This window comes from Littorina saxatilis, linkage group LG12, assembly GCF_037325665.1.
Source record: "Littorina saxatilis isolate snail1 linkage group LG12, US_GU_Lsax_2.0, whole genome shotgun sequence".
Lineage (NCBI taxonomy): Eukaryota > Metazoa > Mollusca > Gastropoda > Littorinimorpha > Littorinidae > Littorina > Littorina saxatilis.
This window is the reverse complement of record NC_090256.1, coordinates 77,435,211-77,496,532: the sequence shown is the minus strand read 5'-3', so window position 1 is coordinate 77,496,532 and position 61,322 is coordinate 77,435,211. Positions and strand designations below refer to the sequence as shown.

The window sequence follows — 61,322 nt, the reverse complement described above, 5'->3', positions numbered from 1 at the left end:
GTAAGCCTCCCGTAAACCATCACAGATACGGTCAGGCTTTTATACACAGTGCAATCACCCTTTCATTTAAACACTCACCGATTGAGAACATCCTAGGTGCCCTCCTTAAAGAGCGAGCAATTTTCAAAGAATTTATTTTTGCGTGGTTTATCTTACCCCTGAGCCATCGTGAACCCGTGTGATCCAGTTTCCCTTTTTCACAATGTAGTCGTCAGTTAGTTATTTGAATGCGACTATTTACAATAGCACGTTTTTATGCACGAAACAAACGGCTTTTGTTCACAAGAACTCTAGCGATGGCTTTTGACTGTTGAGAGGAACGGCGATATGCACTGATAAACAGGCGTCGTCTGCTACGACCCTTGCGTGACCCTGCTTCCGGGCTTTTCTTTTTTCAAACTTTCACAACTTCGAATTGTACTGATCTTGTCTTGATGAAAAAAGAATTCTTTTATGATTAAAGAATGTTTGTGTAACAAGCTGTCAATTTATTATTTAGATTTTAAAAGTTAGGTCTAGCGCAAAAACGCACCACGGTCCAAAAACATTTTGATAATCATCGATTCACGGCTATCGCCAGTTTACATCGATAGAATGAGACCCGAAGGGAAGTAACTCATGTTTGACCTGAGTTCAGGATGGGTCCAAAAAGTGTTCGAGACAATCTGCAAAATTAATTCTTTAAAAATTGCTCGCTCTTTACGTAGGGCACCTAGGATGTTCCCGTTTGGTGAGCGTTCAAATGGAAGGGTGTTTGTACTGTGTGTAAAAGCCTGACAGTATCTGTGATGGTTTACGGGAGGCTTACTGTCCGGGCGTGAATTCCGGTATTCATAACAGCCGTCCAGCACCAAAACGAGGCGCCATTGCTGTTGAGGCCAAGTACACGAAAATAAATTCTTTGACAATTTCTCACGCTCGACAGAAAGCAGCCAGGATGTTCCCGTTCGGTGAGCGTTCAAATGGAAGTATGCTTGTACTATATGTAGACGCTCGGGGAGCTCTGTGATGGTTTACGGGAGGCTTACTGTGCCTTTAACTGAGTCCGTGGGGAAAAACAATATTTTAAAAAAGTCCGTGAATCATGTTCATGCCCCGTGACCTCGATCGCCCCGCACGTGTCAGCCCGGTGTGGTGCACAGATTTAAAAAAAAAATAAAAAATCTCAGGCCAGTATTCAAACTGGGTCATCAGCTCCTCGCAAACCAGACAACGAATACGAATACGAATACGAATACTTTATCTCATACAGAGAAATTTCAGTGTGGTGCACATTAAAAGACAAAACAAATAATAAGACAACAGATAAAAATACCATACGAAGCATACTACACTCGCGCACGCATATGTACACTAACAGGAATAGTAACATGATTCCAAATAGGTTAATTGCCGTCAGCTTTAGCTAAAAGTTTACCGCTAAAAACTATCATTATCACAGGACTAGATATGTCATTGAACAATATTTATCACAGGACTAGTCATTCGAGGGTTATCACACTCAGCATAAGGGTGCACATCAAAGAATATAAAAAATATTCATCACAGAAATCAGTGCATATGTTCACCGGCACACATACTAGTTTTAATTAACTTAGGTATTTAAAAAGCCAATTGACTTTGGAATAAAACTGTTCTTAGTTCTGAGCGTGCGGAATCTGGGAGTGCGGAGGCGACGTCCTGGCGACAGCGAGACTGGTTAACTGTTGTCGTGCTCTGTCAAGAAAAACAACCTGTGCTCTGGCTTGAATGTTCTTGTTGTTGTCAGTCTGTGCATGGGGTTGTCTTATTTTGTTTACTTTTAGTCAATTTTAGATTACATGTGTTAACATAGACTTGGTACACTGCGGAACAAACTATTATACTATCCCAGGGGGCGACGAATACAAACGCTACTTTACAAGGTCGTTTGTTTTTCTCCAGAAAAACTGTCACAGACTATTCTAAAGAAAAGGTTAATCGCAATAATGCTGCAGAAAACCAAGTAAACATTATGCTTCAGAAAAACTGTTTTACTGCAGTAAAAAAAACGTTGCTTCGGCGAAAGATGACATTATGCAGAAATGCTGCAGAAAAGACAGTTTTTCTCCAGCATTTCGGTTTTTCTCCAGAATAACTTAATATAATGTCATAATCCGCCAAGCGCCAGTACAAAATGCTGCAGAAAAAATGTAAACAAGTTTTCTGCAGTAAAACAACAGCACCGTTTTACTGCAGCATTCTTGATTTCCATTTTACTGCAGTAAAATGTTTTGCTGCAGAAAAAAAACGCTGCTTCGGCGAAAGATGACATTATGCAGAAATGCTGCAGAAAAGAACGGTTTTTCTCCAGCATTTGTCTTTTCTGCAGAATAACTGAATACAGTCATAATCCGCTAAGGATAGGTAGGCCATTCAGAACTATTAGAACCTCAGTGTAATCCGTTATATCGAGTGGGTTCGAGGAATTTCCAGGCATTGTGATTGCAGGGCCAACACGGATACAAGATATCAAGTCAGTGCATTTCTGACAAGCAATAACAAGGACCTAAAAAAACTCCATGGTTTAGTTTCTGGGTCACTGGTGATACTCTGTGTTACTGTGACAGAGTGATTATTTTGTCTGGGTTGGTTGTCAACTTTTTGACCCGTGCTGAGAGCTGAGGGCCCCAAAGGGGGGGTATCATCACGATCACGGGAAGGGAAATTTTAGCTTTCACGATCACAGTTACCTTGATTTTTGTTTTCACGATCACGAACACCAGTGGCAAATCACGGTCACGGTAAAAGTTGCATGTACAGAAAGCACGTGTCAAAGTAAACACAACCAATCAATCAATCAATCAATGACGCTTATATCGCGCATATTCCGTGGGTACAGTTCTAGGCGCTCTGCAGTGATGTCGTGTGAGATGAAATTTTATACACACAGTAATTCGCTCCTCTGGATCTATTGCACTTTTTTATTATTATTTTTTTTAATTCTCTTTCATACACACATAGAAATACATATCATGATTTGTAATCAGTAACAGTCTCTCTCTCCCTCGCTCTCTACACTCATACACATTCAACTCCCACTCCCCCACTCACACACATGAATATATACTAGGGGGGTCCGGGGGCATGCCCCCCCGGATTTTTTTTCTTCAAAAAACGGTTAAAATCTGTGCAATCTGGTGCGTTCTGGGCATCATTTTCATGGCTGTAATAGTGTTGTGATCTTGTTAAAAATCCCATTTTTGCCTCCCCCCACCACCATTCAACACACCTCCAAACTGATGAAAACAACACTACTGTGCGGTGGCTTCATTGAGACCGGCGCCAGGTCGCGTTGCGCGATATTCCCACGGATCGTTTTTGCGGACATTTTTCAACTTCACCGGAATAAATTTGACTTTACCGGATTTTGAAAACGGCTTTATCGGATTTCCGGCAATTACCGGAAAAGTAGCATGCCTGACAAAATCCCCAACGAACATGACTTTGATCGTCTTTGACATGAGGATCAAGTGACCCAAACCGGCTGGCACGTCTCCCCGCCATTGTTTCTGAATTTAACCCATTGTTGATATTAAAGTTTACAAGCGCCTAAAATAAATCCAAGCTTAATGCAAAGAAGCGACAATAAGAATCTATGCCAAGCGTGTCCACGTTGCTGGGATGAAAAACACATTTCTAGTTTCGGTATTGGCTACACGCAGACTCGATCTCGAGCCAGTCGATGTCACACTGAGCGAGTGACAGCCGGACGTGGCAATGTCGACAATGTCAATGATCTCACTCAAACTCAAAGATCTTGAACAAATTTCAAGATCTTTGCCTACATTCAGAACAGTCATAGAGCAACATAGATCAACATACCTTGATATTTCGTCTTCGGAAAGACCGACCCGTAGCCTGACCTTTCCACCAAGGAGCGGCATTCTCGCCGCCTGCTTTGGTCTGGCTTGAATCCACAAAATAAAACAGAAGTTCGATGACAGTACCGCTGCACGCCATTTTTTATCTTCTTGACTGAATGCACTCAAAACTTTTGCACGAAGCCCTTCCATTGGATGAAGTTTGGCAGACTTTTTCAATTTGCCTTCTGATTGGATCTCTTTTTGTGTGTGATTGGTCCCTTTGGAAGCAATCGCTGTCAAAATCATATTTCTGAATGTGTTGTTGCTTCCCTTCAATCGGGATTAGCTCCTTGACGAATAGAGGATCATAGAGTGATACAGCTGTGAAAAATGTACGTTGAAAATAAAATGCTTTGCAATAATGCCCATCACGATCACGAAAACAAATGACGATCACGATCACGAGACTTGATTTTTTTGTCATCACGGATCACGGGCAAAGTCCCATCACGATCACAGAAATGGAAATTTCGGCAATCACGGTCACAGAAAGGTCAAAAAACGCCAATCACGATCACGATTTTAAACCCTTTGGGGCCCTCAGAGCTGCTGAACTCTCCGGTCCATCTTTGCAGTTGGTCTCCTGTTTTTGTGTAGACTTGCATGGTGTTGGCTTAGGGGGTTTCGATGGAGTTTGACATATGCCAGATGTTGTTTCTCGATACGTCGTAAAATGATACGTAGTTGATCGAAGCTGGTACTGGTGTCATACTGGTATGCCGACACATCCTTGAGTTCCTGATGTAGCCGGCCGGTCCAGAATTTGGTTCTCAGTGCTTCACAGTCCGTGTTGCCAGGTACGTATGCTTGGCGCTTGGCCACATCAAGAAGTTGCTCCAGACGGCAGCCCCAGTTCCAGTGGTGTTGTTAACAATACTCCTTCGAGGTCTATTTAGTAAATATTATGCATTCAAGCCTTCTGACTCTTTTTGAATTTCTGATGTTGCTCACGCAGAAAATCCCGGCTGTGCTCAGTGTAGGCTACCAGTTTGTGCCAAGATGATACTGAGTTTTATTCATTTATTTGTAAAACTGATCCAGTCATGAGATGCGAGCAAGCATAGAGCTTAATTAAATGCGATTCCAGTCATTTTGGTCACAATGCAGTATTTTAATCAGCCGTAACACTGAAAGGCAGTATTTTGGCGCGCGTCATATGTAACTATATATCATGTGTGTGTGTGTCAGTGTGTGTGTGTGTGTGTGTGTGTGTGTGTGTGTGCCCGTGTGTGTGTGTGTGCGCGCGCGCGTGCGTGTGTGTGCCACTGAGTGTGTTTCTGCGTCTGCGTCTGACGTCTGTGTCTCAGTGTAGTACATACTGACGTGTCTGCCGTGAGTCAGCAGTGTGTGCCGGTGTAATTGAGTGCTGTCATCATAGTGTCTCAGTGTTGGTCGGTTAAAATGTCGACCACTGAGTCTGTCTCTATGTATTTCTGTTTGCCCGTCTGCACATATCATAGTGTGTGTTTGTGACACACACTCAGCATAGTGCAGTGTAACACCGGCCCACGCACACCGTCACACACCGTGACACACACACACACACACACACACCGGCACAGACACACACTGACACACCGGCACTGACACACACTAACGCACACACACACACGTACACACACACACACACACGCACACACACAAACGCACCACACATACACACATGAGTGTCTTTCCTGCATTTTTGAAGGCGGCAGTCATAATTTGACAACTGACTCACGACCTGTGTGTAGTCAAAACACTTAGTCTAACACCAAATGTATTTTATCTGCTAACACAGGTTTATTACAACAGATGGAATACAATGTGTCTTTTTAAACGTGTTGTTATTCGTTATACATGAGAGAGAGAGAGAGAGAGAGAGAGAGAGAGAGTTGTTTCCCTTGAATCGACTTTTTTAGTTTGGAAACACAGTTGAGTTTGTGTCACATGGCCTCAATTTCCCGCCATCCTTCACATGGCGTTGTTTTGCTGATTTGGGCAGAAAAAAAGCTTGTCGTGTCGGACTGTTTCTGAGACATCGGCAACATGTGGATCCAAGTTAGGACGATCGATGGGAAGAAAACTGTCCGTGTGGACAATCTATCCAAGCTGACCAAGATAGAAGACCTCAGAGAGCGTCTGATCGAACATTTCGATGCACAACCGGCTGACCAGCGCCTGTTTTACCGCGGGAAGCAAGTGGGTTTTGTTGTCTGCTCGATGTGGATTTTAATTCGGACTTTTTTTTCAGACGCGACTGACATTGTAATTGTTGTATGAGCCTGTGGTAAATTTTTCCTAGGGTTAAAGTACTTAAACGGCTGGATTTTTTTTACTGTAAAATCAATGTGAGCTAAAAATAAAACTAGTAAAACTAAAAGCGAGGAGTTCACTTCACACTTGGTGACTTACTATTTTACACAGACATCGTCGCATTCACTCTGTACATACACAGACACACGGCATGTAATTTACGGTTAAGCTCTAGCAACATTGAAGATTGATTGCTTTGCATAATAAAAACAGAAATGAAATATTGCAATGGGACTGACACTGACAGCAGTGACACTACTACTACAAGTACAAACTTACAATCAAACATATTTTTTAATTTAAAAATGTATGTCGATCAACTTAATGAATCCATGTGTGTTAGCGCTACTTTCTATAGCCTAACTCTTTACAAAATCCATTTTTAGGGGCGGCATGATAATTGATTGGGTTTTGACGACACAATTTATTTTATGTATACCCCTCGTGGTGGACAAAACAGTGGCTTGTCCATGGATACAAATTGTCCAGGCTCTTTTTGTTACTCTTAGTCTTACTCTTAGGGCCGTGGTTGGAGAACCGACTAGTCAGTTATGGACGCATTAGGAACAGGCGAGTCGGTTACGACTTATGGATCCCCTGCTCTGGGACCGGCACTCTCGACAAGCTACCTTTAAAATGTTCGAGGTCCGATGAGTCGTTCAGAAGATTTTTTTATGAAGTTCAATTCAAAGAACTGTTTAGTGTTATATGAAATCACTGAGAATGTTTTCATATTGTGCAGCTTGAAGATGGTCACACGCTGTTTGACTATGACGTGGGGCTGAACGTCCTGATTCAGTTGATGATCCGTGTGAAACCAGCTGCAGCCGCTGAAACTGCCACACTATCAACATCTGCAAAAGCTCAACCTAAAGATGGCGCAGAGGAGAATATTTCTGACAAAGAAAATAATGAGGTATACCCTGCAGGGGCGGAGAGAAACTATCTTAATTGCATTAATATACTTACTCATAAAATCATACATAATGGATAATAATTAGTATTTATAAAATACCCAAAATCTGGTTAACTCAAGTGATTGTGTTTGTTTTGTAAAGTTATGTTTTATTTTTAATGCCAAAATAATCTTGAAACTAAATATGCATGTGTTGTTATCTGGACAAATCTGAGAACCTCTCGTCAGAGTTTGAACCAGTTTCACCATGTGAGTTTTAAAAGTAATGTATGAGGTGCCACTTCCGGTTTGGAATACATCATTTTATACGTTTCATTCAAGTTTTATTTTTTCTAATAATATGATTAAGCTTTGAAAGTAGACTATACTCAATGTTTTTCAAGTAAAGAGGACAGATTTTGAAAGTGGCAAAAATATAACATATGATTTTGATAAGGAATCTCTGTGATTTCAGCCGGACACAGACCCTGCGATCCAGCAGCCTTCAACAAGTCTTGTGTGTCTGGACCAAGATGAAGGCAACATGTATAAGGTCAGGACAGTTGAGACTTTACAGTATGTCTTGTCACAATGTTGGTGACAGCATCTTGCTTGTTTTCAGTGAGAAGTTTTAATCTGCTTTGCGATAACTTATAATTGACAATGACAGGAGCCTTGCAATTGCATATTTAGAAAAAAGTTATTAGAGAGTGATGACATTTATTATTTCGTGTTTTTTTGTGGTCAACATTATTTCGGCACATTTCCTCTGTAGTCTGGTAAAGCGAAAAGTTATTTTGGACAGGTTGGAGACATCATTGATGCCAGAGACCCGACCATGGGGGCTTGGTTTGAAGCCAAAATCTTGGAGGTGACAAAAGGAGACCCTACCTCACTTCCCCTTCGACAAACTGTCAGCGCCAGGGCTGCATCAGCTATCCCCACTGTGCATCAGGCTGTGGAAAATTCCAGCGTACCTAGTTCAGCGTCTCAAGATCGTGCAGTCAAACAAGAAGATGGAGAAAAAGACAGTGCCGTAACCAAGGATCAGAGTGAAACGGTGAAGGACAGTGAAGAAAAAATGGATACAAACAGTGATGAATCAAAAAGCAAAGAACTGAAAGACGATGAAGCTGTTATTAAAGATGAAAACTGCAACACGCCAAACAAGACGGATGTTGCAGTTGTGACGGACGACAATTGTGATGAACCGGACTGTGCCGCAGTTCAGAATGTAAAAGCGATGGAATCCACCACTGTTTTGAGTCCAAAAAAGATTTCCAATTCCAAGGAAAATGCTGGGTTGGCTGGAGCTTCTTCCGCAACTAGGTCTCTGTTCAAGAAGAAAGTGTCTGATGATCTGAAGAAGCAAGGGATTCTGCGTGAAACTACTGTTAGCGATGGGTTCATTTACAAAGTGGTGTTAGATGGGTAAGTATTGCACTTGCTTTTCTTGATTTGTTTGTGATTAATTGTGGGGTTCTGGTTTTTGTGTGTTTGATTGATATGGAGGTCAGCTTGAAATCCCTTTCAGTAACATGAAAGTCACTTGTAGGAAGAACACTGTCAATTATAATGGTAGAAAATAGTGCATAACTGGATTGCACATCAGTTTGAAATAAAAAAATATAAGTATAATGGATACATTTGATGCCGTGAAGTACTGACAGTTTCTGATCTTTTCTCAATCAATCAATATGAGGCTTATATCGCGTGTATTCCGTGGGTACAGTTCTAAGCGCAGGGATTTATTTTTTATTTAAAAAAAAAATTTTTTATGCGATTTATTTATGCCGTGTGAGATGGAATTTTTTTACACAATACATCACGCATTCATATCGGCCAGCAGATCGCAGCCATTTCGGCGCATATCCTACTTTTCACGGCCTATTATTCCAAGTCACACGGGTATTTTGGTGGACATTTTTATCTGTGCCTATACAATTTTGCCAGGAAAGACCCTTTTGTCAATCGTGGGATCTTTAACGTGCATACCCCAATGTAGTGTACATTGACATACTCTCTGTGCGCTCACACATACAGGTATGAGGATGACGTCGTGGAAGTGAGCAGCAAAGAAATCAGGCCTCGGGCACGTCACATGTTGCGTCTGGATCAGGTGAAGGAGGGGCAGACAATCATGGCCAACTTCAACTACGATGATCCCCAGTCGCGGGGTTTCTGGTACGACTGTCTGGTCACCAAGAAGAGAGACACCAGGACCCAGAAAGAGCTGTATGCAACAGTATACTTGGGGTAAGATCTTTACATCATCGTCATCAAGTAGCCCTTAAGCTTGATATTAATTGGGCGACTTCGCGTAGTCTACCTCAAGAAGCTGGCTACACAAAGCTTTTTCACTGAATTTTTGCGAAGTCAACTTTGAATTAAGGAAGGCCTTTCATGGATGTCACTGTCTCTCTCGGTCTAATGGTTAAGATGCATTACCAGTGTGATTCATAATTTCAAAAATCATACTGATTTGATGTTTGCGTTACGGAAGTGGCTGGTTAATGTTACACATTTCTTAGATTATTCCTTAAACACTGTTTTACGCTGTCTATGTTTGCTGTTCATCAATCACATCAGTGCAGCGCTGAAAGTCCACAAAATAGTATTTTTACTCGCCAAACCATTTTTTGTTTCAGCAACTTTACTCGCATTTGGCGAGTAGATTAACATTTCTACTCGCCATTTACATGTTTCTACTTGCCATGGCGAGTAAAATGCTCGCCACTTTCAGGCCTGCAGTGCATCATCTTACCCACCAAGAAGACTGCAAGAGAGAAATGGCAGAAATTGATTCTCTGTAGTTAAGCATTAGCCTTATTTAGGAGAAAAGCTTGGCTTGGTAGTGCTTGTGAGTCTTAAGGCCTAAAAAAAAAATAGGTGTGGTTACGGTAACCCGACCTACCCTATTTTTAGGGGCCGACCCTATAACTTTTTATTACATTTGTCAAAAAAAAAATAAAAGGGGCCAGAAAACGCAATGAAAGCGAAAGCTCTCGAGTCGCACACTTATTTCCCTGTCAAGTAGGTTTAATTTGTACACATTAAAAACAGTTTTAAAAAAAGTGATTGCCAACCTTCCTACCCTATTTTTTTTGGCTATGTTACCTTAACCACACCTATTTTTTTTGTTTGTTGCCTAATCATAACTTGTTTTTGTGAATATTTTCGTCCAAATGCAGCAGCCTGAGTTCTTAGTTTTAAAGTGTTCTAGTTTTTCTATTGTGGCTTTGATGAATATGTGAAAACTACTTGCATGACAAAATTATCCTGTACTTCATCTTATTCTCGTATTTATTGATGCTTTAAAAAAAAAAGTTTTTTTTTCTCTGTTGCAAACAGGGCTGACCTGGCACCGTTAGAGAACTGCCGTCTGATTTTCCTAACAGAGCTGTTTGAGATAGAGAAACCCGGCGCGCAGCTGACAGAACGAGACATCCTGCTGGACCCTACCGCCTCACCCGCTAAACGTAATAGAACATTTACTTTGCTTTGTTGACGGTCGCTGCATCTATTTCAGTGTTGTGTCAGAAGTGTTGCATTTAAGATCCATTCTGGTGACCATTACATTAGATAAGGTGATAAAGTATGGTGATGAATCTGTTGTATTCTGCTGAAAAGAGAACATTTTCACTGACCGTCGGGAGAAGCTACTTGAAACACGCATGGCTGATTTCTTTCAAATCTCATTTTGTATTGTATTTATTGGCGAGAAAAGGTGTATTTGACTTTTAATTGGTCATTTCTGGTGAAGACACAGAAGTTGACGATGGTGTATTGTTCCAATTTCTGGCTTTTTTTGGATACAGAAACAAATTGTATAGGACATTTATGGTGTTTTCTGAAAATCTTGGTTGTTAGTATGTTACTCACATTTTTGTGAAAACGGAGTGACTCTATATCCTCATGCTAGCAGTTGACACAGAAAACAAGATTTTTTACACTGTTTCATTTATGCCTGTGCTCCTTGCGTCCAAAGTCTGTAAAATAATGGATTGCTTGCAACAGTTGTGCAACCACCTGTAAGCATGTAAAGATCTGTCCGAGTTTATTCGGCAGGGGCTCACATCCATGAGAGGTGGCATAGGACAAATGTCCTGGACAATGCAAAAGTGATAGGACATTTGTCCTGTACAAAAATAAATCAACAGGACTTTTTTTTTTTCTAACAAAACATAAATTTAATTAAACTTGACTAGTTTCTTGTCACAAAGGTAACAGAACAAATAAAATGTTCTTGGTAAAAAGGTAACAGAACAAATCAAAGTAATAAAAACATGTTGTTCTGTCAGTCTGAGCTAATGACGACAATTCAGTCGGCCAGCTTGAAACGAAGCCACGCGCGGGGTTGGGGGAGGGGGTAACGTCTTTCTTCGGCGCCGAAGTTTGTGAGCCCCTGATTAGGCAAATGCAGTCAGAGAAGCACAGTACATGTTACTGTTACGCTTGTTTTAAAGATCCACGGAAACGCAGCAGAAGAAGAAGTTTTAAAGATCTGTCGTTATCTTTGCAGGCCAAAACAAACCGGAATGTGATTTCTGTAAAGACAACCCTCGTCGCAAATGCAAGCACTGTGCCTGCTGTGTGTGTGGGGGCAAGAACGACCCAGAGAAACAACTGATGTGTGACGAGTGCGACAATGCGTATCACCTGGAATGTCTCAATCCACCGCTCACAAGTGTACCTGATGATGATGACTGGTGAGAACTGTCAATGATGATGAATAATTTGTGCTGGTGGGTTTAAACAAAATTGTATTCAAAATACGAAACGTGAAACGTTTAACAGTATGCAACAAGGACACAAACTCAAGCAAAAAAGCATACAGATATAGGCAACCAAAAGGAAAGACTAGGATGAAAGCGCAAGGAAAAGAAATCAGGGGTTCTGAGAAATGCAACATAAGCGTTCTAATATACATTTTTGACTCACATGCGAAGCAAAAGTGAGTCTATGTACTCACCCGAGTCGTCCGTCCGTCCGTCCGTCCGTCCGTCCGTCCGTCCGTCCGTCCCGGCGTCCGTCCGGAAAACTTTAACGTTGGATATTTCTTGGACACTATTAAGTCTATCAACACCTGATGTGGCCTGATGGTGTATGGTTACAAGATCTCAAAAAACATGTGCGGCAACTTGACCTCACTTCAAGTTCAAGGTCACAGGGGCCGTAATTGTTGTCTTAAAAACGACCATTTTTCACATTTTCGCATTTTTTTCTGAAGTTATCGAGAATGGCAACCTTAGCTATGTATGCTATACAGGGCAATGTAAGCCCTATCTTTGGACACCAGTTTGGTTGACCTTGCGTCAAGGTCGCAAGGGTCCTTTAAAGTTGGATTGTATACATATTTTGAAGTGACCTTGACCCTGAACTATGGAAGATAACTGTTTCAAACTTAAAAATTATGTGGGGCACATGTTATGCTTTCATCATGAGACACATTTGGTCACATATGATCAAGGTCAAGGTCACTTTGACCCTTATGAAATGTGACCAAAATAAGGTAGTGAACCACTAAAAGTGACCATATCTCATGGTAGAAAGAGCCAATAAGCACCATTGTACTTCCTATGTCTTGAATTAACAGCTTTGTGTTGCATGACCATGGATGACCTTGACCTTGGGTCAAGGTCACATGTATTTTGGTAGGAAAAATGTGTAAAGCAGTTCTTAGTGTATGATGTCATTGCTAGGTTTAGTTATTTGACCTTGACCCTGAAGGTCAAGGTCACAGACCTGTTTACCCTCCCGGATTGTCCGGAATTATTACGGATTTGGGGTCTAAATTCCGGTATTACGGAATACTACCGAAAATTCCGGAAATTCCGGTCGAGAGAACCTTTTTTGTGCGTGAAAATTCGAAGTCGAAATTGTGGTAGTCACCAGGACTGTGATTTCAAGGCTGACCGAAACAGCCTTTTCTGCGCATGTGCATAGCAAGGTATTTGTCGGATTCCGCGGATTTGAGATCGACATTGGTCCGAAGGGTAATATAAGGCCGATCTCTGTGGGGACGAAATGCCAACCAAAAAAGCGAAAGTTGTACAGAAATATCGGCAAAACTATTAAGTCAAGTGGCGGTGTCTGGTGAAGTTTAAGAAGAACGAACCACATTCATTTTGGTGATCAACTTGAGATGAGTGCAACAACAAAGCTAGTCAGTTACGAGTCACGTCGCGGCACGTGTCCCGAGGTTAGACGCAGCATTAGTTTTAACAAAATGCAGTACACAAATGAACATGGAAACAAACAAAAACACGAAATTATGTTTGGCAAAACATGAGCCTGCTTCGCATCGAGTTTATTTGACCTAGGTCTCTACTTCCACAGAATCTCTCAGACCTGCGAACCGATCTCTCACTACGGTCAGTCGCGCCAGAGACATAGATGTAGGTCTATGGTCGCGCTCATCAGTTACTTGGCTGTTGCCGAAATTCAAGTCTTTCTGAGCCTAAAACTGATCTCCATTAATATTTCTCCAATAATAGCAAAGATCACAGTTCTTTAAATCGAAAAACTTACAACAAAAATAATGTTTAAATGAATTAAACGAATCGGTCCTCTAAAATTAAAGGTAGCTTCTGGAGAGAGTTATCATGACTGGTGACAGAATGTAAGGTGGTTTTGTTCACAGTCATGCATCTTCAATTGACTGTAACTAGTCCAAGGGCGGAGGGGTGGGGGTGGGGGATGTTACAGGGGTTCCGGACCCCCCCCCCCCCTTGCTGTCAAAAAAGCAAAAAAACAAAACAAAATTCAGTCTGTGGGAAAAAAAACTAAAGACATTTTCTGTCTGTGAAATTGTTGTTGTCGGGAGCAGATATCAATGAAGATAAATTGCCATTATTTAATACTAACTTTAAAAGAAATAATGAGTGGCTGCTGACACCAATTTATCATGTTTAAAATCAAGGACAGGCTACAAATTGTTAATAAAATAGCTACAATTCTTCAGCCAGACCCCCCCAAGCCCTGGACCCCAGGTTGTACCCCCCCCCCCCCCCCCCCCTCTAGCTCTCTTGCTCCTACTGTGGGTTTGTTTTTTTTAGATAAAGTAAACTTGTCTTAGTTAACTTGCATATTATATATCAGGTGTCGTGTCAGTGTTTGTGTGTGTGTGTCATCGAGCTTCTGTGTGTGTAGTACAATACTGTTAAACATGGTTATCAATTTTGTACTTGTTTTGCATGGTAGCGCGCGAATAAACGTGTCGTTTAATCGTTTTCGAGCTGGTTTATGGTTGATAAAAAAAGATTACTCAAAGATGCCTCAAATTACGGAAAAGTACCAGCTGCATTCCTGATTTTCATTTGGGGGGGTAAACAGGTCTGAGGTCATGTAAAGGTCAAGGTCAAGCATGTGAGTCGTATGGGCTTTGCCCTTCTTGTTTTTCATGAAAAAGGCAGTAATTTGTTACGAATACACACGTAAGGAATAATTTGTGCTGATTAATGTTGCAGTGGATCCATCCCCCCTTTTAACTCATTGTCTCCCAGGTACGGATATATCCGTACCCACTCATATGGCTATCTGACCAGGCACGGATATATCCGATCAGACTGTTAGCTTCAGTCGTTCCTGTAACGTCCATCTAACGCCTGCATTCCAGCGTGCTGGTACACAGTTACTACAATTCTGAGTGACCTGCGGCTAAAAAAAAATTGGTCAACATAGGTTGGGTAGAAAGTGTTAAGCCTAAGGCCCAAAAAAAATAAATAGTCTGTTTACGGTAACCCGACCGACCCTATTTTTTTCGCGCGACCCTAGACTTTTTTTTGGCATTTGGGAAAGAAAAAAAATTCTTGGTTTTTTTGCAAAATAACGTAAAAATATGGGTTTTTTTGGAAAAAAAAAAATGCCAACATACCGACCCTATTTTTTGGGCCTATGTTGCCGTAAACAGACCTTTTTTTTTTTTTGTGGCCTAATACCTTTAGAAATCACAAATAGTCAGGTCTTAAATGGAGGGAGTCTTGAATGGTACAATTTACAGAAGTTATGATATATATGAACAGAAAATCTGAGAAAAAAAAAGAAAGGAGTCTCACATTTAATTTGGGGGTCTTAAAAAGGGGGCTCCCCTGTAAATCCTAGTTTCATGAGCAAATGTGTTTTAGACATTGCCGTACTGTAGTGCGCTACAGACACACCCAGATGAGTTTGTGAGTTTGTGACTTTCACGGCTCCAAGAGCAATGTTAAAGTTAACTCACTCGCTACGAACCACTGCTATCGCAGTGGTCCCATGCACACCACTTCCCCACGAACCACTGCGATAGCAGTGTTTGACCTTTGGATTTTTTTAGCTCAATGACGTCAATTTTTGTACGAAAATAGAGAGGCTGGCTCTCAAGTTTAACCAATCGTCTGCAAATTACCAAGCTAGTTTCACTTCTGTCTGCTGTAGAACGATGACGCGAGGTTTGATTTCGTACTCGCTGGCTTTGTGCAAATTTGCATAACAACAATGGCGTCTACCAGTACGACACGTGCTGAAACACTGCTATCGCAGTGGTTCGTGGGGAAGTGGTGTGCATGGGACCACTGCGATAGCAGTGGTTCGTAGTGAGTGAGTTAAAAAAAAATTCAAAAATTTCAAAAACGCGAATTTGAAGTGATGGCCCTGCGTTCAGCGTAATTTTGATGCCAGAAAAAGGGTTATTTATACCCCCCACCTAAATCAGCTATTTTCTAAGTAAAACACTTGAAACTTTGCACTGAAGGGCATCAACATATCAACAGTAAACCCTGAAAGTTTCAAATATCTGTGTTGAGTACTTCTTCAGTAATGATTTTTTTACCAACTAATACAAATGGCCAGTATACAGTGGAAAGCATAGGAAAAATCGCACAGTAGGGAGTGAGTTAAGTGAAACAAGTTTATCACTTTATGTTGTGTCTCGGGCTAAGATCAAATGTCCCAAAACAGATCGACTGCTAACATTTCAAAATCCAGAATTAAAACACAGAAAAGGTTTGTTATTGAAATGTTGAATTTTGACATAATTTGTGTATTATTTTGTCAAAATGTAAAGGTTCCAGTAACTAACCTTTTTGTAATTTATTTACACCTTGGCTAAGGATTCACACAACGCTGGTATTTGTTAGTTAGAGGCTAGAATGCTATTGCTGAATGTATTTGATGGTATGCGATGGTGTTTTTTGTACAGTAAGTGCTTGGTTCAGTTCAGGATTGACAGTTTAAAAATGAAACAGATTAGGCAAAATAGACTAGGCTGAGCATTCTGCAGGTGCCAGGAAACCAGGTTTCTGCATCGCTCTAACTCACTGTTGTCAAGATACTTTAGAGCGCTTCCTTCCCTTTGTTATGTGAGCTGGGCAAGTACAGTCAGGGTTTCATTTGCTAGTGCGCCCTGCGCCATAGGCGTATTAAATCTGAAAATGTCCCATCACAATTCTCTTCAGTGCGTCAAAGGGCGCATTGAGATTACGTACCACTGCGCCACCAAATGTACACGTTACATCGGATTACACACACACACACATACATACAGAGATAACACAATATAGCGGCTAATTCTCAGATGGCACCATATTGAACCATTTTGCATCTTTGATCAAAAACGCGTACAGGCCTCTTTGGCGCTTCTTGCCTTCGACTAAGCTTATGTCCCATCGGAATTTGGTTGAGGGGGACAAATGTCCCATTGCCTTTTTCTCCCAGGCTAAACCCTGAAAGTGTTTTATTGAACTGTTTGGGATTGTCCAGGTACTGTCCAGAGTGTAAACGGGACGAGAACGAAGTGGTGAAGGCAGGAGAGAAGCTGAAGGAGAGCAAAAAGAAGTCCAAGATGGCCTCTGCCAGCAGCTCCAGCAGTCGTGACTGGGGGAAGGTGAGCAGAAGCAGACGGCACTTCAGTGATTCCATTCTTGTAGTATTCATTGTAGGCTTTCTCTTGCATTTTGCTGTCTGCATGAACCGAGGTATGTTGCTAGGATTTATTTTCTTAGCAGAAATGGCCATAAAGCTAAAGGCAGTTTTCAATCAGTTATAACTGGCAGCAAATAGGTTAAAAAGAAATGTGTTGTATTCTTCTGCCATATCCAATCTTTCACATTTTTTGGAGAGCATGCTTATAAGGCCCCCCCAAAAATAGGTGTGGTTACGGTAACATAGCCCAAAAAAATAGGGTAGGAAGGTAGGCAATCACTTTTTTTTTTTAACTACTTTTTTTCTAATGTGTACAAATTAAACCTACTTGACAGGGAAATAAGTGTGCGACTCGGGCGCTTTCGCTTTCATTGCGTTTTCTGCACGCGTTTTCTTTTTTTTTCTCTTTTTTTTTTGACAAATGTAATAAAAAGTTATAGGGTCGGCCCCTAAAAATAGGGTAGGTCGGGTTACCGTAACCACACCTATTTTTTTTTTAGGCCTAAGCTAAGCTTGTGCTCCATTGGTTCAATTGGTTGTATGCGGCATTGGTAGTTTGTAATTTTGTTGATAACATTGTTTAAATTCAAGAACGGATAGACTGCTAACGTTCCAAAATTCAGAAAAAAACACCAAGAATGGTAGGTTATTGGAAGCAATGCCAATGGGCTTTTGTTTTTTTTGTTTTTTGTATTTGCCAAGCACATCATTGTGGGGCTTTTAATCAATAACATGCATCCGTCTACAATGTATCATCATTCATCCTTCAACATGTATATTAAATATGTAAATGGCAAGTATACAAGACATATATATATATACAACATTAGGACATAACCGACAGACGGACATATAACATACCGTTCGTCTACAATGCCAATGGTTGGCTTGGGTCTTCCAGGTGAAATTTTCTCACAAGCTAAGTTCATTTCCTGTATCATTAGAGTGTTTGTCTGTCTGTCCCCTTAAAAGACCACTGGGATGAAGAACAATGACTGTAACGTATTGTTTTGTTATTATTTAGACGTTCGAATAACCTACCATTCTTGGTTTTTGGCTCACGTAAGTGTAGCCTATGCGATCGTAACTTTGTCTGTCTGTGCGTGTGTGCGTGTGTATGTCTGTGGTAGAAACTTTAACATTTGAAGACGTCACATTATGGCGTAAGAGGGTTAGACGTCACGCGAAGGAATTACTGAAAGTCTCGGTCATTGTTATTTTGAGCGGGCCGAGACTAGTTGGCAGTCGTGTCCCTGTAAGTTACAGGCTACATGCAGACAGACAGATCTAGATCTAGTGTCTCGCTTTCTTGCACAGTGTCACCTATGCTTACTCTGTGTGTGTGTGTGTGTGTGTGTATGTGTGACGGAGTGATTGAGTTTTTGTTACTATTTGTCGATTTCTTACGTGATCCTTGAAGGCTTCGCCTCTTGTTTTATTCTAAAACTGTTTAACCCAAAAGGAAATGGTTTCCCAGGGCTTCATTTCTGCTACTTGTTTTAGTGAATGTATTTTTAAACTTATGCTGTCCAGTGTTGTTTTTAAATTAATGTTGTTGATCAGTTTGTATAAATGATGCGTGTGTTGGTGTATATGGCTGGATTGAAATGTTTCTTAACCGCAATGTCATCACAAATTCCCAACCTTGGGCAATTAAAGATTCTGTATTCTGTAGTTTAGCTGCAGGCTATTTTTAGCACCCCACAGCAGAGATAACAGAGCAGCTGGTAGGTCTCTCACTGCTATGCACTGAGAAGGCCAATCTCCCAGTATAGCGCGGAAGCGCTGGGTATAACAGGCAAGCGAGCTTAACAGTGTGCTGGTGTTTGTTTGTTTGCTTAACGCCCAGCTGACCACGAAGAGCCATATCAGGGCGGTTGTGTGCTGGCTGCAGCTGCTGGCAGCCAATCTATTACCTCTGCTGGGCTATTTTTAACTCACACTAAAACACAAGCTAGGAACAGCGTGTGATGCATGGTGCGTTGTTTTACAGGGCATGGCGTGTGTTGGGCGCACCAAGCAGTGCACAATCGTGCCGTCCAACCACCACGGACCCATTCCTGGCGTGGAAGTTGGAACCATGTGGAAGTTCAGAGTTCAGGTCAGACATCAATGATCATTATAATATTAGGCCAAAAGAAAGAGAGAACAAAATTCTGATATCACTTGTAAAGTATAAGGTTCGCAAGGTCATTCTTTACTCTTTAAAAAAAAGAAGGAAAAAAAAGATTTATTTTTATTTTTATTAAAGATTTTTTAAATTTTATTTACACAGGCGCATGTGGCTTTTAATTGGCCAGAAATGGTGAGAGCTGGATAACAGAGAATTCAATTTTCCTTGTAAAATCGACTTTTGTCATTTTTAATTACATTTTTTCTGAAGAGTCAAAAAAAGGTCTAGGGTCGGGAGGAAAAGATAGGGTTGGTCGAATGTTTTGTTGTTGGCCTTATTATCTCAGGCAGAGGGAGAGTTTGTGTGAATGAAGGCAATAGAGGTCAAATAGATATAAGTCCAGGTATCCCTGTTTGCTTTCTTTCTTGTTATGTTTATGCCCTACTCCTACTCCAGTGTATGATAAAGGGGCGAATAACCCACACCTTCTCATGTTTATGCCCTACTCCAGTGTATGATAAAGGGGCGAATAACCCACACCTTCTCATGTTTATGCCCTACTCCAGTGTATGATAAAGGGGCGAATAACCCACACCTTCTCATGTTTATGCCCTACTCCAGTGTATGATAAAGGGGCGAATAACCCACAGCTTCTCATGTTTATGCCCTACTCCAGTGTATGATAAAGGGGCGAATAACCCACACCTTAATAATTGTATAAGAAATCTCCTCAATCCTTAAAATGCATCCTTTGTTTGAGTTGGTTGGCTAATTTTTTTAAATTTTTTTTAAAAATTGTTTTCTTTTATGTCCCTTCCAACTATTTTGCCATAGTGGAACGCAAGATAGTGGGTTGTACTTTACTAAATCAGTAACCACGCTTCTGCTTATGACTTTTTTTTCTTTTTTTTTTCTTTCTGTCGCGATATAACCTTCGTGGTTGAAAACGACGTTAAACACCAAATAAAGAAAGAATGACTTTTTTTCAGGCACTTAGATGAATTCATACTAACATGTCCTTTTAGAAATGCTGGAAAATGGCGTTGCGTCATGCGAGTGTACTTTGTTTTGCAGGTGAGCGAGGCAGGTGTGCATCGTCCTCACGTTGCTGGAATTCACGGGCGAGAAGAGGACGGAGCTTTCTCCATTGTTCTGTCAGGAGGCTATGAAGATGATGCTGTAAGTTTAAAACCGATTCATTGATGTTACATGTGTCGGGGTTTTTTTTCTCGTTCAAGTGTTTACTATCTGTGGTACAAGTAGCATGTTATTAAATTAAGCTATGGGACTTGAAATTCAGCAGTCCTGTGACTTCCGTTGGGGTAGATTTAATATGGCTGCATTGCAGAAAGTGTATAAAACAGGACCGTTTGTTAGCTTTTCTCTGGTCTAGATTTCACACTTTTTTGTTTACTTTCAGGACAATGGTGATGAGTTCTACTACACGGGAAGTGGAGGTCGAGATCTTTCTGGAAACAAAAGGACAGCTGAACAGTCATGTGACCAGAAGTTGACAAGAATGAACAAGTAAGTATTCTGAAATGCGAATGAAGAAAACATATCCGGCTTTAAGTGAAAGTTGAGGCGGCACTGTCACGACTTCATTTTTCAACCAAGTTGATAGACATTTTTGGTCAAATGAAGACTGGTTTTCAGTGTTGATGGTATAGTTTTAGGCTGACAGATTGACTATGTAATATCGCTTTACACGATTATTTTTTTTTCTTTCTTTGTGTGTTAGAGCACTAGCCAAGAACTGCAACGTACCCATTAACAACAAGACTGGGGCAGAGGCCAAGGACTGGAGAGGCGGCAAGCCAGTGAGAGTCGTGCGCAACTGTAAGGGTCGCAAACATTCCAAGTACGCTCCTGAGGAGGGCAACAGATATGACGGCATTTACAAGGTTGGTATGATTTTTGTCAGTTGTAGGCATCTCGCTGATCTGTTTGTGGAAGCAACACTTGATTAATGTTATGTGTATGTTATGCTCACCCTAAGACACATAAACACACACACACACACACACACACACACACACACACACACACACACACACACACACACACACACGCACACACACACACACACACACACACACACACACACACACACACACACACTCAGACTCACACACTATGGAGGTAACCGAAAGGATGTGTTCTAATCTTTGTAAGTGATAAGTTAACAGGTAGAATGAATCTTAATTGATCAATGCATATGAAGCACAAAATCAGTGTTCTCAGGCCTCGGGCTTCGGTCATTGACACATTCTTCTGACCCCTGGCCAGTTGACCGTCCATTACTTTTGACATGTACAATTCTTCTGAGAGTACAATTTTTATGTGACATTGGGACCTTTACTTATTTTTAATCAAGGTCAAACTGAACTAGTGTCCTCTGAGTCTGGGAACAACACTGCAAAATTACCTATATATATGAGGATATGAGAAAATTCTGTTTTCTATAGAGTCGTTTTTTAATCACAGAACAAATGCGATCAGGGCACTCATGGACAGTGATGGCGGTAGTATTTGTATAATGCAAACAGTTCAGAAAAAAAGGTAGGCTGGTCATTGGAACCAGTAAGAGTCCAACTCAGAGTATTGGTTTTGTTGTTTTACCAGTGATAAAAAACCTGGTAGTTCAAAAATCAACCGGTAGATCATACTGGCAGCCATTTTTGTTCCGGTATTTTATCATTTCAACCGGTAAAATACCGGTAATTACTGGTTAACGCCAATACTGATGGAGGTGCACTTCTTGCTCTTGATGGGGTCGATTTTCAAATTTCAGATCGTGAAGTACTGGGCGGAGAAAGGCAAGTCTGGGTTCTTGGTGTGGCGATACTTGCTGCGTCGTGACGACCCGGGGCCCGCCCCATGGACCAAGGACGGCAAGAAACGCATTGAGCAGCTCGGCCTTGCTATGCAGGTCAGGAGAAAACACATTTAATGATGATTACTGAATCACAAATTAAATTGCATTCTTCAGTCAAACATGTTTTCAGTGGTTTCTTTGTTTTATTTTGTTTTATTTCCCAGCATAACTATAACTCACTCAGTGGTTTATCATAATCTTTACGGGTTTCTTTGGAGAAAATGGTACCTTCAAATTATGTTTTTGTTCACATTTTCTCCACCCAGTACCCTGAAGGTTATCTGGAGAGTCAGGCAGAGAAGGAGAAGGAGAAAGCTGCAGCAGTGGAGCAGCCCAAGTCAGATGCTGAGGAAGACCCAACACCAAAGAAACGGGGTCGCAAGAGGAAAGCAGAGTGTGAGTGAAAATCTGTGTTTGTGTGTGTGTGTGTTAGGGTGCATTTTGTACACAAAACCTGGTCACCAAACTCACAATCTCACTTGTGCACATTGTGGGTTGGTTGTCATCTGTGCATTTTGCCCCAAGCACGACTAAAACCATTGACAACTAGTGTGTATGAATGTGTGCGAGCATGCATGTGTTTATAAACTGAAACTTTTCCTTGGCAAGTTCTGATATATTGGGGGAAAAAAGCTTTTAACTTTGATTGAAAAGGCACCGATATCAACAATTTTAGAAACATTTTGCTTTTTATTTACACCTGCTAAAGCATGTAGCTTTTTATTTTTTGAATATCGTGCAAACTGTGTCTATTGAATGTCAAAGAAGAGTAACTGTCCTTGTAAAGTCTGCAAAATGAAGTCAAAGGGTAAAAAAAAAGTTCCAGGGTCGGGAGGAAAAATTTGGGTCGGTCTGGGAAAGAAAACATTGAACAATTTTGTTCTTGGCCTTAGGTGAACAAAGTGAATCCTAGTAACACACCTGCTGTATATTACTGGCTTGCAGCTACTCCATCAGAGAAGGGGGGAGAGAAGAAGGCGAAGACAGCGGCATGGCAGATAGAGAAAGAGATCATGAAACTCATCAAGGAGGATAACGTCAATAAAAAGCTGTGGGACATGGTGTTACCACATGTGTCGGAGGGGAAACAGGTAACAATTCTTCTTCTCCCCAGTCTGGTGATCCTGTCTTTTTTTCCTCTCCCCTCTTCCTTCCCATCTCCTCCCTCCCCCTTCCTAAATAAAAAGCTGTGGGATGGGATGTTGCCATCTGTGTCGGAGGGAAAACGGGTACCTCTTCTTCTCTCCAGTCTAATAATCCTGTCTTTCTTTCTTCTCCCCCCCCCCCCCCCCCCCCCTCTCCAGTCTGGTAATCCTGTCTTTCTTCTCCCCCCACCCCCCCTCTCTCTTCTCCCTTCTCCCTCCTCTCCAGTCTAGTAATCCTGTTTTTCTGCCTCCCCCCCCCCCCCCCTCTCTCTCCAGTCTGCCTGTAATCCTCTCTTTCTTTCTTCTCTCCCCCTCCCCCCACCCCCCACCCCCATGTCTCCTTTAGTTTTTGTCTTCCTTCCTCCTTTCACTCTGTAATCTTTGCTTGGTGTTTTGATGTGGATGTCTTTGAATTTTATCTGGGAAAATAGGCGGTGTCTAATGCATTAGTAGTTTGTGTAAACGCACAACTGTTTTTTCTCTGTGTGCACGACTATCTTGAAGAAACAAACAGAAAGTTCTTTCTTTGTTCTGGTGTTGGTGGGCATATAAATGTGTTCGTCTTGTCCTTAATTTTAAAATAATTGAGAAAAAAAGTACCTAGTGTTTTGCAAAGGGACATCACTGAACCTTTTTACCATCCTGAACTATGGCAAAATGTTTAGGTCTTGAGATACCTCACTCAGACAGGACATAGATGAGATTGAGAGAGATGAAAATAGATAATAAATACACAACAAATACACACCAAATAGTCTTTTTTTTTTTCTCATGTATGTGCCATGGAAAGAGAGGAGCACTTTTAGACCGAGTCACTCATAGTTTGTCCTGGTTGTCATGTCTGTCGTCTGGTGTGTGTCTGTATGTTACTACGTAACATTAAGGTTACAACTGTAAGCTATTTTTTCTCTTGTATCTGTTTTCAGAAATTTCTACAACAGCTTGAAGAACAGTTTATGTGCATTTGCTGCCAGGAAATTCTGTACAAACCTGTGACACTGGAGTGTACACACAACTTCTGCAAGGTATGAAGAATGTTCAATATCGATGTTGTGACAGAATTTTGGCGTAACTCATGTTAGACAGCTTTTTAGCAGAAGGCCAAAACTGATTATTTGTATTATGAAATAGTGTTTATATTTGTACCTGGTATGGCTAGAAAGATACAAGAAAGTTAAATCATGTATCGTTCATCGTATTTTAGAGAATATTTCTCATTGAGAATGATTTATTTAGTCTAAAGCACAAAAACATCAACATCGCCAAGAATCGAGTTAAGCCACAATTCCAGGACGACGACGATAAATGTCCTTCTGGGAAGTCAACATAGACTAGCAGTTCTAAAGTGTCGCATTGTTAGTTGTATAAACGGGTGTACAATGGGAACAGATAGGCATTTAAAGGCACACTCCTTCCCATGTAAACATCTCAGATCTGGCAAGGCTTTCACATGGGATAAGACCATCCCTCCACTTGGTCACATGCCCAAAATCAAACTGCTTGCTGTGGTGAGTTAAAAAAAAAGTTTCTTTAATTAAGAATATCCCACTGCGCAGATCACACAGGCTGTTCATTTTTGGTATGTGACCAAGTGGAGGGATGATCTTATCCCATGTAAAAGCCTGACCAGATCTGAGATGGTGAGCTGAACTGTTTACTCTGGGAGGAGTATGCCTTTAAAAGCCAATGTTGGTTTCTGACAATAAAGTACTTTCTAAAGTCTTTTCCGTCTCGTATATGTTTATTTATCTTACAGGTGTGTTTTCACATATTTTGTCGTTACATTTGTTCCTGCGTCTGACATTCCTGTCACTTTGTTTTTCTTTGCAGCCCTGCTTGAAGCGATCGTTCAAGGCCGATGTCTTTTCATGTCCGGCATGTCGACAGGATGTACCAAAGGACGTTGCTTCGCCGGTTAACTCAACCCTTACCAAGATTCTCAACCATTTCTACCCAGGCTATGAGGCCGGCAGGGAATAAATTCTGTCACATTTTATATCATCCTCACCTGACTTTAGATAGAACCTACATGTGTTTTCTGGTTAAACGTGCTTGAGTATTCTCTGCCGGTTATCTCAACCATTTCTACCCAAGCTATGAGGCCGGCAAGGAATAATTCTTTCACATTTTATATCATCCTCACCTGACTTTAGATAGAACCTACACGTGTTTTCTGGTTAAACTGTTTTCTGGTTAAACGTGCTTGAGTATTCTCTGCAGGTTATCTCAACCATTTCTACCCAAGCTATGAGGCCGGCAAGGAATAATTCTTTCACATTTTATATCATCCTCACCTGACTTTAGATAGAACCTACACGTGTTTTCTGGTTAAACGTGCTTGAGTATTCACTGCCGGTTATCTCAACCATTACCAAGATTCTCAACCATTTCTACCCAGGCAACTATGAGTCATTACATGTCATATCTTTCTGACCTAGCTTAGAATCTACAGGTTTTTAGAGGATATGATGTACATGGCCTTAGTAGAGGATTTCATTGTGCTGCATTATGCTACCCTTACCACGATTCTAAATCGTTTCGATCCAGACGATAATAATGTTGGCAGGGAATATCTCATTTGATATCATATTTTCATCTGGCTTTAGAATGTTAATGAGTCAGCTGACATGGTGCATATTAAGTCAAGGACTTCTTTTTCCTACCTAGGCTACCCTTACCAAGATTCTCAACCATTTCTAGCTAGGCTATAATAATGTGGGCAGGGAATATCTCATTTGATATCATATTTTCACCTGGCTTTAGAACGTTAAAGGGCAGCTGTCTGGTTGCCTGGCCTCAAAAATGCGCGGAGTCGCGTGCAAACACGCGTTAAAGAGTTTTCCGAGTTGAATCAACTAAAGACTGTTGATTTGGTCCAGAAGAAGATACTTTTATCATTAGTTTGAAATCATGAAAATGAGTGAAACTTTCTGCTAGTTCTCACAATCCGCAAGAAAACGAAGCAGTTGGCAGGCCGAAACAACTCAAAATCCGCGACCGACAACTCTGTCAGCACAAGAAGAGACGCCGCAGCGTTAGCCTGGCAGTGACGTCATCCGAGGAACCCGATAAGGCTGCTGCGAAGTTTACTGTACAATGCAGAGTACAGCTGGGCATCTGTAATGCTGTACGCGTGATTGATTCTTGCACAAAGTAAAGTATTAGGGTGGTGGTATCTTCTCAGGACCCATGTTCCCATCTTCTCTTCTTTGATCTGACCAACTGCAACCTTCACAAGTTATTTCTAAAGTGGTTCACATGCTGTTGCTACTCCCCCAGTCCACCCGGTTAAACCATAAAGTTGCTCAACCACAGACCCTCGTGTCCCTGGTCAGCAGACACTTTACACTGAAGAAGGTCCGCTTGAGGTGTCACGCCAATTACTGTGTACGTGTGAGGTACTGAATTCAAAAAAGAAAAAAACTCTGTCGGTGGGAAAATCTAGGAAAGAGATAATGACAATACTTCTTCAGTTACTCACTCAAGTAGGTAGACGAGATAAGATAAAGGGAAGAGAGACGAAGACAAAGATGAAACAGTGGATCTAGTGTGGAAAATGGGGGAGGGGGGTTCGGCCGCAAAAAAATCAAAGATGAATTTGTCAAACTGTGATTGTGATGGTTATCGTGTGTGTGTGTGTGTGTGTGTGTGTGTGTGTGTGTGTGTGTGTTAACACGTATGTGTGTGGGTGTGTGTGATAACACGTATGTGTGTGATAACACGTGTGTGTGTTTGTGTATGTTTGTGTTTGTGGGTGAGTGTGTGTGTGTGTGTGTTTGTGTCCCTCGACGCGTGACATTATATGCCAATAAGTTGAACAAAAACAGGGTTCAAGTGGGAACACCTGAACAAAAGCAGGAGGGGGACGGAAGACACTTTATAAACTCCGTTTTTTACTGCGAAATTTTGGCCTGGGAGAAGACACCCCATCCTAAGTTTCTCTTCACCTACCCGTGAAGGATGCTTTAGGGCTTGACTAGACAACCCGATTGCGCTCACTACACGGTATAAAGAGAGCGCCGTTCAACCCGGCCGATTCCTCGGCTGACGTCACGCGTCCAAGGGAAGTAATTTTCGAGCGGGCTGCATTGACTCAGCCAAGAATGCAAACTTTCTTCGATTAAAGACATTGTAGCATGTCTAAAATCTTCGGACTTGTGTTATCAAGCTGTTAAAATCACCAAGTAACTTTTAAGTATAGTTTCAGTTACATGAGAACTCATTCTGATGAACAGATTTTGAGAGCCACGACCCAACAGCTGCCCTTGAATGAGTCAACTGACATGTTGCATATTCAGTCACCTAGGCTACCCTTACCAAGATTCTCAACCATTTCTATCTAGGCTATAATAATGTGGGCAGGGAATATCTCATTTGATATCATATTTTCACCTGGCTTTAGAACGTACACGAGTCAGCTGACATGGTGCATATAAGTCAAAGACTTCTTTCTGCTACCTATGCTACCCTTATCAAGATTCTCAGCCTCTGTGATTCTCTCCACATTGCTCTGTCTTCCCTTTAAGCTTGTTTTTACACATGTTGCTACTGCTGAATCGATTGCCTTGTGTAATTTTAGGATAAATGATTTTATGAGAGTTGTGCATGGAAATTTGTGTGTGAATATTTTTGGGAAAAAATGTCTGAAAGCGGTGAGGAGTAATTATTGTTCTGACAAAGTTTCAGGGAGAGAGCCTCCTTGTGTACGATGAGAAATAATTGTATTTGACATGCTCAAGGATAACTGCTGCTTTCATGTGTACAGGTAAAAGGTCTTTGAATCGAGTTTGTTTGAAAAAGGTTTTGTTTTTTTCTGTAGATCTTTCATCAGGTTAGTTTTAACTTGAATTTGATGGCTGCATTGAAGTGTACTGTTAAGATACCTTTGATGAGAAAGTGTTTTTGAGTCACTTGAGAAAAAGTGACTATGTAATCGGTCAGTGTTAGTCTGTCCGGCCGGCCGTCCGGCCGGCCGTCCGGCCGGCCGTCCGTAGACACCACCTTAACGTTGGACTTTTCTCGGAAACTATCAAAGCGATCGGGCTCATATTTTGTTTAGTCGTGACCTCCAATGACCTCTACACTTTAACGATGGTTTCGTTGACCTTTGACCTTTTTCAAGGTCACAGGTCAGCGTCAAAGGAAAAATTAGACATTTTATATCTTTTCTCGGAAACTATCAAAGCGATCGGGCTCATATTTTGTTTAGTCGTGACCTCCAATGACCTCTACACTTTAACGATGGTTTCGTTGACCTTTGACCTTTTTCAAGGTCACAGGTCAGCGTCAAAGGAAAAATTAGACATTTTATATCTTTGACAAAGTTCATCGGATGTGATTGAAACTTTGTAGGATTATTCTTTACATCAAAGTATTTACATCTGTAGCCTTTTACGAACGTTATCAGAAAAACAAGGGAGATAACTAGCCTTTTCTGTTCGGCAACACACAACTTAACGTTGGGCTTTTCTCGGAAACTATAAAAGTGACCGGGCTCAAATTTTATGTGAACGTGACTCATTGTGTTGTGAATAGCAATTTCTTCCTGTCCATCTGATGCCTCATATAATATTCAGAACTGCGAAAGTGACTCGATCGAGCGTTTGCTCTTCTTGTTTTTCTTCGTGTTTACATTAACAGAAACATTTCCAGTATTTGACTAGTTTTTATTTGAAATACCAGAAAAGAAATCGCCAAACATACCTGTTTTTCCCCCCAGGGGGAAGAATTTACCCGATGCTCCCCAGCATGTCGTAAGAGGCGACTAACGGATTCTGTTTCTCCTTTTACCCTTGTTAAGTGTTTCTTGTATAGAATATAGTCAATTTTTGTAAAGATTTTAGTCAAGCTGAAGCAGTATGTAAGAAATGTTAAGTCCTTTGTACTGGAAACTTGCATTCTCCCAGTAAGGTAATATATTGTACTACGTTGCAAGCCCCTGGAGCAAATTTTTGATTAGTGCTTTTGTGAACAAGAAACAATTGACAAGTGGCTCTATCCCATCTCCCCCCTTTCCCCGTCGCGATATAACCTTCGTGGTTGAAAACGACGTTAAACACCAAATAAAAAAAGAAAAGAACATTACCTGTTTTGATTGCATCTTACAGTTGTTTGTAATTTAAGTCAAGTTGTCACTATGTTATTATTCTGTAGTTTGACAGGTTACCTATGACCATTTTTTTGTGCTTACTATCTTTTTGTATTTGAAATAATACCAGTTTAAACCTTTTGCCTCCCGTGACATGGGAAGAAACTCTGTCAATTTCAAACTTTAAAAATCTGTATCAAAATAACAACTGCGAGTTTTCCAAAAATATAAATGCTCAAACCTTGCTGGAAGCTAGTAAAAACAGAAACGCACTGGCTATACGCACTATAAGACCTGACCACTGTATACACTCCGGCTTTAACTTCCAGTCGCGAAGCGAATTTGCCAATCGACACCACTTTGCGATAGGAACGCAGAGCTGTTGATTATAAGAGTATTCAGAAACGAAAACAATCTGATGCTGCACGGCCTTTGCTCAGGGTTCGTACAGGTCATGGAAAACCTGGAAAGTCATGGAATTTGATTTTTAATTTTCCAGGCCTGGAAAGTCATGGAATTTCAATTCAAGTCATGGAAAGTCATGGAATTTTTACAAAAATAAGAAAGAAAAAAAATTAACCTTTAGCACGCAAGCGGCGATTTTTGTTGCCCAGCCATTCTCATTTGAGTCGGTTTCGTCGAAGTTTTCTGCTTTTGTTTTTGCATCGTTAAGTACTTTAGCGCTTCGACAAGCAAAATGGAGGATGATGAGTTTGAAACTTTCTTTCGAGTTGTTTGTTGACAACAAAAAGTATGCGAAATTGGAACGAATTACCGAGGAAGATCTTCGCAATGAACTGTGTATCGCGGTGAAAAAAATGACAGTTTGTCAAGTCACAGTGACGGTTACGAAACGGAATTTACGAAAGTGCAGATGGATACAAACAGTGGCTGGTCCAGTTTAGTGAAATGACAGGACCAGCAAACATTACCGATAATCTGACTGCGTAGCAAATGCTTGACTTGCTTGTCGAAGAGACACTGCGTAGAAACTGACTCAAATCATTGCAAAGCAAGCCAGTGTCAAAACTGGCAGTGACAAGACGAAAAAAGTTTGCGTGTTCGGAAATGGCGACCTGTGGATCTAGTCATGGAAAATGTTATTGAGGCTCATGGAAAGTCATGGAAAAGTCATGGAATTTTGTTTCTAAAAACCAGTGGGGACCCTGTTTGCTGTGACGTAGATTACATTTTCACATTTCCGACACTGAACCACATCAACACTGAGCGTCATTCGACGCCATTTTGCGAAGGTACACTTCACTTTCGATTCATGGTATCACAGTATGCTGGGAAAAATCACAGACAAAAACAAACACACACAGTTGTATACTATGTGAATGTACATTATTTTCCAACCTTCGACACTCCAAAAAAGAGATAGCGGAAGTCCGTACTGATTTTTCATTGGCTACTTCCTAACGACTTGTTCGGGGGCATTTCATTGGCTACAGATTTGTAACAGAGCTTTTCATTGCCGGAGTGTATAGAGACTCATCGATCCTGTATACACTCAAAGTGCGTATAGCTATTGCCAAACAGATATGCGTTGTTGGTAGCATTGTTTATAGCAGATGTTTTGATTGGGCCTTCCGAGATCAGCATATAGGTTCTTCACCAAGCGATGATGATGGTTGCTCTGGGAGACCTTAGGTGAAAAAGCACCAGGCGCAATCACTGCATAATTATGTTGATCTGATCTTAGAATAAAGTTTTAACTTGTGCCTTGCGTCACTACTTTGATATGTATTGTAAAGACACTTTTGATTGAAAAAGTGCTGTGTGTGGTGTCTTTAAAAAATAAAAATGTTTTTAATAGATTTTCATCAGATTACAGTTTTAAATTATGTAATGAATTGCTATTTCGACGTCAGCAAATACCATGTGATGTGACTTGTTTCTCAGTCTGGTCTGTATTTTGATCTTCTCTTCTGATGTCGCTGTTCAGGCAGTCATATTGCTGTCCCCTGGTAGACATTTTTCATTTTCATTTTCATTTTCATTACTTTATTGTCCCATCGCTGGGAAATTCGGGTCGCTTCCTCCCAGTGGAAAGCTAGCAGCAACGGAGTCGCGCTACCCAGGTGTCTGCGTGTTTAGGTGTATTCAGCCACCTGCACTTATGGCAGAATGACCAAGGTCTTTTACGTGCCATTGTGATGACACGGGGGTGGGACATGGCTTCCGTCTCTGGGTCTGCACATAAAGTTGACCCGTGTCCGTCCCGGCCCGAATTCGAACCTGCGACCTTTCGATCACGAGTCTAGTGCTCTACCAACTGAGCTACGTCTGCTATACTGCAAAAGCTTACTCGAGTTTCTGCTCATGGTAGAATTTTTTGTGTAATTGGAGGTATCATATCTCTTTCCTTGTTCTAGCGGTTGTTTTAATGCTTCTAAAATGTTGCTGCTAGCGCATTTGTCAATACATGATTATTGTAGCGCACAGCATTATGAAACCTTTGTACCGTATACTTTATTTTTAAGATTGTTTTACCCTTGTCATGTTTGTAGGAGGTTTATTACTTTTAAGTAGTTTGGATGCCCGATGGATTTTTGTGTGTATGTAACTGTGCATGTCTGTATAAACGCGAGTTTACCCGTATGTGTGCATGATTTTAACCAGCACTGCCTCCTGTTACCTGAATTGACTATTCCTATTACAAGTTTTTATACTGTCAATAACATTGCATATAATTATGTTTGCTGTTAAAAGTTTTCTGGTTGCATGATTTATGGTATCTGCCTATACACCAATGGAGATCCTTGCTGCTCTTGGCTGATGTGAGCAGTTAGCTCTGTTTATTATAATTTGATGAATTAGCATTTACTGTGGGGAAAAAAATTGCTATCAGATTTTGCAGCATTGCTTTACAGCTTGAGACGAACCAATGATCTATTCGTAGAAGAAGATATGCTTTTGATGCAAAGAGTTTGATAATTTCAGTTTGTGCCTGCTTCTGCTGAATAGAAGTCAATAACTGGCTTGTATTACTGTACATGCGATGAAAGAAAATGTTTTCTTCAAAGAGGAATATATTTAACTGATCCTAGTTTTGTCATTGAATCTTTCTTGTATTTCCAATGAGTTTTACTTCGTCTAGTGGTAATAGAAATCAGTTTTGTTTTACTTTTCACGAAAAAGCTTGTGGTAGAAATACATTTGACTTTTTATAAATTAATGGGATGATATTCGATTTTTCAGATATAATTTTGTGTGAGTTGATTAATTTTTTTGCTTTAGTAAGATGTTGAATTCTTCCACTTTAGAAAAGTCTTATTTTTCTGAAGAAAATCTTCATTTAATGTTGAACACGGGATCAGATCATGATTGATATTGAACTCAAATCAGATAACTAAGTGCATGAACTGTGTTTCATAGTCTGAGTGCTGCAACTAAGGAGAAATTAGTGGTTTAAAAAAAAGCATATTTCCAGTTTGTGTCACATGACGTGTAGAAAAACAACACAGAATCGACTGTTCCCAATTCCAGTTTATACATCAACATAACTTTGAGTCTTCCAACTTTTAAAATGCTAACAGATCAGATGGTGAAGTTTGGACGAGAAAAAACGTGAGGGTGCGTTACTGGTCATGCTAATTATTGAATATATACATAATTTACATGCCAGTGACTTGGGCAATAAGATCTTGGTTTTTAATCACATTTCATCTACTTCACGTGCAAATCATGAATTTAAACTGTGTTCGACCTCTCACGTTGAAGATTGCCAATAAAAGTAGTTTTTTGAGGTCATAAATGAAGGAGCCCAATAAAATGGTATTTCATATCCTCTCTTATCATTTTCATTTGGTTGCGGATGAACTTTTTAGTTTTTTTTATCATTCGCATGTGCTCAAACCAGATACACTTTTAGATACAGGCTTACAACAAAGTGACCTCTCCATATATTGTGTATGAATTTACTGTGGACTTCAAATCATTGATTTGCAGTAAAAAGGAGGATTTTCTGGTTAAAAATGAAATTGCACAAAAACAATACATGAACCTCAGGCTAACATTGATAAACTTAGCTTCCCTCAGTTTACCTTTTTTTTTCTTAGAAAGAAAATCCTCTGTTATTCTGTTAAATTCAACACTTGAGTTTATATTTTTCTGCAATCGTCAATGCATTTTCCTAAGGCCAGAAAAAAAATAGTCTGTTTACGGTAACATAGGCCCAAAAAAATGGGGTCGGTAGGTCGGGATTTTTATTTATTTTTTTTTCCAAAAAAACATTTTAAAGTTATTTTGCCAAAAAACAGACTTTTTATTTTAAATTTTTTATTTTATTTTGTCCCCAAATGCCAAAAAAAAAGTCTAAGGTCGAGCGAAAAAATAGGGTCGGTCGGGATACCGTAAACAGACTATTTTTTTTGTTTTTTGTGTGTGCCTAAGATTACCACTGAAATGGGCGTCTTGTATTTTGGGTAGTATATCAATAAACTTGTTTACCTTGGAAGTGGAAGTGATTCATCTTGAAAGGTGACTTTTCTTCTCTTTTTTTTGTACAGGTGTGTGTGTGTGTTGAAGAATGAGGCCCTCTGAAACATGAAAACATACAGAGGCCGTTCCTCAGCCGGGAGACCATGCTTGATTACAGGGGTCACACACAAACCGTTGATTATTTCTTTAAAACAAAAACAAAAACGAAAAATCCGGTTTCTTAAAGTAAAACTTTAAAAAAAAATCTTTTTTTGTTAGTTTGGGTGCTTGATGGAGGCAAAATGTGTATTTTATAATTTATTAGCAGTCAGGGCCCAGTTTCGCCTAGGCTAGGGTAACAGAGCCCTTAGGAATTTATTACAAAAACCATCACACAGGAGTTTTCTCAAATCTTTATCAAATAACCATGAATGAAAGTAAAACGTCACGCTCATAAGATAATTGCCTATGTCATTTTTTGATGTTTTGAGAAAAACGCAAAAAAATTTCTTTGGTTTCTGAACAATCTGCCTATCTCATTTTAATTATAAGTTGCAAAATGCCTATCTCGAGCTGTTACCACGGGATGAACGTAAAATAAAGAGCTGACAGCAACATTTTCAATCAGCAAAACTGCATAACAACCGTCACATTATCAAAACAAATCTTCCGGCATCATAAAAAAAAGAGCCTAACTCAAGAAACGAGATCGGCAGTTTAGCTTACGTTACCGTGGCAATGGTTTCCGTTGGTCTGAGTGTTTGTACTCTCTAACACATGATAGATGTAGCTTCCCCTGTAGTTTCACTACAGACATGCCAGGTAGCAAAAGATCTGGAAATCATCTGCGGGACAGATGCCAGTTGCCACATATTGTACATATGTCAGAAATCGTATGGATACCACATGGTTACAATTTGTCATTTCTCACATGATCTGACCATGACCAGCGGCATATCATAGCCAGCTGGATTCTTGCTGGCGCGGTCAGCTACTCTACTTTTTCAAGCTGAATCATTTTAAAGCTTTTGTTTGTGAACAATAAAAATTATGGTATTTATTTTGCGAATTATTATATATTAATTACAAAAATGACAATTGAAAAATCTGAATTAAAGACAAAGTATTGTATGCCATTTTTGTTGTTGAGTGCGTCTAAACCCTCCAAATAAGGTTTTGAGTGTGTGTAAAAAAAAAAAAATTTTTTTTTTTTTTTATTTTTTTTTTTTTGCAATTTGTTTGTGTCATTTGTTATTTTGCAAAAAAAATCTATGTGATACTTTTTGCAACCAGCCGAAGTTTGCTGTCTGAGTTTGACTATATTTTATAAGGCAAGCGTCCCCAGCCACCATGATCCTGCATGCGTTTTTTTTTTTTTTTCATGCTGGAATGCGTGACACCTTCGCTATTCGCGCCTTACATTTCGTCAACTTTTACGCAGATTGTCGCAGTCGAAACAATTTCACCACGCTTATTTGAAAAGGTGATTGCAATCTTTGTTTTCCTAATTTAATACCGTGCATTTATGTTTCTTCTTTATAAAAACACTTTTGTTAATCTTTTTTTTACCTGTATTTAATTTTGACATGTTGACATAAAAATTAGTTATTCTTCTTGGTGACATTTTTTTTATTTAGAATTTTAATTGCATTAAAACCTTTATTCGGTTATTTTTAAAGTTATTTTCAGACAGTTTGGGTTCAAAGAATACATTTTATTTTTAATCAAATATTTTTATTTTATGTATTGGATTTTTATTAAATTTTTATCATAAAATTTGTTCTCAGCCTTTTTGTTTTTTTGTTTTTGATAAAATAAATCCAAAATCAAAAAGACTGCCAACCTTAAATAAAAAAAAATTTGTTTGTAGAAAAAAATTGCTGAAGTTTTGTTTTTTGGTCAATTGAGCATTTACACTCATTTCAGTGAGCCGTTTGTTTTAAGGGAGACAATAACAACTGCAAAGAGCAATATCTTTCAGTTATTTCCCTTGTTAATTAATTAACTCACTTGACTTCCGGTTGGCGCTAGATTATTATGCCACATGTTTTGACGTTTTTCACCCTTTTATCTTCCTGCCTTGTATTTTGAGTTGCTTATTGGATGTAAGGTAATCCTTGTCTTTCATTCTAAAATAAAGATTGATTGTCTCACGAAGTACTAAGTGAATTAACTGATGGAACAATTTCATTTCGAATTTGATGACTGATGGACTCACAGTCGATCACAGTCTCGATTTTATTTTATTTTTTGCGTAGAAGAACACTGTTCTATTCATCCAAGTTTGTTTTTTTCTGAACGAGGTTTGAGTCAACTAACTTTTCCAAAAACATGATGTTGATTGATGTTGTGGTTTGTTTTTTAGAATAGAAGTTGTAAAACTAAAACAGTAAAAGTGTGAAAATGCTCCGAGTCCGGTATTCGCTGGTCACATAACAAAAATCGGGGAGGTTGCTAAATTACAACACATGTCTGATGTCTTACCCGTTCGCTTCAAATATAATCCAATCAGTTTGAAACATTGTTCACAAGTAGACGAGACTCTGCTTTTCATATTCATGATATTGATAGTGATTGAATAATATATTTTATTCGCGAGCTGATCTACATTACACACGATGACAAAATTCAATCAACCCGATTTTTTGTTGAAGTAAACAAATGTATGTAACCTGCGAATTAGATTCAATCAACCCGATTTTTTGTTGAAGTAAACAAATGTATGTAACCTGCGAATTACATGGTAGTTTTTACATTCTGTTTTAACATTTATCAGCTTCCTGTCTCTTGGTAAACTTCTGGTTTCTAATCTACTGATATACATTCCAATTTTGTTTTCATTGATGATATGAACAAGTGTGGACTTTTTAAAGATTTTTTTCTGTCTTCATTTAAAAAAATGTCATCCATCAAATGTAAATTGCATCTTCATCAAGTGTTAACTATTTCTGTGATATTTTTTCAAGGTGGCGGTACTGAACAGCTTCGGTCAGTTCAAACATACTCTGAACTACAAACAGGACCTTGCGTATTGAGCCGAGGTAAGTAACCATTCATATCGCTCTGCCTCATAAATCAATAACCGTTCAACTTCAAGATTTCTCTCTCTCCCAACCTCAATTTTTTGTTTTCTCTTTGGTGAGTCAGGTTGTGACTTTTGTTTTGCATGGCAGACTTTGTACCAACTTTCCCCCTACTTTGAAACAATTTTAGTCAGCGCCAAATCAAATCAAAAGTGCTACCCTTGTGATGTAAACTGCTAAACAGCGCAAACTGTCAAACTTGTTTTAAGCAACAATTCTTGTCAGACTTTGTAGGCCAGTGCAGCTATTGGAGCTACCTCCTAATGCGACAAAAGCAGTCTGGCTATAGTTTGACTCTATAGCTAACCAATCAGTAAGCGGCGATAAGAAAAGTCTGCGGAATTATATCTTTTTTATTCCACGGCCAAGTCCAGCAGCTTTTGTAGTCGCTGCTAAGTCTTACCTTTATTGTTTCTAAATTATATTATACATTCCAATTTTGTTATTGTTGTTAGTGTGACTTTGAGGCTTGTAAATGATGAATCATTGTGTTCCTAATTAATTTCAAGGCTTTATTTTTCAGAAAGCCATGATTATGACAGTGTGTTTGAACTTGAAGAAAGCTGAGATGGACAGTGACCTCAGCCCTCAACAGACAACATCGCCACAGATGCCGCTAACGCAGACTGTGGTTTCGCTACTGCGGCCAGGTGAAGATGTACAGGTATATCTCGATAGCAACAAATGCATCGTTGACAGCGACACATTTGTCAGGGTCTTTTTGTTTTATGAATTTGGCTTATTTTGTCTTTTATTCTTTTGTAGAACCTTTTTAAAGTAATGAAAGCAGATGTGTCAGTGTCACTTTTTATTTTTTATTTTTTATTTTTTTTTTACTGGTTTAGGGAAACAAATGCATTGTTTTCAGTAAAGAGGAAAAACAGGGTGGTATGTTGATGATTGCTTTATTTTTTTATTTTCAAATTACCCAGGCATGTGTGTTTTTCATCGATGAACAAGTGTGGACTTTTTAAAGACTTTTTTCTGTCTTCATTTAAAAAAAATGTCATCCCTCAAATGTAAATTGCATCTTCATCAAATGTTAACTATTTCTGTGATATTTTTTCAAGGTGGCGGTAATGAACAGCTTCAGTCAGGTCAAACATACTCTGAACTACAAACAAGACCTTGCGTATTGAGCCGAGGTAAGTAATCATTCATATCGCTCTGCCTCATAAATCAGTAACCGTTCAACTTCAAGATTTCTCTCTCCCAACCTCAATTTTTTATTTTCTCTTTGGTGAGTCAAGTTGTGACTTTTGTTGACATGGCAGACTTTGTACCAACTTTCCCCCTACTTTGAATCAATTTTAGTCAGCGCCAAATCAAATCAAAAGTGCTACCCTTGTGATGTACACAGCGCAAACTGTCAAACTTGTTTTTAGCAACGATTCTTGTCAGACTTTGTAGGCCAGTGCAGCTATTGGAGCTACCTCCTAATGCGACAAAAGCAGTCTGGCTATAGTTTGACTCTACAGCTAACCAATCAGTAAGCGGCGATAAGAAAAGTCTGCGGAATTATATCTTTTTTATTCCACGGCCAAGTCCAGCAGCTTTTGTAGTCGCTGCTAAGTCTTACCTTTATTGTTTCTAAATTATATTATATAGTTTTCAGTGTTGTTGTTGCGAAGCGAAGCGGCTTCCCAGTGCGGAATGCAGGCAGTGTGTGCATCAAACAGTGTTGTTGTGATGGATGGATGAGTGAGTGATGAGGGTGAATGAGTTAGTTAAACTGTGACTGAATATCTATTGATTGATTGATATTAAAGTGAACATCAGGGGGGGGGGGGGGGGGGTTAGAAATGCACCATTGTGCACCCGCCTTGATGTAAGAAACACTACTGCAGTCTCCAACAGCTTCAAAGTGGGTTAGACAGGCTCTTGATAAAGACTGAGGCAAAATGTGCCAAATCACACATTGTCTTGTAAGAAGGAAAAATCTTCATTTGTCACCTTTCTGCACTTCTTTGACTTTGTGTGCATAGCCACAATGGTCACAGACAAGATGCATCAAACAGATTTGAAAAAGACCCCAAACTGAACTTGTTATGACTATTTGTAACCCCTCTTACCTTTTTGACTTGGCCGTACCCAAGCAAGAAGGCTAAAAAAATCATAACTAATTCCATGTTGACTTTTTGGTGGGGTGGACCTATTGTTCCAGACTCGCCTTGATTAGAGCAACACTAGTGCAGTGTCCAACAGCTTTTAAAATTTGTTTTGACCTCTTGACAATGTACATGTAAACATGTAACCCTAATCCCTGACTTGTGTAGTAAGAAAAAATCTTCATTTCTCCCCTTTCTCCACTTTTTTGTGTGTCAGTGCATAGCCACAATGGTCACAGAAAACATGCATCAAACAGATTTGAAAAAGACCCAAAACTGAATTTGTTATGAATATTTCTCACCTTTTTTGGACTTAGAAAAATTTGGCAAAAAAACCACACCCAAAATCTTCATTTTTCCCCTTTCTTTCACTTCAATTCAAAACTTTTTGGAAGAACAGTTTCTTACTCTTGCAACTGTCTGTGAACTTAATTTCTCGCAATGGCATAATGCTGAAAGGTATTTTTCGGAAAGGTAGTGCGATGTTCGAACATTAGCGTCTGCTCACGTGCAGCGCGTTTGCAATATTCACTGTGATACGTCACTTCTGCCCCGGTCGCGTTGAGTTATCTTTCGTCAATCGTTCATCGTGTGACGGGTCAATGGCCTACGATTTGATCTGTGATCGGCCCCCGATCGGATTGGGGGAATAAATCTCACGATGGAATCGCCCGTGTGATTCCAACTTATGGAAAGTAGCCTCCTTTTAAAACTCAACTAAATATTCTTTTTTTTAAAATTATATAAAAAAAAAGCCGACCTACCGACACTTATCCTTTTTGGTCACATTACCCTACACCAATGTATATTTTTGTTTGGCCTAACCTGTCTTTGATGACAGCATATCCAGCTTTTTGTGAAAGTTGACGGCTGTGGACGGGACATTTTGAAAACCTCCAGTCCTATGCGCATGTGATCAGAAATTTCAGAAACTAGGGACCTCCCATGTTGTGGATCGTCCATAATTGGGCAGCCGGCTTCATTCCTCTGATTTGGTTGGTTATGTTTCTTTATCTTTCTGTTTGCAGCTGCAGTCAGACGTACATTCGCCAATGCCACAGAACAGGAGCTGGACGCGGCCCTGGCCTTATGGCTGACATCGCAACGGGATAGGCAGATGCCACAGCTGCCTGGTCTTCAAGGGAACGCTAATCAGGAGCATTTGTAGGAACATGCAGTAAGCTACGGCTGCCTAGAGTGTAATTTGTTATACAGTTTGTCTATGAATTATTCAGAACTTTGCCTCCAATTTCAAACCAGTAGTTGCTATTACAGAGTAAGACATCCGTCTCTGAAGAGAAGTTTTTTTTTTAAGCCAGTTTTGTGAAAACGCACTCATAAAATACAAAACAATAGCCAGGCAATCCCTATATTTGTTAGTGTGGGTGCATGCAGAATGCCTCTTTACTCATCTACTGTAATCTTCAGAATCACTATTTGTATTAAAATATGATTTTAACAGAGAGTTAGGCATAACCAGCGCACTTGTGCACACAAAAGATCTCTAGTTCTCAGAGGATGTTAAACTGCTAGGCGGTCAGTCGGTGCAATTACATTCAGAATGCCTTTTTGATCATCTATTGTCATCTTCAGAATCAGTATATATGAAAGAATATGGTATTAAAAGAAAGTTCAGTATTTCATGCACATGGTGCACAAAAAATATCCTAAGTTTGTAGGGAAAGTCTCAGGGCTAGGAAAACTAGAAGGCAAGGATGCATCCTCTGTGTCAATCATAATTGCCACTCAGTACTTTGAGGAGACAAACCCAATGCTGGCGTGTCGAAGAAGATAGCCACAGCGGGCTTGTCAAGTCAAAGTATCATACCATATCCTCAGCATATTATCAATTACTATCCCAATGTAGGCCAGCCGGTCTGAGAAATCTTCAAACCCTAATAGTCGGTCAGCCAGTGCAATTACGTACATAATGCTTTTTTGATCATCCCCTGTAATCTTTAGAATTAGTATTTGTGTAAGAACATGATTTTAAAAGGAAGTTGAGCATTTCCAGCACAGTGTGCACAAAAAAATCCCAATTCCACAGAGAAAGTCTAAGGGCTAGAAAAACACAAAGAAAAGCATGAATCGTCTGGCGTGTCGAACAGGACAGCCACAGCGAGCTTGTCAGGTCAAAGTATCATACCGAATCCTCAGCAAATGAGTATTTATGAAAGAATATGATTCTTTTTGTAAAGTTCAGCATTTCCAGCACATTGTTCACAAAAAAGAGTGCATTTTGCGGTTGGTTGTATGTAAGTTGTAGTTGTACTACATGTCTTACTACTACTAGATTTCCCTTATCAATCAATCAATCAATCAATGAGGCTTATATCGCGCATATTCCGTGGGTACAGTTCTAGGCGCTCAGCAGTGATGCCGTGTGAGATGAAATTTTATACGGCCAGTAATTGCAGCCATTTCGGCGCATATTTACCTTTCACGGCCTATTATTCCAAGTCACACGGGTATAGGTAGACAATTATTAACTGTGCCAAAGCAATTTTGCCAGGAAAGACCCTTTTGTCAATCGTGGGATCTTTAACGTGCACACCCAATGTAGTGTACACGGGGGGGAGTTCGGACACCGAAGAGAGTCTGCACACAAAGTTGACTCTGAAATAAATTTCCGCCGAACCTGGGATCGAACTCACGCTGACAGCGGCCAACTGAATACAAATCCAACTGAGCTATATCCCCGCTCTTCATACCTGTTTTTGTTTTAAATCATTTTATTTGGAATGTGGAATATTCCGTGTCTGTTCCCCAGGCATGCATCAAACTAGAGCGGGCTGTGTTAGTGTGTGCTTTGGCAACATTTAATTTCAAATATTTGGAGAAGCATAAAACAATGAAATACATCAGAGAGAAAGTATTTAGTGAAATCGAGATCTATGCTAATATATGTTCCAATTTTGTTTTTGTTGTGACAGTGAGTGAGGCTTGTGATTCAATGTGTTCCTAATTAATTTCAAGGATTTATTTTTCAGAAAGCCATGACATTGACAGAGGAGAGTGCTTGTTTGAAGAAAGCTGAGATGGACAGTGACCTCAGCCCTCAACAGACAACACCGCCACAGATGCCGCTAACGCAGACTGTGGTTTCGCTCCTGCAGCCAGATGAAGATTAACAGGTATGGCTAGATAGCAACAAATGCGTTATTGGTAGTGACAAAGTGTCAGGGTCTTTTTGTTTTGTGAATTTGGCTATTTTTTTTAGAACCTTTTGTAAGTAACAAAAGCAGATTTTTTTTAAAATGTTGTAGTGTTTTAGGGAAACAAATGCATCAATCAATTTTTAATTTTCTCTTTGGTGAGTCAGGTTGTGACTTAAGTTTTGTTCACATGGCAACTTTCCCCCTACTTTGAAACAATTTTAGTCAGCGCCAAATCAAATCAAAATTGCTTCCCTTGTGAAGAGCAAAAAAGCTCAAACTTGTTTTAAGCCACGATTCTTGTCCGACTTTGAAGGCCAGTGCAGCTATCGGAGCTACCTCCTAATGCAGTAAGAGCAGTTTGGCGATAGTTTTGATATAGCTAACCAATCAGTAAGCGGCGATAAGAAAAGTCTGCGGAATATCTTTGTTATTCCACAGCCAAGTTCAGCAGTTTTTGGAGTCGCTGCTTAATCTTACCTTTTCTAAATTGCTGGAGCCGTTCCCATGGCTGACTTTTTGCCGACAAACCAGGAGGTATTTTCAAACGACTTCGAGTCGGGGGAAAGTTGTTTGCTCGTCTGTCATGTGAACAGCGCTTAAATGTTTTCAGATGATCTGAAAATCTAGGCAGGGATATAGTTTTGTGTCGGTGTGATTATTCATCAATTTATTTCAACTCCTTTCAGTGCAGTTTTTGAGTGGCTGTAAGCTCGTTCCTACCCTTTTCACCTTTTTTCTTTGTGTGTGTGTGAGAGTTATGCCCCGTAATTTGAGAAAACATAATGGACCAGTCTCTATGAACCTTAACTGTCAAATTCTCTGGAAGATTTTATTAATTTAAAAAATATCAAATGTAAAAGAATGTAGTGTCCCCCAGCCATACTCATAGTAATAGGCTCAATTTTCTCAGTTTTATTATTCAGAGGATTTATTTTTAGTTCTGTAACCTGAATGGGTTTTTTTGGTAAGAGTTTTTTGCAATTGCATATATGTCTTCATCAAGCATTAATTATTTCTGTGATATTTTTTCAGAGTGGCATTAATGAACAGCTTCGGTCAGGTCAAACATACTCTGAACTACAAACAAGACCTTGCTTTTTGAGTTGAGGTAAGTAACCATTCATCACTTTGCCTTATAAATCAATAACTGTTCAACTTCAACATTTCTCTCTCTCACCGGCCAACCTCATTTTTCTTTTCTTTGGTGAGTCAGGTTGTGACTTAAGTTTTGTTTACATGGCAGACTTTGTACCAACTTTCCCCCTACTTTGAAACAATTTTAGTCAGCGCCAAATCAAATCAAAATTGCTTCCCTTGTGAACAGCAAAAACGCTCAAACTTGTTTTAAGCGACGATTCTTGTCCGACTTTGAATACCAGTGCAGCTATCGGAGCTACCTCCTAATGCAGTAAGAGCAGTTTGGCTATAGTTTTGATATAGCTAACCAATCAGTAAGCGGCGATAAGAAAAGTCTGCGGAATATCTTTGTTATTCCACGGCCAAGTCCAGCAGTTTTTGGAGTCGCTGCTAAGTCTTACCTTAATTGGCTGACTTTTTGCCGACAAACCAGGAGGTATTTTCAAACGACTTCGAGTTGGGGGAAAGTTGTTTGTTCGTCTGTCATGTGAACAGCACTTAAATGTTTTCAGATGATCTGAAAATCTAGGCAGGGATATAGTTTTGTGTCGGTGTGATTATTCATCAATTTATTTCAACTCCTTGCAGTGCAGTTTTTGAGTGGCTGTAAGCTCGTTCCTACCCTTTTCACCTTTTTTTCTTTGTGTGTGTGTGTGAGAGTTATGCCCAGTAATTTGAGAAAACATAATGGACCAGTCTCTATGAACCTTAACTGTCAAATTCTCTCAAATTCACATGGCAGACTTTGTACCAACTTTCCCCCTACTTTAAAACAATTTTAGTCGGCGCCAAATCAGATCAAAATTGCTGCCCTTGTGAACAGCGCAAACGCTCAAACTTGTTTTAAGCGACGATTCTTGTCAGACCTTGAAGGCCAGTGCAGCTATCGGGGCTATCGGAGCTACCTCCAAATCAGTAATGCGATAAGAGCAGTTTGGCGTTAGTTTGGCTATAGCTAACCAATCAGTAAGCGGCGATAAAAAAAAGTCTGCGAAAAATCTCTGTTAAAGAATGTAGTGTCCTCCAGTCATACAATTTTACACTGTCAAATGGTAAACATTTTCCTCTGGCTACACTTCATTCTATCAGGTTCTATTTTTTCTCTTTTTTTTCCAGGTACCATGCCTCATGTAACAAAGTCTTGCAAGATGTCAGCCGATCAAGCTCACACATCTTCGTGATCAGGGATATCTGTTTCGGCACAGTCGGTGGTGCTAAACTCTGGCGATGGGGGAGAAGTTCTGTCCAAGACACCACCCCTGTGCATCATCCAGAAAGCTGAAGAGTGACACACCTTGACCCACATCCAGAGTGTAGGACTGATTATCTTAAGATAACATATGATCCTGAAACCAAAATTTAAAGCAGATTAATTCTTCTCAATCCAGAACTTGTCTTTAAATCATACTGCAGAGATTATATTCCCAGTGCTGCGATGGTTATTCACCACACACACTCAAGGTCCAACCCTGAAGTGATGCGATAGTCATGGGTTCACTACAGAGCCTTTTTGGAGGAGAGTTGCGGGTACTTTTTTTGTTTTAGTTTTTTAAACTATACTTTAAAGCCTTTTTTTCCCTTAATGTGTGTGTGTTTGGCTGACTTGGGAGTATTATTCCTGCTGTGACTTTGTTTCATTGATTCCTTATGGAGAAAAGATACAAGTTGGCTTATTATTATGATATTGAATATAAAGTATGATCTTCAGACTGTTGTTTTGTCTTTTGTTGTGAAAATGTGATTGAGTGTGTGTCTGTGAGGTTCGAAGTATCGGTCAAACATATGACGAAGACATGTCATTCATACAGTAAACATATGACATATAGCAAACAATATCATTTGTTTCATGGCAACCATGTAATTTGCATATGCCAATGTCATTTGTGATATGGCAAACAAATGATTTTCATATGTCAGTGTCACTTGTAATGTGGTATAAATGAGGTTTCCATATGACAATGTCACTTGTGATGTGGCAAACTAGTGTTTTTGACATGTCATTTACACCTAAAAACCATATGGTAGCCATTCCAAAACCATTTGCAATTTATCTATGACTGACATATGGCTTTACTATATGATTTCCACATGCCATGTCATATGTTTGTCATATGCTAGGCATATTTTTCTTATGAGCGGGACGATGTGAGAAAAAACAAAACTAATCAAACATTTGGGGCAAATGAGTTACCTCCCTTTTGTATGAAAATTAAACTCTTTAAGACATTTAAAATACTGTATGTCCTTAAAAGCATTTGAACGCATGTGCTGCCCACTGCTCGGTGTCAACATTAATTCAATGTCTGCTAAGATGGTTTTTATGGAATGAGTTACCTCCCTTCCTTAAAAAAAAATTGCAGATAATCGAGCAGCAGAGCATTTTACACCCCTTGAGAATGGAAAGGTTTAATTCGATGTTTGTATTGGGTTTAAAAGTCCTAATGTATTATTATAATACAGTATGCCTGTTGTTAGTTGTTTAATTTGTTGCCCCACAGTCTGTGTTACATCTTCCCCACAGTCTGTGTTACATCTTCGTTCCGTTTTAGATCTGTACGCTTTTATGTAAGTTCTGTTTTATTGTCAGACTTTTTATGTGTAACTATCTTCTTCTTCTTCTTCTTGGCGTTCGCAGAGGTGATAAATGTTGTTGTTTTCTCCAACTCCTGTCGACTGCCATATAGTTTGGTCTGCAAGGGAGTTGGTGACGGCCACACTTCTTTTCGTTCCTCATCTAGTAAGGGACATCGCTGTAAGATGTGTTCCGCTGTTTGGTCTTCTTGACAGCAGGCACAGGTTGGTGATGGCGCCAGCTTGAACTTTCGGTTCATGTTAATTATCTTATGTATTTTTATCTTTTTAAAAACAATTTTTCTAGATTATCTTATATAACTATAGGTGGTCGTTGTTTATGAATTTTGAATTTTTTGTAATGCTTGTATGTTATTTCCTACGAGGAAACTCTTTATATGTAAAATGTTGAATTTTAATGTCTAATGTAAAGCGCCATGAGACTGCCATTTGGCGGTGAACAGCGCTATAAAAGAATGTTTTATTATTATTATTATTATTATTATTATTATTATTATTAAAGGTATGCTGGTACGATAAGAGTTACCTCCCTTCAATGGATAACAAAGCAAGAGTTACCTCCCATGCACTATATAGGCTGTATTCAGCAATGGGGAGGGTCATTATCAAGAAAGGAAACAGTGAAACACGAAACTAAAACCCAGGTGCACATCTGCGGCATCTCAGCAGTGTGCATGCACACTAGCGGGTTAGGGGGAAGAATTTACCCGATGCTCCCCAGCATGTCGTAAGAGGCGACTAACGGATTCTGTTTCTCCTTTTACCCTTATTACGTGTTTCTTGTATAGAATATAGTCAATTTTTGGCTCACGTAAGTGTAGCCTATGCGATGCTAAACTTTGTCTGTCTGTGCGTGTGTATGTGTGTGTGTATGTGTGTGATAGAAACTTTAACATTTGACTAAACACCGAAATACTAATTTTACCTGGTTATTATATATCCAAGCAACAGCTTCAAACTATTTAAGCAATGATATGATATGTTGACAGACTGGTACCTGGGCTGTTGAGCCTTTGTCTGATCTTTTGATCAGTTGCTATCCTAGCCTAACTTTGAGCTAGGTAACCTACACGATCTTTTGACCGTGGCCTATTCTATCAACTTTTTCTTGGTTGGTGGGAATTTGTAGTGAGAGGCATACTGACATTTGGGCTATACATATAGTCTTTCAGTGCATTGTCCAAGCGATTTTTGAAACTGTTCATTGTCGGCGCTTCTACCACATTCTTGTCCAAGGAGTTCCATGTGTCTATGATTCTGTTCGTGAAGAAAGATTGTCGGAGAGCTGTTCTGCATTGTTTCTTCTTGAGCTTGAACTGATGTCCACGGGTATTACACAGGCTATTCAGCTCCAGTGGGTTCTTGCAATCGTAGTATCCATGCTTGAATGTGTATGTTTCAATCATGTCTCCCCGGATACGCCTATAGCACATGCTTGGAACTTTCAAGACTCTCAAACGCTCTTCGTAACTCAAGGTCTTCAGCCCTGGGATACACTTCGTGGCTCTTCTTAACACACTTTCAATCAGATTTTTATCTTTCTCGAGTCGGGGACTCCACACCACATTTGCAAATTCCAGATGAGGCCGTACAAGTGCAACAAAGAGAAGTCTTAGCGTTTCTGCGTCCAAATGCTCATAAGACCGTCTAATGAGACCCAGGATTCTATTTGTTTTGTTGACTTGTGTTTCCACGTGCTTTGAGAATTTCAATTCACTGTCTACATTGACCCCAAGGTCCTTTTCTGCACTTGAGCTTTCCAGATCAACTCTGTCCACGCTGCCAGGTTTTCTCATATTATACACAAGTTTCTGATTTTTTGTACCCAACTGTAATGTCTTACACTTATCTGCATTAAAGCGCATCTGCCACTTGTCTGCCCAGTCGACCAAACTTTACATTTCGTCGGCACGTATGTAAAGTGTGTATCCAAAGAAAACGGGTGGTGGGGGGTTTTGGGGGGGTAAAAACAGGTGACTGGTTTGTGTCGTGTGTGGTATGTAGACCAGGTCAGGGGTCAAGGTTAGGTCAGATCGCGTGAAGGATTGTGGTATAGGTACAGTTATCACCGAGCTGCAGTTCGCCGATTCGGAGAAGACGATTTCACATTGTTCGGTTTCGTAGCTCCAGAAAAAAAAATAGATACAGAAGATATCAAAGGAGATTTCCTACAGGTTAATCTGCATAGCGTGTTTCCAGTGTCTGCGCGAGGAAGCGCTGTCGAAACTGAGCGCAGTGTCGATCTGGCCATCTGGCAGTCGTGTCCTCGTAACTTGAGTAGGCTACAGACAGACAGATCTAGATCTAGTGTCTCGCACTCTTGCACCGTGTCAAAGAAACTACAATGGGAAGAAGGATAACTTCCTCATTGGGCATGCTTAGAAATGAGAATGGCTAAATATGAGTTATTCCCCTTTGCTGCATGCTGACCAGACTGTCTCCTGCTTTGTTATGACTAGTACAGTCGATCTTTCTCATGTTGTGACTTGCTTTATTTTCACATTTTCGGTATTTAAAACAGCAAACACACACACACACACACACACACACACACACACACACACACACACACACACACACACACACACACACACACACACACACACACATACACTGAAGAAGTTTCCATTCTGATTCGGTTATTTTATTTGGTGCTATATGTTTGCTTCACATTGTTTCTTTTTTTTACATTGCTTGAGGTATCCCCATTCGCTAAACACATCCATAATGCATGCATGGCTCATTCGAAAGAGGGCAACTGAACAACTGATGCCCAATAGCAATAAATACTGAACAACTGAACAATAAATAGCAATAAAATGATGACAGTGCCAAGTTTTTAAGTACAAAGTGAAATCATGTGACTGGACAAAGGCACAATTACAAAATACAAATAAAAAAATCGTGGCCCATTTTAAATTAAGTTCTCAGCTCATGGGGAAGCATAAGATGACCCTAGAAACCGAAATTAGGAGACCTCCCGCCCCCAGGGCAGACTACAAAAAAAAAAGGGGGGGGGGGGTAATTTGTGAAAAAGTATAAAAGGAATCAAAAACTGTATACATGTATTTAGTTAATACCCCAAAAAGTTGTATAGTATATACAATGTCAGACCCTAAAGAAAGTTTGTTAGTCATTGCTTAGGCAAAACAAAGCAAAATAGTCTGTTTACGGTATCCCGACCAACCCTATTATTTTTTCCCCGCCAACCCTAGACCTTTTTTTTGGCATTTGGAGAAAAAGAAAAAGAAAAAAAATCAATTTTGTTCCTGTTTTTTTGCAAAATAATTTAAAAAGATGGTTATAAAAAAAAAATTAAGAAAAGCCGACCTACCGACCCTCTTTTTGTGTGCCTATGTTACTGTAAACAGATCAAAAACAACACACCAGGGATGCTACTCTCCCCTTAAAAATAGCCATGGGTCATAGGTGTGACGTTTGAATCTTTTAGCTAAATAAAACCATAGGCAATTGATCGGAAATATCAGGAAAAATCTTACAAGTTTATTATTTGTTTGCTTGGACCAATCCTCTTGCCGAAGTGTTTTACAGTAAAAATTGATTTTACGTCAAAAGTATCACAGGAATATCGAATGTTGAGGTAAGGCTGGGATAGCCAAGTTCAAGAATAACGGAAGGTGACTGTTGAATCTTTTTGAAAATGTATAAAAATATAGATGGTAGGCAATTCAAAATTAAAAAAAGGACTCTCGGAGCATGGACTTTTGAGTCAAAAATTAAAGAAGGCTCTATGAGCCGAAGTACATGTTTTGTCTCTTTTTTTTTATTTTGAATTCCCTACGATCTATATTTTGATACAATTTTGGACCCTCTTTGTACGGAGAGAGTTGGCAATTGTTAATCACATTCTCTCATCTCATCGACTCTCCTTCGGCTCCTTGGTAACATGCGTTCCGTCTCTGCCAGGAATGGACACAGCAGCAGATAACCGGTAAATATGTAACAGGCATAAATGGCAAAATAGCTCGCCTCGCCTGATAATATATGAGACAACTGTTCTATTAGGCCAAAAAAAAAAATTGTCTGTTTAGGGTAACCCGACCGACCCTATCGACCCAAAAACTTTTTTTTGATTTCAAAAAAAAAAGAAAAAAAAGAGGTAAAAATGCTAAAAAGAGACATTTGGCGTTTCTTTCTCTCCCTTTCTCTCTGTTTTATTTATACGTTAGTTTTGAAACATGTATTCATCAAATATAAGAAGTGAATGTTCAGCCAACATAGCATTTACACACACACACAAAAAAAAAAAAAAAAAAAAAAAACTTTACCTACCTACCGACCCTACTTTTTTTGGTCATGTTACCCTAAACAGACAATTTTTTTTTTTTGGCCTTACAAAGTCTTTCTTGGGAGGCTTGGCTAATTTACTCGCTCGTTTTACACGGGGTTCCATCGTTTTCTTTTCTAATCGGAAAACCTTGCTCCTCAGTTTGTTGACCTTCTGCCGAAGTTCCGCTTCACGAGGGGATGGGGAGGATGACGACTTTGATGCTTTACATCCTATGTCCTCCAGGATCGCCTGAATGTCATCTAAAAAAGAAAACACACACACAAAACACACATAAAATAACATAACCATAACAAGTTACAACCTGGAAGAAATTAAAACATGTGTAATTCAATCACAAAATGAAAATAAACAATAGCGTAGGAAGGCAGGCCAGAAATGAAGTGTATTAGCAACTATGGATTCGATGTGGAACAATGATGGAATTGACCTTGTTTGGTACTGAATGGGTGAGGCCATTAGAACTGTACCCACGGAATACGCGCTATATAAGCTTTATATTGATTGATTGATTGATTGATTAGGACAACAGTACCAGGTAAACTCCTCACACACCATGCCTCTTTCTTTCTTTCTTTATTTGGTGTTTAACGTCGTTTTCAACCACGAAGCTTATATCGCGACGGGGAAAGGGGGGGGGGGGGAGATGGGAATAGAGCCACTTAATTGTTTCTTGTCAAACCATGCCTCTAACAGGATATGTTTCCCATCTTTACGTGTGGGAACTACAGGTACAATTTCATCCATCCATGCATCCGCCCTATACAGCTTCTTCTTCTTCTGCGTTCGTGGGCTGAAACTCCCACGTGCACTCATTTATTTGCACAAGTGGAATTTTATGTGTATGACCGTTTTTACCCCGCCATTTAGGCAGCCATACGCCGCTTTCGGAGGAAGCATGCGGGGTATTTTTGTGTTTCTAAAACCCACCGAACTCTGACATGGATTACAGGATCTTTTTCGTGCGTATTTGGTCTTGTGCTTGCGTGTACACATGAAGGGGGATAAGTCACTAGCAGGTCTGCACATAAGTTGACCTGGGAGATCGGAAACATCTCCACACTTAACCCACCAGGCGGCCGCGACCGGGATTCGAACCCTCGACCTTCCGAGTTAATAGACCGACGTCTTACCACCCCGCCCCAGCGCCCGTCACCCTATACAGCGATTATCAACTATGTAATGGATGGGTTTAAACATTTTTTGATGTCAGGGTGTTCTTCATGGTTAAAAATCTCTTACCTGGTTGAACAATTTGTGTATCAGGCGACAGGTCGGTGCTGGCTTCATTTGTAGCTACCCTTTGCGATGGTGGCTTCCTCCCACTAGCAACCTGCAAATTGCACAGCTCTTTAACTGACAAACTCACAACCAACACCCAGTCACAATGAAACATTTCTCCCAATTTCATGGCATTGGTCTTAGGCCACACACAAAAAGTGTATGTTTCTGGTAAGGCAAAACAAAAAATAATCTGTTTACGGTATCCGGACCGACCCTATTTTTTTCCCACCGGCCCTAGACTTTTTGGGGGCATTAAAAAATAAAATTAAAATATTCAGATGGCTAAAATACAAAACTAAAAAGCCGACCTACCGACGCTATTTTTGGGGGGCCTATGTTACCTTAAACAGACTTTTTTGTGACCTAACATGACTAAAGGTGGAGATTTTTTTTCTAACCTTTTTTTTTAAAACCATCTTTTAAACTATTTTGTTGAAAAACAGGAAAACAATTGATTTTCGAATACCCCTTTTATTTTTGAAAATGCAAAAAAAAAATGTCTAGGGTCGTCGGGAAAACATAGGTAGGGTCAGGTGACCAGAAACATACAACTTTTTTGTTGTTGACGCCGACCCTATACCTTTTTTGCCATTTGGGGCTGTTTTTTTGCAAAATAAGTTCATCATATCATCATAATCAGGACGTCGATCCAAAATAAGTAACTTTTTTTTGTTGGCCTTATCATTTTTTTGCGCTAAATGCAAACAGGCATTATTTGATGGGAACAATGCTGTTGTTTTCAATTCTTACATCAGCCTCAAACTTGTCATTACTCAACCTGCATTTAATAGTGTGCTTCTTTGGTTTGCAAAAACCTAAAACCAATAAATAAATAACCTTCGGTGGTGGATTGGGCACTGCAAACAATGTCGGGACAGCATTCCACACAAGTGATCCTCTCTGCAGGATTGTTTTACTGGTTGGCCTCAAAGTGATCAGTACAAAGCTTGAGACCTTGAACAGCAGCTGGCTGCAGCTTTTCAAAGTCCTCTCGCCTTGTGAATTGCATCCATATTCTGCACCTAGTTTGACAATAAAAACAACAATGTTATTGTTAAACTAAGCAAAAAGGAAAGACAAAGAAAGCTAAATCAGATCTTCAGTCTAAATCTAACGCTCTGCCTGAACGCAAAACGGATGAGTGATGTACCTTTGTACTGTAGTTTTCCCGTAAGCAAGGTTTGATAAAGGTTTCGGCAAATATGCCCACGGGTTTGTCATCAAGTGTAAACTGTTGTTTTGTACTGACTGCTGACTCACACTCACAGTCGTAAGTACTCGCTGACGCTGTAGTCTACTGAGTGAGTTGACTCGAGCCATTGCATTCTCATTCTGAAGAAGGTAAACCTGATGAAATAATCACTGCACAACCCACCTTTTTTCTTCTGTAGGGAACTTGTGGAAAGTTTTCCCGAAGCAGCTCTGTTTGTAACGGGCGTTCTTGCAACAAAAAGCCGAGCACAATTATTTACCACCACCTCGCACACGATCGGTACCTACGCGATCCGCCATTTTGTTTTCGCCGCCAGCATGTGACTAGGGACGATAACCCACAAACACTTTTTCGCATTTTCTTCGCAAGTTCCACGTCTTCCTTTTGTACAGTGTTTGACCGTGTCACATATGCTTACTGTGTGTGTGTGTATGTGTGACGGAGTGATTGAGTTTGTGTTACTGTTTGTCGATTTCTTACGTGAGCCATGAAGGCTTCGCCTCTTGTTGTAAAGATTTTAGTCAAGCAGTATGTCCTTTGTACTGGAAACTTGCATTCTCCCAGTAAGGTAATATATTGTACTACGTTGCAAGCCCCTGGAGTAAATTTTTGATTAGTGCTTTTGTGAACAAGAAACAGTTGACAGACAAGTGGCTCTATCCCATCTCCCCCCCTTTCCCTGTCGCGATATAACCTTCGTGGTTGAAATCGACGTTAAACACCAAATAAAGAAAGAAAGGCGACCACACACACACACACACGCGCACACATACACACACACACACACACACACACACACACACACACACACACACACACACACACACACTTACATCCATTCTTATACCGTACCTTGCAAACGCCCACCCCCTACTTTTACCCACAATCTGTGCGGAGGGGGTTGGGGGGGGGGGGGGGGGGGGGAGGGCGTTTGCTAGGGATTTTACGGTAAAGCGCAGTCGAGAAGGAGACAGTTCAAGTGATCAGGATTTAATGAGAATTCCGGAGGCCCTCACACCCACGCACTTAGCCGTGCCACTGGGTTCGCATGAAATATGTGTCCTGTCAACACATAATTATGTACCATGTTTAACATGCACGCTCTATGCGGGAATTTGAAACTAATCACTGAATGTCTATTCTAAGCACTAAATGTCATACTAATCACAGTTCTGAGTCCATTATTTTTGCCGATTGTGACAGGGCCTTGACTCTCGTGTCCATCTGCCCGCCCACACAGAGTGACACCATGGACGACATTCAGCCCGAGCAGCTGCTGTGTGCACGGGCAAGGCCTTCATCAATCCACCAAGTGCGCGTACTGCAGTGGAAATTCCAGCCAATTGGAGCCTCGCCCGAAAACAATTATACGGGCCTCAAGCCACGGACATTGACGTCAAAATCTACACTAATCGCCATAAAAAATCTAAACACATACATTTAGCTGTAGAACTTTGTGATGTGGCCAGTTATAGTAAAACCAAGTAAATTTCCAGAAAGGTAATTTATTCTCCTACCATTTGAAACAAAGAGTTTCATTTTTCATCAATTACTTTGTATGCCGGGTACCGGAGACCTGGGACACCTCCCAAAATCAAATTCGCAAAAGTAAATTTGCAGACACTAAAATACACAAAAAATAAGCAAGAGTGACCCTGTTTTTGATCGCAAATTGAAGAACAACTTATTTTCTACCCACACAAATTGATTTGGTTCAGCTGTTGTGCCTAGCAGTGTTGTTTTGCCATTTTGAAGAAGACTGGTGTCAGCCTCGTCAGAAGCCGTAAAAGGCTTGTTTTCGCGTCATTTTGTGTGTGCTATGTGGGTAAAAACCCCGTAGTTTAGTAATGGCTAGTTGTATTGCTTTTAAATTTGACATGAATATTGTTAATACAATTGCAAAAGAGTGTGTAAAATATCATGGCGTTTTGATGAGTTTTTTTGACGAACTGGAACTTTTCAGAAAAGTTTGATTAAACTGAAATAACTCTTTTCAGTATAGTTGCAAAAAAATCTGCATTTTGCATACTTCAACACAAATGAATATTACAATTAGGGATCAATTTTGGTACAAAAGCAACAACGCGCTTGGGTGGTATGGAAATGTGAACGCGAAACAACAATTACGAAAAACAGGTCTTCCAACATCAAAACCCAGTCCAGCGCAGCAGACTGAACTGGCACGCTTTTTATCGCTATGAGTGACCTGCCAGTTCAGTCTGCTGTATTTTCAAAGCCAACACCCAGACACCTACAGACTCATCCCACAACCATTATTGTGTTGGGCGTGCGGATATATAAAACTTGCAGCGCACGCCACAAGGGCGGAAACGTTAAGTACTGCCCGCAAGAGGAGAAAGTCAAACGATGTGGCCATCTGGAGCTTTCGTCCTCTTTCCATCGGCTATTGTAGTCTTCTTCGCCGCTCTCTTCTTGCCCTGTCCCGTGTCTTCTAATACTCGACCGCTCTCCGTCCCAGGGAGCGAACCGTCACTTGCGATCCAGTCAATACACATCTATGATCTGGCCTTGAGACAACAGGCCGGGCTGAGGAATAGAGTGCGGTCGGTCGTGTTAGACTCTATCATGTCCTCTGTCTCTTACATCATCCTGCATCAGACTCAACGCGGGTTACGGGCCCAGCACACACAGAAACGATCACTGGACGATAAACTATCATCGGCTAGCCCTTCTTTTTCGTCTTCATCTTCTCCGTCTTCTCAGTATTTGTCCCAAAACCCGTCCACACAAAAAGCGAGTATCGTACGATCAACGCGACAAGCAGTGGCTATGGTAAGTTGTTATTTGTTATCTACCTTTACCTCTACAAAATCAAGATGTAACCAAAGTTGATAACCATACAGTGTTGGGAATAACCATTGATAATAACCTGTCTTGGTCAAAACATATAGATACACTTTGTAAAAACACTTCTAAAAAAATATATCAGTTATCAAAAATTAAACACTTTCTAGACCAACGCACACGGAAACTGGTGTTTTTTTCAGGCATATAGTCAATCAACTATTGACTATGCGTTCACAGTGTGGGACTCTGCAAGTGTGAACACTTTGAAACACTTGGACTCTTTACATCTATAGACGAGCTGTTCAAATTATTTCTTTTAAAAAATACATCTCTCTCTACGTCAGATTATGAAAAAATAAATATTCTTCCTATCAAATTAACATTTGCCTATAACAAAAAAGGTGCGAGGATGCATATAATTATGTGAGGGAAACACCTACACTCATTGCCTCACATTTCAAACAGAACAGTTCACTGAAAACTAAACAAATTGATTACCACAACCCCTCAAAATGACATGTACAAGTCAAGTCTCTCATATTCTGGCGCCTTTATGTGGAACTCCATTCCTGATATAATTAAAAATGCAAGTCAGTGAAACATCATTCAAGGAACACTACATGCTGTTTCTCTTGCAAAACTTATACACACTGGTACTATTGAGCAGCTGATAAAATATCAATACTCTATGATTGTATTGAAACATGATCGTACATTGTTCAAGGACTGGGTGGCCGAGAGGTAACGCACTTGCGCTCGGAAGCGAGAGGTTGCGAGTTCGACCCTGGGTCAGGGCGTTAGCAATTTTCTCCCCCCTTTCCTAACCTAGGTGGTGGGTTCAAGTGCTAGTCTTTCGGATGAGACGAAAAACCGAGGTCCCTTCGTGTACACTACATTGGGGTGTGCACGTTAAAGATCCCACGATTGCCAAAAGGGTCTTTCCTGGAAAAATTGTATAGGCATAGATAAAAATGTCCACCAAAATACCAGTGTGACTTGGAATAATAGGCCGTGAAAAGTAGGATATGCGCCGAAATGGCTGCGATCTGCTGGCCGATGTGAATGCGTGATGTACTGTGTAAAAAAAAATCCATCTCATACGGCATAAATAAATCCCTGCGCCTTGAATCCGTATGTTGAAATATGCGCGCGATAACAAGCTGCATAAAATAAACCCGCGTTAAAATCCCCACAGACTGCCATGCGTTCACAGTCGAAGTTTATGAGTCTTTTTGTAATTTCTCAAAACAAGGCAATCTTTTCCGATACCGAATTTGTAGCATAAATATTACTGTGTTAACCTTTACTTTTAAAGGTACTGAACTTGTCAAATCCAGGTGCACGGAGCCCCTGGGGCTTTTAGTCATACCTCAGGCAGCTATCCGTTAGAAGAACTACCAAGTTTTATTGACTTGCACCCAAAGAGTCAAGAACTGCGATTTTTTTACGAATTAATTTCGTACTCGGACCCGGCTGGTCTTGGCCTATTTTTGGATCTAAATTTAGATCAGGTAGATCACCACATCATGCACAAAAAGACACGTCACTAGCAAACTATGTCAGACGTCATCATGAGTTTGTGTAAAACAAAACAGTGGAGGCCGGAATCACTCAGTTGAATTGAACTCCGACCAAACACCGCACGTACTAACTAGGTTAATTTATGCACTCGCGTGACGTGAACAAGAAACTGTCGAGCTTCACAGATGTCGTCGTTGGGTAGTTTTGGGTTTGTTTTACTACCATAGGAGGAGACCGGCACGGTTGGCCTAGTGGTAAGGCGTCCGCCCCGTGATCGGGAGGTCGTGGGTTCGAACCCCGGCCGGGTCATACCTAAGACTTTAAAATTGGCAATCTAGTGGCTGCTCCGCCTGGCGTCTGGCATTATGGGGTTAGTGCTAGGACTGGTTGGTCCGGTGTCAGAATAATGTGACTGGGTGAGACATGAAGCCTGTGCTGCGACTTCTGTCTTGTGTGTGGCGCACTTATATGTCAAAGCAGCACCGCCCTGATATGGCCCTTCGTGGTCGGCTGGGCGTTAAGCAAGCAAACAAATAAACAAACAAACCATAGGAGGATTTTTGAACTGTAAATGCACTCAGCTGCAACAAAAACGGAAACCGAAGGCTGTGAGCTGCACTGTGCCTTTAAAATTCTTTCTGAAATTAACACACTTTGCCATTCAAAGTGGAAACCTTTCTTTATGAAAATTACTTGGCCTTTACTGTGAGATGAACCGACAGAATAAATCATGTCTCCACCCGATTCAGTCTTCCACATATCTTTAACAGAGTCCGTAATGTAGGACTCTTGAACACAAGTGATATCAATTTTTCTCTCTTCCAAAAGACGAAATAAGCCATTACGCTTATTTTCATCTCTTCAAAGACCGGCGACATTTAAAGTAGCCATGGCAATAAGTCAAAATCACTAAGAGTAAGGAACTGTCCGTTTAAAGCAAGCCAAGTCGTTTTCCAGTCGGTCGAGTGTCAAGTCTGCCATCCCCACACTAAGGCAGGTGTCTCATTGTCCGAGTCAGTAGGGTCTGTTTGTTGTAAAATGTCCGCGCGACATGATCATACATAATGCAATGAGAACATTTTTTGAACAAACAAATAATTATTTGTTATGATATTCAATCATTGCTTGATATTCATAATGCATATTGAAATGTTTTTATTTTTTATTGTTGGCCTGGACATGTTTATTATGTAAATTGTACTGTTGTGAAAACACCTACAAGAAGATTGATAAAAAAAAATGAAGCCGTGACAGTGCGGGTTCAACTTTTGCAAACGGGAAAATATGAAGTCATCAAATAGCCCTATCAGAAATCGCAGAAAAACGGCACAAGCAAAAGATGACCAAAAATGTGTAAACCAATTTTCATCAAAATCCGTCCAGTAGTTTTTGAGATATGCTAAGCAAGCACACACACACACACACACACACACATACCTAGGGAGACAAACCTCGCTCTCCGCTCTTGTTAAAACATTCAGTCGTTACTTGACTAAATGTAAAAAGATCTCTTTTTTCAAAATTTGGTGGATGTTGAGTATGTCAGGCTAGTAATGTTGGTTGGAAGGAGGTTGGGGGTTGTGCAAGTTTGAATATGTAAAATATTCTAAGGGTAACATCACTGAATGCATTGATACAGGTCACATAAGGAGTTCTCTTTGACATTATTTATTTATTTATTTATTTTATTTTATTTTTTTTATTTTTTTATTTTTTTTTACCTCCCGCGGGTTAGGGGGAAGCATTTACCCGATGCTCCCCAGCATGTCGTAAGAGGCGACTAACGGATTCTGTTTCTCCTTTTACCCTTGTTAAGTGTTTCTTGTATAGAATATAGTCAATGTTTGTAAAGATGCAAGAACCGCAACAATCGGTACATTAGCTCCAGAATTTGTTAATATTGTCACAAACATTGTGATTCAAACATTTCCATATTTGAAAATAGTGCTATTTTTGTTGTTGTCCAAAGCTATATTGAGAAATCAAACCGCTTTGGGACACCTTAGTTCGATGTTGGTGTGGATTTTTCTAAATATATTACTTGGGGCCCATCTTCTTTTTTTGATATTTTGTTGTGTCTTCCGTTCTCGTTTTGTATTTGTTTTCGTTTTCGGTATTGACACAGATTGTGTTCGATAATTCAAATTAAGTTTTCCTTGCTGTTTTTCTCCTTTTCTTTTTTTTCCTTTTTCTTAATTTTTTTATATTTTTATATATACATATTTTTTTGTTGTCTCATCTCTTTTTTCAAAAATGTGTCGCATTGATCATAATCCGCCATGAAATTTCAGGAATGTTTATGTGAGCACTTACCATAAGTTTTAAACTTGTTGTGCTCCTTCTTAATGATGTTGTTATATTATCATGTGTCTGTTTACGAATAAAATACTGTTAAAAAAAAAAAAATGTTTGTAAAGATTTTAGTCAAGCAGTATATGTAAGAAATGTTGAGTCCTTTGTGCTGGAAGCTTGCATTCTCCCAGTGAGGTAATACATTGTACTGCGTTGCAAGCCCCTGGAGCAATTTTTTTATTAGTGCTTTTGTGAATAAGAAACAATTAACAAGTGGCTCTATCCCATCTCCCCCCCTTTCCCCGTCGCGATATAACCTTGAACGGTTGAAAACGGCGTTAAACACCAAATAAAGAAAGAAAAGAAAAGAATTTTTTTTTGGGGGGAGGGGAGTGGGGGAGGGGGGGTTGAGGGGGGAGGGCCGGGTCATAGATAGTAGAATCTCCTTTTAAGACCCACAAAACCCTGAGAAATTCAGGTCTTAAAATGGGGGTAAACTTGCAGAGGTTATGAACAGAATATCTGAGAAAACAGGGTCTTAAAAATGTCTCAAAGGGAGGGAGTCTTCTGTTGGGTAAGGTGGTTCAGGGAGGGGCGGGGGTATCGAAGGCGAGTCGTGTGTAAGCATTTGCATTTCTTGTTTTTTTTCTTCTGGTAAACAGAATAGTTTTGTGTCATCGTGTATTCCGCGCTCTTTATAAACCCGCGTCGTGCCGTTATATATATTATACTGTTGCGTGGCCGGAAATAACGGTCAACAGGGTGTGTGACGAAGACGAGAACAGAACCGGAGTGCTATGTAAATTATGAGCAGTTCTTCCAAACCCATATACAAAAAAAGTGTGACACGACCAGCCTGTTTGAGGGTTTTAATTTTTGAGCTAGATTTTATTTGTTTTGACATATCGACGTAGCAGTTCCGGAGCAAACGATCCAAATGTCTTTGCGATTTTGTATTCAAATGCGTTTTTCCCAGAACCTAACAATGCACTGCTCGAAAAAATGGTCACGAACAAATCAACGGTACTTCGAAGAAAGAAGAGTAACAACATGCGAGAGAGAGAGACTGAGAGAGAGAGAGAGACAGAGAGAGACAGAGAGAGAGATGAGAGAGACAGAGACAGAGAGAGGGAGAGACAGAGAGAGTGCGAATTTTCGAGGAAGAGTTGAGAAGCACTTTCCAAGGAGGGTCTGTCATTTTAACTCACAGCCCAGTCGAACTTATTTGTCTCTCGTGTCTGAACAAGATACCACATTGAGACGGGCGACAAAAGTACACAATAACTTTGTGAGTTACAACCTGACCCCGACTTCGTCTTTGACCCAAACGACAGTGTGTTTTATTGTGGGTCATGGAAAAGAGGCCGTGAGGTAAAGTCTGGCCTTGGCTGGGTCAAGGCCACACAACCAGACGACCACGGACAACCAAAGCTTTGACCGTACCGCAGGAAAGTGACAAAGAACAATGTAACAACACCACCTCCACCCCGCTCCCTGCCTTACTGATCATTTTCTTGTCGACAGCTGATGAATGCGGGAAGCTTTACAATCATAGTACATTGTATTTAAACAAAGTCTGGAGTCTCTACTTCTGAACAAGTGTCCAAAATATGCTTGTGCAATGACGACTGAAGTATCTGTCTTTGTCTGTCTGTCTGTCTGTCTGTCTGTCTCACACACACACACACACACACACACACACACACACACACACACACACACACACAATTTGCAGCACGCCATACGTGCATTAACAGGACTTTTAAAAAGACACAACTAAATACATTAGTCCTGAGGGCTATCCCTGCTCTTTTTTCTTCGCGTAAAACAAAGCACGGAGGAACGATGCCGTAAAATAGGGTTATACGCTTCGTAAATCTAACATTTATTGATGCCGCCGCCAGAGTCATTTGAAAAACTATTTAAAGGAAGCTTAACAATTCATTTCAAGTTTGTACTCTGAATGTACTTCGTTTACAACCACACACAGAAATAGGCTTATATAATTATAAGCCTTGACTAAAATCTGTACGTCTGTATCCTTTTTTTCTTCTTTTTTTTTTAAACCTTTTGAAGGTAGGTTAAAGATTCATTTCACGGAGACTTAGTTTATCAAATATACAACATTCAGAAATGATTTAAAGCACACAAATCAACAAGAACAAAATATTAATTCCCAATTAACAAACATTCA

General features: G+C 40.1%; 2 protein-coding genes and 1 long non-coding RNA gene across 7 annotated transcripts; 2 read left to right on the top strand and 1 right to left on the bottom strand.

The window, feature by feature from the left end:
* The first annotated feature begins 5,545 nt into the window (after positions 1-5,545).
* LOC138982822 (E3 ubiquitin-protein ligase UHRF1-like) lies at positions 5,546-25,287 on the top strand. The gene is made up of 17 exons (XM_070356175.1): positions 5,546-6,065; positions 6,922-7,095; positions 7,550-7,627; positions 7,880-8,505; positions 9,118-9,330; positions 10,426-10,553; positions 11,597-11,783; positions 16,813-16,936; positions 18,968-19,075; positions 20,162-20,266; positions 20,508-20,614; positions 20,829-20,991; positions 21,882-22,019; positions 22,232-22,361; positions 22,911-23,056; positions 24,037-24,135; positions 24,941-25,287. The coding sequence occupies exons 1-17, from the start codon at positions 5,913-5,915 to the stop codon at positions 25,088-25,090; spliced, it is 2,829 nt and encodes a 942-aa protein (XP_070212276.1). The 5' UTR covers positions 5,546-5,912; the 3' UTR covers positions 25,091-25,287.
* A 9,702-nt stretch (positions 25,288-34,989) lies between these two features.
* On the top strand, positions 34,990-44,816 carry LOC138982824 (uncharacterized). Of its 5 annotated transcripts, none has more exons than XM_070356180.1 (8): positions 34,990-35,106; positions 36,590-36,664; positions 37,230-37,356; positions 37,777-37,851; positions 39,843-39,991; positions 41,805-41,948; positions 43,005-43,080; positions 44,226-44,816. In XM_070356180.1, the coding sequence occupies exons 3-5, from the start codon at positions 37,236-37,238 to the stop codon at positions 39,980-39,982; spliced, it is 336 nt and encodes a 111-aa protein (XP_070212281.1). In that variant the 5' UTR covers positions 34,990-35,106; positions 36,590-36,664; positions 37,230-37,235; the 3' UTR covers positions 39,983-39,991; positions 41,805-41,948; positions 43,005-43,080; positions 44,226-44,816. The 5 variants fall into 5 exon arrangements, 4 of the variants coding, with proteins under 4 accessions (XP_070212281.1, XP_070212279.1, XP_070212282.1 ...); XR_011460985.1 differs by lacking the exon at positions 34,990-35,106 and adding an exon at positions 35,625-35,733 and having other exon boundaries at positions 37,230-37,370; XM_070356178.1 differs by lacking the exon at positions 34,990-35,106 and adding an exon at positions 35,625-35,733.
* Positions 44,817-50,002: 5,186 nt separating this feature from the next.
* On the bottom strand, positions 50,003-52,916 carry LOC138982819 (uncharacterized). Its single transcript, XR_011460984.1, has 3 exons — positions 52,132-52,916; positions 51,253-51,343; positions 50,003-50,252 (listed from the first exon to the last, which is right to left on the bottom strand). It is a non-coding gene; the product is annotated as an uncharacterized lncRNA (long non-coding RNA).
* Positions 52,917-61,322: the final 8,406 nt, after the last annotated feature.

Excerpts from the sequence above, each read along its gene's own strand:
- LOC138982824 (XM_070356180.1), top strand. The coding sequence starts at position 37,236 with ATGATTATGACAGTGTGTTTGAACTTGAAGAAAGCTGAGATGGACAGT. Across the intron at positions 37,357-37,776 it reads GGTTTCGCTACTGCGGCCAG|GTGGCGGTAATGAACAGCTT; the intron begins GTGAAGATGTAC and ends TATTTTTTCAAG. Across the intron at positions 37,852-39,842 it reads ACCTTGCGTATTGAGCCGAG|CTGCAGTCAGACGTACATTC; the intron begins GTAAGTAATCAT and ends TTCTGTTTGCAG.
- LOC138982822 (XM_070356175.1), top strand. The coding sequence starts at position 5,913 with ATGTGGATCCAAGTTAGGACGATCGATGGGAAGAAAACTGTCCGTGTG. Across the intron at positions 16,937-18,967 it reads GCAGTCGTGACTGGGGGAAG|GGCATGGCGTGTGTTGGGCG; the intron begins GTGAGCAGAAGC and ends GTTGTTTTACAG. Across the intron at positions 20,615-20,828 it reads AAGTTGACAAGAATGAACAA|AGCACTAGCCAAGAACTGCA; the intron begins GTAAGTATTCTG and ends TTTGTGTGTTAG.